The following is a 55,990-nucleotide window of genomic DNA, read 5'->3' on the forward strand; positions in this document are numbered from 1 at the left end:
TTTTTCTCCATGTGTTTTATACTGACGTTTTTAATGATGAAAGGAAATCCCCCCCTTATTTTAAACTTTTTTCTGTAGATAGTTATTCTCAAAGAGCCATTCCTAATTTCACCAGTATCCTCTTGGAAATTTCCACTGTTCGCATCCTCTGCTGAAAATTCATTGTGGCTTTTTGAGACAGCTCGGCTGTTTTTTCCCTCTCTCTACAATTTTGTTCATGTGAAAGGATCACCATCTTCTGGTGAAGAAGAGTTCAAGACTGGCTTTATGAACAAGAAAGACAACTGGTCCCACAGCCTGGCCTCACTCAGTGCTGGTGAGTGCCCCTCACACTCAGTCGGATGCTGCGAGACAGAGGACAGCGTGGTTTTCCTAAGCATGCAGTCAGAATCAAGCAGGCTGGCGTCACAGTTTAGTGCAAGTCAACGCATTAGGGTCTGTTAAGAGTAAATACGCAATATTGTTATCAATGTGAAAGACAGGTCCACAGCTATTAGTTTGTTTTACAACTGGGCTCAGTTACACGACGGACTTCGTGTCCTCAGCTCTCGCTGGTAGCATGGGATTTGTGAGTGCTCAGCCCCTGGCAGGCTCTGGCTCCATGCTGGCACACATTTGACTTTGTTCTCCCTAGAGAAGGCTCATTTGGCAAGTTCAGTTTTACTAATGGGTTTCAAAAGCACTCTCACACCAGCAAGTTTCTGAGCAAGAGAATTACATAATAGCCGAGGTGTTCGGTAACCTCGTTGTTATTGTCTTTGGCTCACCAAGGCGAGATTAGCAGCACTAATCATGGTTTTATAAAAGTATATTTGAATTGCAATTGGAGCCTCATTCAGTCTGCCTTGACTCCTTCTGTCACGCCTTGGAAGACAGGACTGACTGGGTTTATCTGGTGGATCTCCGCTGTAAAGAAATGCCTCAGCAAGTGGATCTTTATCATGATATGATCAAGCTGTAAGATTTGTTACTGCTTTACTCATGCATAGCTATATCCTCACCAAGCGCAAATCACTGTGATTCTTTTAAGCCCCTGCGAATTTCTACCAAGTGTGATTCTAGTCAACAATTCCAATGGCAGGGAAGAACGTCTGTTGTTTTTATGTGAACTATGCCACCTTCTGCTGTTTTCAAGAATGTGTGGTACTGAAAAAACAATGAAGGTGAAGCTCCTCCCAGAACTCTGAAAGGATCACTTATAAGGATTGTTTGATGCTGCTTTTCACTTGCTGAAAATACTCACCGAGATGCTCTTGCATGCTATATAGTATTACACTTTGGTAGACGCAGTAATTGTATGTTGTGCAGGCTTCCCGCCCACAAAATGCTGTCCGTACAAGAGTTAAAGATGAGCGTTTGGACTGAAGATTTGGACTTGGTATCTCAAGAAAAAAAAATGCCCCTTTCAGTTTCCTCGAATATGTGGCATCAACTAGGGATTTAGAGCTCCATTTTCAACTACTTTATTGATGCTATGCCTCCAACACCCATTACATTTCAATACAAGATTAAACAATGCAAAAGAAATTAATTACTACTATTAATACTAGAAAAAGACAAAAAGCCAAATCTGCCATGGCTAAATAATTTCATTTTTTTTAAAATGTAAATTAGATGGATAAACATACAAAGGGGATAAATTAGAAATCAGTGGTTTCTGTCAAAAATTACAATGCACCACTGACAGTAAGATGTACCTGGTCAAGAATTTCCGAACTGGAAATTCAACTATCTGGATAAGAAGGTACAAGGAACGACAGGACAGACAGGAAAACTTTCTGGGAATGTCACGAAGATCAGCCCTTTCACAATTTCATTGTAGTTTGTGTAAATTCCTTAGGCTCTTTTGAAAGTTTGTGTAATAACTGCTTCTACATATCTTGGTGATGACAGTTCACTACTATTTCACCCTCAGTAAACCACTGCGTACTGGCGTTTTGACACACCATGGTGAAGCTCGTGCAGCTCATGAATATACAAAAAGTTCTGTATTCCTAATTTGTCTTGCAGACTTTCTTTGACGTTACAGGTATGAGAGAGAATTCTAGGATCATAATTACAGCTGCACACACACTGTGGTGGTGATAGGTATTTTATAAACATCTGGAATGGATTGGATTGGATTGGATTGGATTGGATTAGATTAGATTAGATTAGATTAGATTAGATTAGATTAGATTAGATTAGATTAGATTAGAAACAGCTGCAGATGAACACTTTGAAATCAATGCAAAATTCAGGAGGGCCTCACCTCTGAGTGCAGGTATATCAATTCTGTATCTATACATTGGTATTCTTGACACTCCACCTAGCAAAGCGTCATTTGCTCTAGGACGTAATGCAAAATTGTGTGGTTCCCTTCTCCTGCATTTTCATGTTTGCTACTGGCAGCTCTTGTGACTCTCTTTTTACCTGTGTATTTGGAAATGAGATTTAGCGACATATATTTTATTTGCATTTTTTGACAGAACAATGAAAGTTTTCAGCTACTCTTCAGCCTCAGCTGAATATGTCCACATCAAGGTAATAAGCAATTGGGCTGCAATTTGACATTTTATGTAATGTTGCTGTTGTTGTTTAGCAAACTGTATTGAAATCTCAGATTCACTACATCCATCTGTCTCACTGCTAAATAAGTAAATTAATTTCTAGCGCTAGAGGACTGAAACCCCACCGCGGATGAAGTCAGTGCTACAGAATGAACAGGAGGGTGGAGAATGCTCATGACCATCCTATGCCATAATCACAAAATCATGCACATCTGAAGCCCTTTTTGTTTAGCAGTATATGTGAAGATTGCTTGATGAACATCCAGATTGTATTCCCAGTATGACAGTTGGAGGGCTGATCCAAACCACAAAAAGTAATTTAGAGATTTTTATAAAATCCTGGGAATAATATTTAGCATCTTAAGATACATTTTCCAAAGGGCTCCACTGAATTTAGATGAACGCAAAAAACAAAGGAATTAATTAGTTTAAGAATTTCCTTTCATACTTTTTCAGAAGTGAGAATTTGACCATGGGTAATAATTTTTTCTTGGAAGCAAAGGAAAAAAAAAAAGACAGGGAGGTAAATGAAAGTTGTGTCATGTGTCTAACATCTCTCAAAGCTGAGCGTCTGTTTCAATTAAGAAAACTCCACATGGTGTATAAACATGTTAGCATTGGCACGAATCTTTTATCCTGTTTTTTTTCCCCTCACAAGAACGGAGAAATACTAGCAGGATACCTACATACTGCCCAGTCACTGTGAGGCACAGCACAAGGAGATGGACTTCTACTGTCAGTGTCACAGTTTATTAGCTGCTTAACTTCCATTATCTTTAATGAGAATTACATGGCTAAATCTCTGTACTCTTAAAAACTTAGGGCATCTTTGAATCTCTAATGCCCGCCATTGGGAGCCGTTCTTCCCTCTCCAGACACCAGGATGCAGAGCATATTCAAGCTGTGAGTTCTGCTTGGCAGCATGCAGGGTAACAACTACGTATTTGATGCTTCTCTGGAGCTCTCTGTGTCACACGTGTGCAGCAGCCCTGAACTTCACAAATTGCAGTAACAGCCCACTGCTGAGCAAGAGCACAGGGCAAGGTGTTTGCTAAGTCATATCAGTGCTGTGGTCTAAGGGGAATAAGACAGACTCCCTAACGTGGGGCTGTATTAGCTGCGAGACAAGGCAAAGCATACCGGACTATGGCAAGACACAAAGAGTACCAGCTTTTAATTGTACTTACTCCTCAGTGATACTCAGGCAGAGGTGGGAGAAGAGGAACAGCTTGGGCATGGGTGCAGCATTACCAGGATCCAAGGGCGCTGGCAAACCCTGCAAGCTCAGCAGGGGTCACCCACCAAGAGGCTACCTGTGAACATTTCATTCATGCGCAATGTCCAGCATGTGTCACATTATCCTTTGACCTGACAACCGTAACACTTGCTGTGCCACTACGCCATGTGAAGATGTATGCCAAGAAACAGAGGCAGCCTTTGTACATGACCAAGAAAGAAGCAGACCCTGACAATTTTAAACTGCATCATTGCTCAAAAGCCCTCAGAGACATCCCAGCAACTGATGAACAGCACAGCCTGAGCAGCAGGATCAGGACTAGGAGTGAGACTAGGGCATCCTGCCCTTGGAAGTCTGCGTTTCCATCATGTTGCCCATTCAGTGAGTCCCAAGCCCTCACCTGAGAGAAAGGCTCTTTCAGCCAATTCTCTACAAACTAAATCTGCCAAAGAGTGGGAAAAGGGCTCCATTTTGTATATTTCTATGTTCAGCAAAGGCCTTACACCTGAATTAGTATCTCCAGAGACCGTCAGACACCATCATCTTCAGAAACGGTCTTACAGAATGTAGTGGAAAGTGCTGGCATCTGTAGCAACTTTCCCAAGGCACTCTTCAGGCCAAATAAGGAATTTCTTTTCAAAGAATCTCTCTGCAAAAGAATTCAGGTCACAGGGTCTATAGAAAACATTTCATTTCTCATTACTACTGACTATGCGTAAAGAGTACTGCAACGATCACTGTTGCCTTTATCTACACACCCTGGACTGTGTATCAGCACAGAGAAGGAAATACGTGGGATGAATGCTGCCTAGAGGAGGTCTGACAGAGTTGAGTAGCTGTGTTGGGTGAGTTGTTCTGGAGGGTGTCTACACAGTAAAACTGAGCTCTGCCCAGGCCCAAAGCTACACCTACCAAAGTAATGTAGATGCTATAAAATCAATCTATCGAGCCTGCCTACAAGGACCCGTGGATTCCTACTCACAAAGATTTGCAATCTCTTTTCTTTTCTAGACAGAATTACAAATTCTGTATTTGGTTTTGAGTAACACTAAAGGAAACAGTTACTCACATTCCCCAGGATGCTTAAAGTCTTCTGAAAATGACAGCATACATATGTTCACTTTGACCACTGTTATCCATAAAGAGAATACAGCTTCTAATCAATGACATCAATAACAGAACAAAAACCTCACAGATCAGAGACCCAGCACGGAGAACCCAGAACTTCATCCAACTGTATTAACACAGGAATTCAGAAACTCAAAACATTCAGCTGGAATTTGCACAGCCCATGCAATGCCCCTTTTCTATAAAGAAATGTCACTTTAACGATGTTACTAAGGGCATTTTAATATCTCATTAACTCCTCTGAAATGTGATGCCGTATCAATTTAGTGCTAACACTGTAGGGAATGGATTGATTTTTGATTTCGAAGAAAAACTACCACGTGCGGAGTCACCAGCACAGCTTCAACCTCCTGTAAGGACAGCAGGACAAAAGTGCAGAGCTTCACTTGTAATTGCTGCACTAAATCCAAGAAACATCCCTGATGATGCAATCTAGTTTAAATTTAGAGCTATCAAGGGATGTACACAATCTACCGCATCTTGCTGGACTGTTCCAGTCACAAAGTCTTTTCCTTCCACAGTATGATCTTTATTTCATTCGACTTCATTTACCTTCGGTGTTACACCCTTCACTTCTATGTGTCCCTGTGGTGTCTGAACTCAGTTTCTGAGACGAGGTCAGCGGCACTGGTGAAGTGGTACTGGGGTACGATTTACTATTCCTCCCACATCCAGTGGGCTCCCAGACAGCCAAAGACAGCTCCTAGGAAAGTCCCTCCAGCCTATGTTGATGCCAGTGGGAAGACTCTAACTGGCTTTGGGTCTAGCTCCTTGCAGAATGCAACAGGGGCAGTTCAGTCGTAGATCTGAGTGCATATGTTATTCATATGCAATTTATCTCACAGGCTGAGCCCGCACAGTCTAACCCAGCACAACATCTAAAGGAACAACATTACTACAGCCCCACAATTTAGAGGCATGTGTGTATACGCTTAACTCTTCTCTCCATGAGCATGGCTATACCTCTGCAGGACCAGAGCTTGCACAGCTCAGATTCACTGCCTTCAGGTGTGAATTACTATCGTATTTCTGATTTAGAGTTACCATTTAATCTTCCATTTGCCCATCCCTATTTCACACAGGGGCTCCTCCAAAACTATCACCCTGTGGCAGTAGCCACCACATTCAGGACTAAGAGCTTTAAGTGACGATTTTTCCTTAGGAACATGGATTACGGCCTGTGCATAGCAAGGCAAAGAGTGGAAGAGTGACACAGAAGTAGGCACGGAGCAGTGTTTTCAAAACGCTTAGCTCCAGAATTCAGTTTCTTTCTCTTTTCCTTTTTTAATATTAAGAGTTATAAAGTCGCATTTTACTAACACACAGCCCCAGTTACTCATGAAGTCACACTACAAAATCCGTAGTAAGTCAACTACTCTTTCCTCATGCTAATATAAGGTTTCACCATGCACTGTATTTTCAGCTGAGTGACAATGGAAAAAAGGAAAGTTCTGCTCAATTTTCAGCCTTCTGAAAATACCTACCAAGCCTGGGAGGTGTATGACCTCCCAGCGGTGCTCCCCGAACACCCTGCTCCCAAACTAGGGGAAATAGGTTGTAATTTGTTTCTCCACATGATGTCTTTTCATACCTCACCCTTTTTCTCAGATCATTTGTCAAGGGTTCACTGATCTCTTCTTATTAGTTACAGGGGCTACAAGAAGACAGAAAAAGAATGTTTGACCAAGCATATAATGTCATGAGTCATGGGTTTAATTTAGTTCCACCAGAATCTCAATGTGACCTTGAAACCTTCTAACACAATAAATCAGACCAGAGGGTATCAGCCGAGGGTGTCTGACAAATCCCAGCGGACGCTAACTCCATCGGGTCTGCTCCGGAGGGCACCCCGCGTGTGAAAAGCCCATTAAAGAGCCATCTCGGTGCGGAGTCCTCTCTCTAAGAAAACCGCCTGCGGGGCGCGCTTACCGAGGCGGGAGCCGTGGCCGGAGCGGGTTGCCTTCCCCCAGCCCGCAGCTCTGTTTGAGGGCACCGCCGCCGGGTCCCGCCGGCCCGCAGGTGGTTCCCGCAGGGCGGGAGGGGAGGCGGGGGGGCGGGCGCCGAGACCCCCTCCTCCTCGCCCCGGGGAGCCCCTCCGCCTCCCCCCGGCCCCCCATAGCGGAGCAAACTCCACCCCGGGCCGTGTCAGTCACGCTGGGGCGGCGGGCGGCGGGAGCGGGGCGCGGGAGAGGAGGGGGCCGGGGCGGAGGCGGACCGCCGGGGCGCGGGCTGCTCCACTCCTCCTCCCGCCGCCGCTCCAGTGCCGGCGGGGCTGTGGGGCAGGACCCGCCGCCGAGCATCCTCCGGCCGCGCTGCGCTCCCCGCTGGGGCAGGCGGCGGTGGCAGGTGTCCCAGGCCGGCCAGCCCGGGGCCCTCCGGAGCGCCCGCCCTGCAGCCTCCCCGCAGCTCGGGCTTAGCGGATTCCTCCCTCGCCGCTCCCGTCCCATCGGTCGGGGGCCGGGGGCTGCCGGTGGCGGCGGCCGCAGGACCCCCTCGGTCCCCTGCTCGCCCCCTGACCACCGCCACTGCGGGAGCGAAGGGGAAGACCGAAAAGCCCGGGCGAGGCGCGGGAGGCGATGATGGCAACGTGACTGGGAAGCGGGGCCGCCTGGCCGGAGCCCTCCCGTACCCCGGCGGAGCGGAGAGAGCGGAGCCGCCCGGCTCCCCCAGCCGCAGCCGCTCTTCGCAGGCAGCCTCCCGGGCCCGCGGCGGAGCGGAGCGGCCTCCAGCCCTGCCCCAGGTTTGTGAGCTTTTCTTTCCTAGGCAAGACCCCGGGGAAGGCGCGGTCCCGCTGTCGGGGACGGTCCCCCTGCCGCCGGGGGCTGGGGTCGCGGCAGAGGCAGCCCTGCGGGGGCACCCGACGCCTCCGGTGCTTTCAGCCCGGCTTATTTTGCCCTGCCGATGGCGGGGGCCGCCCGGCCTCCTGCCGCCCCCTCGGTGGCACCGCCGGCACCTGGCCGGGCCCGGCGTGCGCGCTGCGGCTCCGCTCCCGGGGCCCCAGGCCAGCGCCGCGGCTCGGAGCGGGGCTCCGCCGACGGCAACCCTCGACCTAAAGCTGCCCCCCGGCCCCGGGCGGGGCTGCGGGGCGCTCCCCGGGCTCGGCGCCCAGGGGACGGCTGCTCTGTGGAGGCAGCGGGCGCCAGGAGCCTCTGGCCCGGGCTCACTTGGAGCCTCGCCTACTTAAAACCACCCCCCGACGGTAAAAGTGCAGGCTCGCAGCAAGGAGCAAAAGCCTTGGGGAGAGCGGAGGGAGATGCGGGAGAGATGGAGGGGAAAAGCCCGCCCGCCCGCCCGCCCGGCCGGGCTGAGCGGCCCCGGCCTCCGCGGGGAGGCAGCGGGCGGTGCGGGGCGCCCTCCGCTCCCGGCCCGTGGCCCCCGCCGGCCGCAGGGCTGTCCGCAGGGCCGACCGCAGGGCTGTCCATGGGGCCGACCGCAGGGCTGTCCATAGGGCCGACCGCAGGGCCGACCGCAAGGCTGGCCGCAGGGCTGACCGCAGGGCCGGCCGTAGGACTGGCCGCAGGGCCGGCCGTAGAGCTGTCCGTAGGGCTGACCGCAGGGCTGACCGCCGCCGGGAGCACCGCTCGCTGCTCAGCCTCTTCCAGCTAGTCTCAGCCCCGTTTTTTTTTGGTTTTTTGGTTTTTTTTTGGCATTAATCGTAAAACGTGGCGAGGCCGGACTCTGCCACTCGAGGTTACTAAACCGGGCTCTTTGGGGGGCGAGGCGTTAAAAGAGACCCACATGCCTTATTTCAGTGAGTAATTCAGGTAAGAAGTGGATCAGTTTCATTGTTTCTCCTAAGCAGAAAACACACCAATAATTAACAGGTTAATCCAAAGGAGATTGTTTAAATCCAGGAATATTTTTAGGACCTTGCCCTTTGGGGAAATAAAGGGAGTGTGCTAATAGTGAAAAGTATGTGTTTATATTTGGAGTAACAACAATACAGAAATTAAAGAGAATTAAGAAAGACATCAAAAGTCCCCATCCCATTTCTGTTATTAACTCCTCCGTTTCACATTACCGTGCAGCATTTCTGAGCATAAGCAGTCCAAGTTTTAAAATGTTCTTCCTTTTGAAGACCTGACACTTAAAATGGATGGATTTCTGAGCCTTTCTATTCGAACTAACCCATCTAGCTAACAGGTAAAGTGCTGCACAAAGGATAATTGTGCTCCATTTATAAATACTGTTTGCCTAAGCAAGCCCCAAGAAGGCCAGAATATTTAAACATTCACATTTCTGCTAGTCCCAGTGATGTGCTACTGTTGTTCTCAATGCATGCGTGATGTCCTGGGACTAAATTATGAGGTTTTAATTTTAAACAAGTTTTTAAAAGGTTGTTTGGCTTAAATATGTCCTGTGTGATTTGAACACGTTGAAAGGAAAAAATGACTTACGCTTTTCTTCTGAAATTGGAATATTATTCTCAGCTTCCAAAATAAATGGAAAGTTTTATTTTGCTACTGCATAGGGAGGGTGCTTTTGAAATAGCGGGGTTTATTTAATGTTTTCAGATGCTATTTGCGTTATTTTGAATGATCTTACTGAGTATAGACAGAGTAGTTGCATAGATTTGATGAGTTAAGGAAGATGTCCATTTTGGTTGTGGTTTGGGACTGTAGAGTAGAGAACCCTTAAACAGTAAAGGCAATAAAAACACTCTGATAAAATCAGATCACCCACCCTTTGTTCCAGTATCCTGGATATCAACAGTCTTAATAGGAAGATTTTCTTTTTAAGTGGTTGTTAACTTACTGTTTAGTTAACTTCTGTAAGTTATCCACCACTTAATTTTGAATATACATATATCAATTATTATTTCTACTCTGGTTATCTGTGAGCTGAAACATATTCATGTACGGTTCTATTATTTACATGAAATCTGAAGAGGTCGAATTAGTTTACAAAGCAGATTGTTTAATTTTCCAATAGTGAATCTTTTTTTTTTTTTTGAACTTTTGTAAAACTGATTGTGAATCCACATCAAAACTCTTAAAATCAAACCCAAATCTTTCCAACATTGTAAATTATGGACAAGTGTACTCTGGGAAGATAATACTTCTGCAGTGAATTCTGATAAACAGTAAAGCATCAACATATTTCTCACTTTAGAATCTTAGGTTGGCTATCAAAGAAATTCTACTTTAGTTCATTATTTCCTCCCTTGTCTTTTTCATTATAAAATAATTCACCTTTTAAAAGCCAGAAAAAGATAAACAGAATGGCGCACACAGTAAGCACGATAGCATCTCTGCACCACGCAGAGAAGAATACACTCAGCTTTGCTCCATATGCAAGATTTTGCCATTAAAGATCTACAGGAATGAAGACAACGTCATTCCCCCATTCTCCTTTCGGATACCAGGGCAACGGAAGGGTTAACGCTAGAAAAATTAATTATACACAATCCCAGAACAATAGTAGCTGGGAGAGGGGAGGAGGGGTGAATTGAATAGTGGTGGAAGCCTGCTAGATGCAGTGAGGAAAGCTCCCGTTGACGCCAGCGTGGCCAGCATCGCACCCGAAGCGTGGATTTCCATAGTGCAGGGCCAACACAGCAGGTATACCCAAGAGTAACTTTACGATGAAGCAAACGTGTTACAACTGACACCTGTATTTCCTAAGTTACATCCAAAAGAGCTGTTCTACAAGAAAATCTCCCAAACTAGTTTCTTGTGAAAGAGAACTTTAAGAATTTAGATTGCTTACTTGCCAGATTTCTCTGCTTTGGAATAAAATAAGGACTTTATTAGAAGTAATATGCACTTTCCAGCTTTCATGAATGGGAATGTGGCCCCTTTTCCAAAAATGAAATGATCTGAAGCCAAAGATGTTTCCATGAAATGAAGATCCATGATACAGCCCGATCTTTTGGTTCTGGCAGTTTAGGATTTCTGTGCGCTGGATGAAATCATGTCAGAGAATTTAAGTATCTTACAGGATTTTAGTTTAATTAATTTAATCTTTTCTTCCCAACAGCTCAACATTCTCTACTTTGGATGCTCTTTCTTTTCCTTTTGTCGATAAAGATGAGAAAAAAGTGGATATTGGAGGATTTTCATTTTATCTTTTTTGGTGTGCTCTGTCTCCTTTTCATAGCTGGAGGTAAACTAGAACAAGTAAAACGTAAGTAGACTTCAAACAAAGCTGTCACCTTCACTCGAATTTGACACTTTCCTTCTATTTGACAGATGTGGTTCAGAAAAGATCTTCAAACATGAATGTCCTAAACTGTGGAACTGCATTCAAAACCTCTTCTAACTTTCTTCCTCCTTCTAATCCTACATTTAGTACAATCAGGTTACGCCCATGTTTGGGGCACGTTTTCCTGAAGCTGCACAGGTTTCATTGCATCATAAAGAACATAACACATCAATTTTAGAATCTGTTTTATTTCAAATATCCTGAATCAAGGAGTGCTTAATTCCATTTTAGTGACCTCTGTAAACATCTGACGGATTATCTGGATTTTGTCCCATGTGTAAGACTATTGCGCTGAAGTTTTCAGCTAGTGTAAAGTTCATCCAAGACTGTTCTGTTGTGTTCCAAAAACAACCTCATATGAACTGGATTAGATGCATCCTTTGAGAAAATTAAGAGTCTAAGCACTGTCAGAAACTTGATGAGAAGAACTGAAAAGAATACAAACAAAACAAAGGGAATATTTCTACAAAGCCTGTCATCCGTGGGAGATGTTAATACATTTCAGAAAGCATGGCAAGGAGGAATAACTACCCAAATAAGTCTAGGAGTTACTGACTGCTACAGCCTTGTTACTAGCTCTCTGGAATGCTCTCCTCACCTGCACAGGCTGGGTTTTGGCCACCTTTTTACAAAAGACATTGTTTGCCCTTGAGAAGCAGTTAAAATTTTCAGCCTCACTATCAGCAGCTTCTGCTTCTAAGGAGGCAGATGCAAAAAAAAAAAAAAAAGAGTGAGTTCCAAAAACGCCACCTTCTGCGCTGAACTTACTCACAAGAAAACAGTGTGCAGGTATCCCTGTTGAAAGAGCACAGTGTGAGAAATTATCAAACTCCACTTCAGCCGTCTGCTTTTTCAGATCCTGCATTTCATTTGTCATGCTTTTGTGTGAAGTGAAAGCAGATCGCTTCACAGTTGCTACTAATAATCCCTACCTCTTGCTACCTTCCTTTAGCCCAATAAATGTGAAGAATGTCCCTTGCTTGGATTATCACTTGGAAGACAGGTATTTTGTTCGATACCCTGAAGTATCATCTATACTGAGGGTGATGAATTAAGCTGAATTTGGACATCATTAAGATAACAGGAAGGACTTCTCTCATGGAAACACATGAGAATCACCCTTTTATTGAAGAGATTTGAGTTTTCAATGTGAAACCATAATGTGACAGGGAGAGACAGGGCAGTTATGTCTGATAGGTAGATGGATATCTGCAAAACTGCATCTGCAAGATTAGAAGTGCTTAATGGACAGAAAGATCTTAAAATATTTTGAATGCTGATGCATGTGTAAGTCAGCACAAATGGTTCTGAAGTACTGGAACAAACTTCTTTTTTATTAGGTTGTTAAAATATGGAGATACTGAACATGCAGTGTAAATACAGAGCGTTTATCTTCCTTTTGCTGTCCCCTGGTTCAAAATCTCTCTGCTGTACAACCTGGGATTTTCCTGAGTTGAGCCAATTGCTTTGGTTTTGCAGTGAAAAGGTTTTGTTTCCTATAAACCTATCTGAGCAACCAAGCACTTTGATTTTGTTGCCTAAACGGGATCTTAGCCTGTGTTTTTGCAGGTGAAAGGATAAAGTCACCCTGTTTGAAAGCCATTTTGTCAGCTATTTCAGAAGCTGCAATTTTGGAAAGATGGGAGGCCATGTTGTTTATTTTGGTTTGGGAGGTTAGAAGCAACAGCACGTGAAATTAAGGGCATTTCCGTTGTGTGATTCTCCAGAGGAAAAAAAAATAGGTTACAGAAAACACTGCACACCTAAAAACACTTTGTAAGCACAGAATGGGAACATTCATTCATAGCTCTTTCAATTCTTTACTGTTTTACAGATTCAGATACATACTGCGTGTTTCAAGATAAGAAGTATCGTGTAGGAGAAAGATGGCATCCTTATCTAGAACCCTACGGCCTTGTTTACTGCGTTAATTGTCTTTGCTCAGAGGTAGGACTGCTGAGTTATTGATCCTACAACTTTTTCGGCTTGCTTAATTGACTGGAAACCTTTACGTTGTATCTACAATTTGACACAGCCCAAACCTGTTTTCACTTGTGGGTCCTGATCATGCTGCAGGAAATAGAGGCAGGTGATCCTAGCGAAGGGTTAACAGAGAAGGGCAATACTGGCAAAAAATGCATGGGGTAGACAAAACAGCTCCTTAACTAGCCAGAAGCTTTGTCAGTGCTGAGCATTACATCTTGAATAATTGGACCCCACTACTTAAATATAATCCTTGCAGTTCCATCAATATGGATGATTATGCTGAACCTGAATTTGGTAGTGTTTGGATCTATGTGCAACGCCCACATCTTCAGAGGCATTTCCACAGTCAAAGCATCTGCTGCCCTGAAGTGCTGAAGGAACAGGCTTGGATATCACCGTTTGTAAGAATCTATGAAAGAAGAATGAGATGATGAAAAATGAGAACAGGGCATGGGGAGCAGAGAGAATTGGGTAGGATGTGAAAGGACAGGTCCTTGGCTACCATCCATTGATGCCTGATACAATGACACAGCAGTCAGATCCCCTAAGTGTGTCATATACAGCTGGGGGGACAGGAAAATGAGGGCAGAATATGTCCCTTGGAGTACTTTAAAATGACTAAACAATAAGGGATCTTAATCACTAACACATGAGACACTCCAGATGCTGAGCTTTATCTGCTGTATTTAATGCAGAATAAAGTTTTCTTGGCTATTTTCCCCCCTGCAAGTGTAAAATATTGGGCCCCCGTGCAGCATTTGCTCTGAGGGATCTGCTACTACAGTTTAGCGCAGAGATGCACGAACAGTAGTCCTACAAGCTTGGCTGCATCTCAGATCTGTGCAGCAGAATGCATCTGTAAGAGAAAAAGCAATGTAGTACAAAAAAAAGGAAAAGTCCCTGGTTAGAGCAAAAAGGAGCCTCCACTCACTTTTGCTGATCTATATGCAAAGTTGAAAACTCCCACAGAGTCCGTGTGTGGTAAAACACTCATTAAATTGCTTGAACGCTGTGACTTGGGTGGGGATGAAATTAACTGGAAACGCTAGAGATCTGGATACAAATCATTGCTCAACGATTTTTAGGAATATGTTAGACAGTTTGGAGGGACGGGAATGCGCATGGAATGCTCCTCTAGAGAACAGCACTGCTGTGAGCCAGGCATACCCACGCGCTGTGAGGCTCCAACAAACGGGGTGTATTTTATTTCTTTCCTTCGCACATGGGCATGGAAGACCAGAGTGACAGTTCAGGGCAACAAGGTTAGTAAAGAAGGAACCTGCTTGTGGTAGCTATCAGTACATGCAGCTCAGATGTGGTTCTGCACTCTACTTCTTTGTTTGCTCTGTTTTAGCTTTGTTGTACCATGAGGGTGCAAAATGTAACTTGGGGTTATTTCAGCAGTGAGGATGCTGAGGGATCTCTGGGATGTGACTCTTGGTGCCTGGAAGGAAGACTCCAAATAACAACTGCAGCATCCAGCCATTCATTTGAGCTTTTTCCTGGCCAAAAGAAATGCGCTCAGAACACTGACCTACAGTAAAAGTTCCAGCTCATCAGGAGACTCAATAATTTATAATTTTAACAAAATTAAGGCTAGATAAAGCATTAGAAAATATGCCATGACATAGCACAAGCACAGACCTTAAACCAAATATTACAGCACAAAAAATGAAACTTAAGTGTGCCACAGACAGCGAATAGGAGAGACCTAAGTGTAGCCCACCTATGATTCCCTGGCAGTAAATCAGTTAGGCAAAGGATAGGTACAGAGTCTGAAGCAGCAACCTACTCCCTCACACTGCAGAGAAAAGCAAAAAAATCCCCTGGGGTCTTCATCACCAGTGTGACCAAAATTTCTTTGCTGGCCTCAAACATCATGATGCATATGATCTCTGCACAAAACAAGTCATATCAGCCAGGCAACAGACTGAGATCTCTGTTCCATCTCTAAACAACAGTCTGTCTGTCCTTCCCCCCCAACACACACTTCTGATGTTTAAGAAAAAGGTGAGACAAATTAACTAACTAGAGGCCAAATTATTCAGCCTGGGATTTAAAAAAAAAAAAAAAAAAAAGCATTCCTGTTTTTGTGTGTATGTAGCATTGTATTTTTACAAGTTATAATTTACATACTTAAACCAGAATAAAACTAAACATAATTCAGTGTTTTCACCCTGTTCCCCCTTTCTTTTACAACCCCTCCTCCCCACCCAATACACAGTGGAAACTGTTGACTGTTACTGTCAGGTAAATTGGAGCACTTACAATTTGTCAGGTCATTATTTTCCTCTCTAAAATACAGCAGCTTTTTCCTTGTGTTAGTAGTCAGATCTGCAGACTTAAGGGGCTAAAATGAATGCTCTCCATACTTAGCACTGATAACACAGCTCGGGAAGAGAGATGCATTGTTCCTCTTTGAGTATCTGATGCAGAAATGCTAACCGTGACCCTGACTCACAGAGGTCTACAGGAGCTTAAGTCCTGCTCTAGTCAGTAGGGCTTGGTCTCCCAAATCTCACTGGGAATCTAAGTGTAAGGCACAAGATCAGTTAAAATAGTTCTGTCCTGCTGCAAACAGTGGAGCACTGCAGGCAGCACTGAGGAGCAAAGTAGGCCTGCAGATTTTTTATCACAGCTGATCATCCACAGACAGTAAACATTCACCTCAGGAGATTTCACAGGACTAATAATTTAAAAGGGTGTGAGGCCATGGAACAGGTGAAGTAAGCGATGTGGAGCCAGGCCCGCAGGCAGTGCCAGCCTTTCTTCTACGGCAGTGCTTTACAGGCTCTCAGATGATGGTCTGCTGGGCAAGGAGCTGTGCAGATCAGTGACAGTCCCTATCCTGCAAAGAGTCTACAGCCTAAAATTTGCTCCTCCTTTATAAAATCAGTATATTGAATTTCAATCGTCATTGGAAGCAGATGGTGATATCATTTTTAGTGTCTGTTTCCAAAGCAGATGCACAAATGTAGTTTGTGGGTAGCAGTGATCTAACAGTATGATTCCAGCCTGTGGTCTGCAGATACTCAGGAGTCAATGGATTATTCTGAAAGAGATGGCTAAAAAAGCCTATACATATGCTATCTAAGGAAGTCTGCACCTCTACTGGAAACATTTCAGTGCTCCAGAAGGCATATGAAAATGAAGTGGGTTTATTCCTGACACCACCTAAAACTCCAGTCATAGCATAGTATCAGTGTTCATACTGAAAGATCTTTCTTTCTATAAACATGAGCAACTCAGAGCTAAATTAGGAGGATGAATTATAGATGGGAAATGGGAATTTGAAATGGATAGTCTTTTCTGGTTACAGACACTGGAGAATGAAAATTCCCTGTGTCTTAATTATAAATCAAACTTAAATGTGGTCAAATCGAATATTATGTTAATGACATGAATAATGAACGCTATTCCCAAGGCTTGCTCATATTTCTTCAAAAAATGGCTACTTACCAACTGGTGTTTTTTGTCTACTGGGGAACCCATAAAATGAAAACAAAAGACTCTCCACAGTTTTCAGGAACAATTACAGACGCTATTGTCTCTTGCGGTCTTGAACTAATCCTCAGTAGGGGATATCTCGGAGACCTACCATTCATTATCTGTGTCTTAGTTTTGGAAATGCAATTCCTAAGCATAATCTGCTCAAAAGAAAAACACAAATGAAGATTGTTGCAATCCATTTTAGGCACTTCCTCTGATTTTAAGGTTTGTATGGATTTCTGCTACATTCTGACTGCCAGCATAAATTCAGAGGCAGTGAAAGCAGTCTGGGCTTACCCTGGTGTGAGTGAAATCAGAATGTTGTAAAAACGCATTTCTTTTTAAAATATCTAGATGCAGAATAGAGAACATGGAAATTGGTAAGACAGCCCATTTCATTGAAGTATTGTATTATGTTCCACTTGCAGAATGGAAATGTACTGTGCAGCAGAATAAGATGCCCAAGTCTACACTGTCCTTCCCCTGTGCATGTAGCACAGCTGTGCTGCCCACGATGCCCAGGTAATTCCTATTAATGGCATACAGTCCTTTCTGAAGTAGTTATTTAATGTGCTGAGTAACAGTCTGTGCTGGAAAACTTCTGTGAAGTAAACATCCTTCTGTATCTATTTAGGTCATGAGAGGCTTGTCCTACAGTAAGTTACAGTATTTCCTATGGTGGTTTCTTTTCAGGAAATCAGACATATAGATTTGGGAAGGGATCAGGTAAGCTACCAAGTCCAGTCTCCTACAATCCAGGCAGAAGGTAGCAGAAGCTTCATTGATGGGGTCCATGGACTCTCCGCCCCTTCCCTTATCTCTACACTCCATCACAATAAAACCCCATCCTACAAATTTCCTAGGTTTCTGCTTTTGGTGCTTTTCATAAGAGCAGGCTAAAATACATGGTTCTCTGTTAACAAGCAATTCAAAATTGCTGTGGCAAACGTGCATTTGTATAGCATCACTGTACAACCAGTCCGGTAACATTTGCCTTTTACATCTCAAATCCAGGCTTAGCTTCATAATTAGTAGAGACTGTTGTAAATCATAGAAGCAGTGGTGTACAAGTTTATGACTATATAAATCCAATTGGATACTGTATAGTAAATTCCTCCAGACTGTACATTTATTATATGCTCATTATTAAGAGCCACTGTATGAAAGAGACTAAGCAGGATCTTTCACGAGGCTGTTACAACATTCCCGACATGGCCTAATGGCTGGTAGATTTGACTGGAGCTTTTCCCTAAATGTCTGTCTTAGTGGCACCCCTCATTTCCACTTATAAAAGAGTATTCATGCAGCATCACAGAAGGGGGTTTTAGTTGACTCTCTCCAGAGAGTTTCATTGTCTGAGGAAACCAGCTGTTCCCAGACCAAAGCCTGTGAGCAGGGGGCAGTACGCAATGGCAGGGGGACAGGAGTGCACAAGTCAGGTTGCACTTCAGCTGGGATTGGAGTGCGTTCATGGCACTTACTGGAGAATAAATGGCACCCACCCGTCAATTTTTGGTAGGATTCATCTGTCCTGACAATTATATACATCTGTCTCTGTACACCAATATCTGATCTAGGTATCTGGAATCGTTTTCTAATCAGTGATGAGGAAGAAGCATTTCAAGCACATAACTCATCTGATGCCACGATGCCACTTTTCTTGTGTCCTGGGATGAGATTCATCCCATTCAACTTTAGATCTAACACTTTGGCATCTAGCTGATTGTAGAGTTTTATCTATGATGATCTAGTACATAGGAAAGAAAGTTTGTAAGGTAGTATGCTTTATTTGACCAAATAGTACAAATAGTACTGTTAGACGAAGCAGTAAGATGCTGGGAACATCAACCCATTTTCTGTTTTCAGATCAAAAGAAGGACTGGTGTGCCGGTGTGCCCCAAATCTGGTCTGTTTTTCCAGCTAATCTAAACTTCAGTTGGCAAGGGAATCCTCTAGATACCCTTTATAGCTGTTGGAAACATGCTGTCCCCAGATGGTGATTTATCCTGTTACCCAGAACGAGAAGAACTTTTCCCTGGAGATGCCTGTCTCTCTCCACTGATTATTGAGGGAGCACAGGCAAATAGCTTATGCTAGATGCATACTTTTTTGACAGCTAAAGTTAAATCACAGAAGTCCCACTCTCAGTAGGTAATTGGCATTTGGGGTGAGGAGCTTTTTCTTTTTTTTAAATATCTCTGTACAGTATTTAGTGTAGAAACATAAATGCTTCTAGATTGACTTTTTGCTTAGAGTGTCTTTAGCAGTGAACTTTTTGCCTTTTTTCTGTTCATGAGGCTGTAAATGCCATGATACCTATCCAGATTTTAAAACATTCTGCAATGACCTAGTAAGGAAGAGTAAGGGCCCCTGTAAATTCTCAAGTCCTTATCAAATTAAGTTCTTGCTATGCACAGTCTTCAGGTAGAATTTTGTACCGTGTGTTTAAACTGATAAATCCAGAAGATTATCAGAATGAGCCTTTCCTGAATTGTGATCCATCATCTTCTCTTAACTGCTCCTAGAGTCTATCTGTAGTCTATCATCTGCTACATGTGGTGGGCCATTAAATTGCTAGCTGGGCAGCATCTCATTAAAAACGAGAGTCCCACTAAGGTTTATTTTTTTGCTAATTGAGCCTGTAATTCAGATAGATGTGCACCAATGTTAGGCAAAAGAGGACCAGGAATCTCCTGTGATTTCAGGGGTTATTTGCATTCTGCTTTCTGCAGTGATTATGCATATCGTACTTGGTGCTCTGTCTTCAGTGGTAATGTTCATGCCTGATCTGAATAGGAATCTGAAGCACTCTTGCACATCTTGTGCCAGCTTTCCATTCCTATGTGTCTGGCATACAATGTCTTTTGTGCAGCATCCCGTGATATGCAGGAAATTCATTTCTCTGGTTTCCCTGGTTATTTTTCAATGGAACGTGCCAGAGCCCTGGCCATTAGCCATCCATTCGAATTACTCTCATAAATGCTCATTATATTCTGTCACGTATGTTTCCCCTCCGTTTCTCAAGCTGCATTTCAGAAATGAGTAGTGCTAGTCACAGTGACTTTGGGCTCTTCCTCCTGCCTTTCTGCAGGCCTTGTAGAGTGTAACTGCCCAAATAACTGCCTCCTTATTTAATGAAGCAGAGGTAATGCCAGGAGGCAGCAACTTTCATTGGAAACTGAGCTTCATAACTACCTAAGTGGAGGAGCTGGTGAAGGGATTCCTTTGAGAAAAGTTGGCACTGCTCTCCCCTTGGAATTAATGTCTCCTGCATCCATAGTGACACTGGACTTGCTGACACAAAGAGATGCAGTGTTTGTATCCTGTCTCCCTGGCACCAGCCACCGTGAATCTTAAGTAGTTGTCAGACATATGTTAGGAAGCATCTTCTGCTTTTCACCAGTGGTTCAATCCTACCAGCTTCTACCACAGATTCACTGCTAACTTTTTTTTTTTTCCCCCGAAACATATTCTTTCTAGCATTGGCAAAATCCAGACCTTGTCTTTTAAACAGAACTAGATATTCCTCCCTTTTGCAGCTCTGTAAAGTATTTTGCTATCTGTCTGAATTAAATTGTTATCATCACACCAAAAATACTAGGTTCGCATTCACTGGGACTCTTTTTACAGATTAGTGAGACCCAAAAGGACATCACACGCTTCTGAGCTTGAACTCCTTTCTTCTACCTCAGGATGCTCCAGGCATTGTCAGAGGAGAGGTGATTTATAGAGTCAGGGAGAGAATTCACCATCATTCTTAGAGCTGGATCAGCTCTTGAGCTAGAGTGGATTTCAGACCTCCTGCCTCCTGTCATGAAAATAAACTTCATGTACAAGTTCTTCAAGCATTTATCTGCAGCTGTCTTTTATGGCACTACTATGGACAGTGCCTTTATAAATGGGACATTTATTGTAGATTGTATCATTTCTACACCGAACGACTGCAAATCAAAGCATTTAAAGTCTAGTTAAGGATCTAAAATTTTTGAGTACGCTCTGGAATATGTAAATCTAAAATGGGGGAAGCTTACATCAGAAGCAAAAATGCACAATTGCAGGATTTAGAAAGGGTTTCCATATTCCACTTGCTGGTTTGATTTCTCAGCAGATAAGGCTGCATGCTGATGTATGAATCAGCCCATCTGGCTCTAGTAGTTTTTAAGCTTGCTGCCCCAACTAAACACACTGGCTTCCAAGAATGTTCGTGATTAGTAACACATTTAAGTTTAAGCTCCTTTGGTACTATGATTTTTCTGTATCATCAAATTCAAACCACTTTTCTGATGTACTTTCCGTTGTTCTTAGATATTGAAATAACAACAAAATGCCAGGTGGTACCTGTATACATAGCTGGACTAAATACAAAGATGGACCAGATCAGGTATCTCACAACAGTGGTCTGAGAACATCACCTACAAATAAGTGAGGCTATGTCTGCACTGTAGATTGAAGCATAACTTAGTAATACCTGTATCTTTGAACTAGCTATTTTAGATCCTGGAGGCAGCCTAGTTAGGACAGTGCACAACTCACTGCACTGCAAAAATTGCTTAAGAAGCAGGAAAAATGTGGCTGCAATGAGCTCGGTGCTACCTTTTCTCAATTCCTTCCAGTAAGGGAGCTAGTCCAGGTAACACACTGCACTCTGTAGTGTAGATATTCTTAAAGATTCAGCCTTGCGAGATGCTGAGTATGTACACCACCAGTTGACCTGATACACGTCGTATATGTAAACACAGAAGCACGTGTGTAATACAATGCATCTTGCACTGAATTACAACCAAAATCTTCAACCTGGGCAGTTGGAATGCTCTGGTGGAATGATTTTCCACTGCAGAATGCACACACAATAAACCATTTTGGTGAAGAGGTGTTGGGTTCTGCCCAGCTCGCACACCAGAGCTCCCAGGCTCTCAGTTCTAGTCTTCTCACCCTTCCATTCAGAAAAACCCAATCTATTTCACAAATATTTGTGGGATGGAGGAAGGCATATTGTGCCCAGCTCTCCCATTCTCTACACAATTCTTGTTGCTACCACCTATGCTTCTCATATCACTAAGTAAGAAACTCATGGCCCAGATCTCCCTGAAGTTACAAGGAGTTTTAATTGCCTTAAATAGATGGGTGTGAGGCCTGAGTAGGAAAGAGAAAAAAACATACAAATATGGTAACATTAAGAGATGTTCAGGTGGTCTTTTACTGAGCAGATATTGTTTTCCATGCTGTTAGTAAAAGAACGGTTGTTACCTCCCATATAAAACATATCTCTGTTGACTGATGCTACACCTCTGAAATTAAACTCAGAAACACTTCATATCCTGAATTCCAGACTGAAAACAGACTGTTATAGCAATACGCAAGATCAAGAATTTTTATGAGTAACCTGGTAAAGGGCATATCATCCTTCTGAAAGTTGTGCCTGAACCAATACACGTGGTTCAAACACCTAAGGATTTCGAGAGAATTTGGAGATGGATCCAGCATTCACATATGACTTGCGAAACTTTAGAACTCTCCACTGTCCAAAGGATCAGATCTTTGCCCCACCACGAAAGATCTTCAAGGTTCTCAACCCTGACAAGTTGCAAACACAGTAACCCTTTTCCTTTCTGTATGTTAATCTGTCCCTCTGTTGCCTAAGTCCCCAGGCAGCAGCATTTCTTCATGAACTGTGCTGCCAAACACCCACTTTCCATCTTGGCCCACAAAAAGATTTGAGACCATTGGTCATGCAGCAGTATAAACAATCTCTGAGCTTGTGATTTCCTTTCTCTTATATAATGGTGAAAGGATTAAGGAAGAAGGCCACAGGGAGATTCTCATGAGAAGAATGGTATGCAGATAGCATTTCTTTCTCTCGTGATTCTTACTGAAATTTGAATTTGACAATAGCAAATATTATAGCTACTGAAAGTTGATACATGCTGTATTTTGAGACAATAATTAAAGAAGGCATCTTTCAGAGGTGCCTCCTCAAGGCCTAGATGTAGTCTGTGAGATGAAAACAACAGAGCAATAACAGCTATCATTTTATGAAAGACTTGATAAATTATGGAGAAATCTTATAAAATCCATCACTTGTGGGAAACAACAACAGCCTGTAAGTGATTTTGATACTGAATTCGTAGTCCGCTACACACAGCTGATGAGAGCACTGTGCTTGACACGTGAAGGGCACTCCGGCTAGCAGGGGTTAAGGAGCGGTAGAGGACAATCTCTGTGTAAGTCATTGATTGAGAATGGTTAAATCTTGGCCAAAATGTTCAGATGAAAAAAAAATCTAAGGCAGCACAAGCATCAGTAAAGTTAGATATTGAAAGTACAACGTTATAATAACTGGGGCTCGCTTCACACACCTCTTTTGTAGCCATCAACGGTTAGCATTGGAGGAGTTCAAACATCTGATCTACATGTCACCTACAAAGTCTAATCTATCAGTGACAGCATAGTGTACCACATGCACAACAGAAAGTCCCTGGAAGTGTCTCCATACAAAACACAGGGCTAAAAAAATGAGGAAAAAGAAAACTCGGTACGCAGAAAGAGATTTCTGTACAATTACTTTTGGAATACAAGAGTGGGGAAACTTCAGGAATAATCAACATTAACGAATGAACTGCAAAGCCTGAAAGTCCTACTGGTTTTATTCTTCACTCATGCAACATTATCCACACTTCTGGAAGCAGCTGAATTGTCTGAGAGATAATATAAAAAGCTAGACTCTTGTAAATCCTGACAATTTGAAACCATTATCCATGCTTTTCTGAACTGTTCATCCAAAGAATAAAATCTATATATCCTGTAGCTGACACATGGTATATAGCAAGTTCATAACCACCTTAGTAATGAGTCCTACAAGGATTGTCTTCCTGACACCAAGGAATAGACAGCTGGCACTTAAATAACAGTCCATTGACAGAAATACGAGTTTGGAGCTATAGGCACATCTCAGGTTTTAGAAAAACTGGCCACATTCTCAGCTCCTGCCGGCTTTGTCACATGTCTGACGTGAGCCTCAGTTCATGGAAGAAATTCTGCATACTCAGCTCCCCCTCAGTGTTCACCTTCCCCTTCCCTTGTTACTTTACCTCAGCATTTGAATCTCTTGAGACCTTTAATCCATGCTGTTGCACTGCCTGCAGGCCCAGTAGCTATGCCCTCACTGCCCACCTCTGCACTTTTCAGATAATGAAAAAGAAATTAAAAATAACCTGTGACCCAGGCTCTCGGCAGTCATGGTACAGGAGACTGTGGAACAGGAATGCTAACATACACAGCAGCTCATAGTAATAACTGGAGAACCACTTACTATTATCTATTGATAAGAGCCAATTTCACAGTTTTCCAGTCCGCATTTGGTTCCTGTGGAGGTACCATAGAATTACAGAGCTGTGCTTGTTTATGGTTACTCCACATATACAAGCAAGGTGGATATTCATATCTGGAATATGAAAGACTCATAGAATGTTACACAGCACCAGAGATTAGTGAGATGCTCTGGGTTTTGTATAGTCCCAACAATGGGTAGCTGTCAGATAGTTCAAATAAATTGTTTATTTGGAAGTAAATTTCATTTGGAAATATAATGATATAGGCATTCTTGGGAGATGTCTAATTTTTTCCTATTGATGTGCGCTCAGATAATTCAGTTTGTTTTGTGATTTGCCTTTGTTACTAGCTTCATAAGGAATGTCTGCTATCACAGCCAGATTGAGGTTATCATTTGTTTCCATTATGGTTTTTTGACCATAAAAATTCAAACGATCTATCTGTAAATCAGCATCCAAAATGCACGGAAAAAATATGTATATTCCCACATGGATGACAGAATCAGAACTTCCATTCTTTGGACTGACATGATAGGATAGGCCGCTCAGAATTTTTCCAAGATAACTTCCAAGAGCTTCAAAGATGCTTCGGAGAGGATTCAAAATGCACCAAAGCTTCACTCAATTTATTTCCTTGGCTGGGAGAGTGATTGGTAGATTCATAGAATAGTTCAACCTCAGAGCAGGAATTAAAATGGAGCAACCTAGAAAGTGTTTTATGACTCCTTCAGAGTTTTGCTGGGCAATTTTTTATGCCACTATAAAAGAAAACACAGGAAATTAAGCTGCAGAAAATATATTAAAATAATGTGAAGAGCTTGACTTTAGCCCTAGAAAGCTAAAAAACAACCAACAGCCTTTTGAATGTTTAAACTGAAACTTTGCCTTGAATCTGTATGAAAGTTCATACTGTCTAGATAAGGTGCTACTAGTTCCTTCAAGCAATGAGTTTCATACACTTTCTACCATCTGACCATATTAAAGACTAGCTGTTGCGATTAACTCTGAATTACCTTGGAGTTTTTAGAGCTTAACCTGGTCCTTGAAGTAATTTTAATGTAAAGCATTTTGTGGCTTAATATCTTTGACACCTGCACCTCTGAGAGGCACATATGGATTTTGTTTAGAGCTTGTGTTTGCAGTTTTTGGATAGTGCACAACTTTTCAATCCAAATTTATTGTCAGCCTCAGTCACTGCTTTAAGAACAACATCGTTGCACTGTTTTTGTTGTTTTTTAAAGGGACCTTCACACATCATCTATGTTTCCTTATATCATAGTTTCATAAGTTGGATTGTGATGCATGACTGAGGGAAAAGGCTAAATGCAGATGGACTGAGGGTTGATCCACAGTCTACTGTAGTCAATCAACAGATTTCTGTTTTGATAGTTTTTGGACTCAGCCGTCTATGAAAACAGACGCAGTTACTGACTGTGATACAGTCCCCTCTCTAGAAATGCTACGGAGTATGGTAGAAATACAAGACAGAAGATGAAAGAGGAAACTGCCTTTACGCTGTACCACACAGAGTAGGTGTTTGGGCCAAGTTCCAAATCTATTTAGTTCAATGGACTTCAGATCAGACCTTGAGGTGACACATTCATGTAGAGTGGAAACAAAAGTAGAGGGAAGAAATTAAGCAAAGGAATTTTTAATAGGAAAGAAATCCATTTGCTCTCTTATGCTGTGCTATAATCCCCCAAGGACCTCCAGCCACAAAGGTTATTTAAGATAATACTAGGTGATCCCTAGAAGATAACCTTGCACTGAAACGTGTAATAAGTTTTCTCTGTCTGAGGTTCCTGTATTTTCATGAGATGATGAATCAGGATTTAGCTCAGGTGATGAAGTAGCTCTAGAATATTAGTGGTTTACCCTTCTTGATGGTAAAAACATTTACCCTTTCGGCAGCTGGTGGTTTTGACCTTGGAACAGCCAGTTTGCAATAGCAGTTTGTCCCACCGCTTGCTGTTGGCACTCAGGGCTCAGTTTAGTTGTCCAGCCCTGAAGCTGCACTAGGAGGAGGTCAGGAATATGTAGTAACTAAGTCAATGGTGCTGACAGGTCTCCTGCCTTTCTGAGGCAAATGTATGCAAGAGGCCTCCACAGATACTGAGGGAAGTTTGGTAAATTTCTGGAAAAAACAGAGCATGCGTTATCCCAGGTCACCATGACACTTGTGTTCCACAATGTCTCTTGCTGTCTATAATACAGAGATCTGTCTTCTCAGTTTTGTTTATGCCCTCTGCATTTGGCCCCTCTCACCAAGTAGCCACAGCATAGCACGCTCATGGTAAGGTGGCCAAAATATGATCACAGAACATCTCCTGCACTGAAGGCCTTTTTGGGGAAGTGAACCACAGTGGCAGAATGAGGAAATGCAGATTCCCAGCTATATGCTTCTTTGCACTGGCCCTTCTGGTACAAATGGATCAGAAGATAAGCATTAATTGGATCTCTGGGTACAAAGCAAACCTACTGCTGTCACCGTACCTTAGTTTCACTGGAACTGCAGGAAAATAGGCAAGTGCTCTGTGTTATATAAAAGCACTACTATTTGTGCATGAAACGCACTACATAAACACAGAAGAATATTATTTATGTGATCTTTTTCCCGTATAAACAGGAGGATCTTTTTTTAAAGAATATTTTTAAAAATACAGTTTGGTTTGTACACATAGCATCAGGGTTAGTTCAATCAACAGAGTTGTTCCAGATTTATTCAACATCACTATGATCAAAATCTTGCTGGCTGTCACTCTCCTAGCAAGCTGCCTAATCTCCTTCTTCAGGATGCTTCCCTCACCTCTTTAAGTCTTAGGCTGCTCTGTTTTGAATTTGTAAGGATCAGATTATCAACACGTATTTATTCCTCCATTCCAAATACGTGTCTCATACTGAATAGCTGTTTCTTATATATAATAACCATATTCTATTGGCTTATGTGTAGTAAAGGGAAGAGCCTAACATAGAGGATTTTTGCCTGGAGGCAGACATCTTTATCTTTTACTTGGAATGTTACTAGCACTTAAATTTTTCCAGGACTGCGAAGAGCTTTGGCTGAAACCCTTGAAACACAGACACCAAGGCAGCAGGGGTCAAAGGACTCAGAACCACTTTTTCAGAGCCCTGATTCCTTAGGTGAAAGGAGGCTAGTTCAGATACTGTTCATCAGAGCAGCTCCACGACTGCTCACATCTATACATGCTTATCTGGCTGTCAAAATGGCTGCTCCCGCAACGGGAAGAGGCACATACCATTTTAAAGCTGGAGAAAGGAGTTTAGCCCAGGTCCCCTCGCAAAGCGAATTTCAAAGTGATTAGGTGTACTCGCTGTATGTTTCTCTCCTGTACATCAGGCTGACAGAGGATTCAAACATGTTCCAACTGGCTGTGCAGTCAAAAGTCACTATAAGAGTAAATTGCAGTCACTCACTCTGGGCCTGCTTCAGTAAGGTGCCAGATTGAAGTCTCTATCTTGCAGTCAGCAAAGGAGCTTCAGATTCTCAAGTATTGTACACATGTCTTTGGTGACACAGAAAGATAGGTAATGTCAGTTAGTAGGCAGCAAACGTGCACAACTACAAAGGAGAGTCCAAACCTGCTGCCATCCAATGTGATACTAATATATCGCTTGCTGTCACTTTCCCCATATACCAGTGACCCAGGGCGTTACTAGCGTACACCATCGAGAATGAAGCACACCACTTCATTTGTCAGGACCTTCCTTTTAGTTTAGTTTCTCCTGCATGAGGTGCAAAAGCATTACCTGCCGAAGAGAAATGTTTTGAACCAAAGCACAGCTCATGTGCCTTGAATTAATTTTCAATATTGCTGCCCGGAAATTGAAATTAAAACGTTACACCTTGTTTACTTAAGAGTCCTAGTCTCCAGAGTTACTCACTGAGGAGTACTTCCTTCCAGAAGTCATTCCCTGGCTTCACTGGGACCCATTTGAAAGAAATGGACTAATCTATACTGTAGTGTAAAAGATGCTGTTCACCACATGCAAGGTGGGACCTTAGGGTATATTGTTACCCTTAAAGTTTTAAAGATTCTGCACCAGGAATTAAAAAAAAAAAAGATCCATGAGTCAGCCCATTGTCATGGGTGTTTGGCAAAGAAAGACAAGAACTGGTTTTGCTGCTGCCAGTCTCAGCTCTGCTTTCAGATAAAAGCTGAAAGTTGGAGTAGGAGGCACAGTTCCTACTCTGCATGTGTCTGGCTCAGGATAGAGCTATTGCTATGAATGACAGTACTCAGGCTAGCTAATTTGGGGAAGTCTTGTCCCATACACAAACACAAAGTGAAGTCCATTCTAAGACAGATGCACAACTCCTGTGGGTGACAGCCTGTTTCATGTTTAAACCACATTTCAGTGGTGGAGGAAGACACAGCATTTTTTACGTTGTGGTTGGCCTTTGGGAACTGCAACCTGCATTCTGGGAGCAGTGGAAGAAAGCTAGAGAGGCAACAAGGTGCATAACGTAGATAAAGCTTCCAACATCTTATCTGCAACTCTCTTGTCTCTGCATTTCACGCTTCCAGCTCCTTGCATGAATTGCAGTCAGTGCAAGTTAGCATTTTATTCTACATTGTTGTCTGGATTTTTTTCAGCCCACTTTGTAAATTGCAACTTCACCTGCAGGTCTTTATCCAGTAATGTAATTTTCTGCACATGAATAAGTTATCCCATTACTGTTATTGCAGACTACTTCATTTAGTGTTTTGGGGCCTCCTAGAATTAATCCTTCACAGTGGAACCTGAAGCCCATTGTGTTAGCCTTTAACATTGCTATGAAAAACACCAGTAAAAAGACTCAATAAGCAAGAATCATCCCTGTATCTCTCTACTGACTTACGTGTACATCACCTTAGAGAATGATTTTGCTTGTAGGGAAAAGACCTGGACTCCATGAAGGAGGAGAATTAACATTATTTTTTTAACAAGGAGACTTAGGGGTATGTGCAACTCCTACCCAAGCAAACAGTTTTCCAAAAACAGATGTCAGGTCACCAAAGTGCTGCCCACTTGTGTTGGACAGTGTGTGTACCTAAGCTGATTCAGGTTTCATAAAATTTTCAATAAGCAAAACAGGGAGAAGTACTCTTATACTCTAGTCATGTTCCCCTTTGGCATTAGAAATGCTCGTGGTCTGCACATTTCCAAGAGTTGTGTTTTACTTTGATCTGCATAATTGCTCTTTATGTGTTGCTTCTGAATAGTTAACCTGCAATTCTTCTGCCTATTTTAAATGTCAAGGCAAGTAATATGGCCTCACATGATGTAATGTTACAATTTGGGGTGACCTGATTTCTGTACAGATTTCTGTGACAGGTTTCTGTACATGCTGTGTGTGATGACCACTTAGCTGGTGCCCAAAGACAGTTTCCAGCACCAGGATACAACCTAGAGAGCTTTGAAGTACCTGTTGCAACTAAACTGACTCTCCCAACTGTGTTCAGAAAGTAGCAAAACTCACCGGGAATACAAGTGAATATGCAGGAGAGATGTCAATGCAAACAGTTGTCCCAGAGTTCTAGCAGAATTCCGTTGCCTGTCTAGTGAATAGGGTTCTAAAAGAAATCCTCAGTCTCTTGGTCTGTACATGCTTATGCTCCGTGTTGATTCAGAAAACATGTTTCCTACAGTCCTCTCTGGATTCAAATTCATAATCTATGATCTGTCTACTTACAAAAGACCAGGGAGACTATCTGCAGAACAGTTCCCAGTATGGTAAGTTTCTTAAGGCATTAGACCTCATGATTAATTTCATATTGTTTAGCACTTGATTGTTTTTATAAGGGTGGTTAATAAAACAGACAAACTGCAAAAACCAAGCCAGGCTGAGCGCCTGGTGTTTCTGCTTGATGTTAAAAGCCCATGTTTTTCAGTAAATGACACTAGGTGATTCTGAATGTTGCAGTTTAAAAATAGTTTCTAAGTCAGCAAGCCAAGAGTCTGTAGGATTTTTTAAAAATGATCTTTGCCAGATGTTCTGATACTAAAATAAGCAATAGTGAGAGTGTTAAGTACTAACAATGGCCAGAATGGCCAGAATGTTGTACAAGAAAGTATCTCATCGAGATGCAATAAAAACCCACAGACCCTTACTGAGGTGCTGTGCAGGGTCCTGACAGACCCTGCTGAGAGGTATGCAGCAGCATGAACTTTGCCTAAACACCTTCTTTGTCTAATCTGTACAATCTCCATTTTGGGAGTACACTCGGATACCACTTCAACCTGTTACTGGCTGCGGATCAGTAAAACTCAGCACAATGACTGTCAGAAAGCCAAGGTGCTTGGTCTCATTGTCCACAATGGCAAAGACCACCCAAACGCAACTGATTTTCTTGTCTTGAAGGTCAGATGTCACATCATAAATACTTTACTGATTATTATGCCATGACCGTACTGATTCTGAGGTGGTTTTGCCAGTTTGTTCGTTAGTGTCCTAAAATTGTTTGTTAGCAATTGTACCTGTACCTTCTGACTTTATCCAGAAGGATCCAAGTTGAAAACTTAATTGACTGTAGTTAAGGCCTGGATCCTAAAGCCCTTCCTCAAGTAAGTCACCCTGCAGTAACGCTTCCCAAAGGGCTAGTTTGCTCATAGCCAGTTACTGCTTTTCACTGTCTGCACATAAATACTTTTACAGAAGTTACCACTTTTTCAGACACCAGGAACTGCCTGTGGAATTTGTCTAAGCTATTCAAGGGCTTAGTTGCAGATAACTGATGCTCTTCTGCTTCATATCCAAGTAAGGGTAAAGCATCTCAGGACCAAGCTTTTATAACAATCCAGGAAGGAATAGTTGTAAACAGAAAAAGCTAAAAGATGGTGTTTCCAAAACTGACTGTGATCCATGTGACACAGCATCTGTTTCTCCCAGGAGAATGGAAAGCTCCAGAAGGCAGGGAGCCATGGTTTGTGTACATAGCATGGTTGCCCTCAAACCTTGGCCCTTGGAAACCTCAAGTCATGGGCAGACCATCAGGAACGCAGGCGGGTTTCCATGAAAAATCTGTGATTGGAGTAGATTCCACTAAACCAGAAAATTTCCATAAAATGTCTGTGGTTTATCAAATTCATATCTAACTCTGTTTTGTCAGACTATCAGGAAAGCATTAGTGCTGCACTTCACACTAAGTTAGCATCCCTTCATGGCAAACTTTTTTCCGTACTCTTTCTTCACATGCCCTGTCAAATGGGCTATACTTCATGGAATACGTGAACTATACCTACATGCAGTTCTAGCTCATAGTGAACTTCTATATCAGGCTGTACTACAGATCTGAATTGATACAAAGCTTGTTTGTCTAGATCAACAGTTCCTCCTAGTACAAGCATCCATCTCAAACATAATCTTAAAAAGCAGCGTTCAAGCAAGCACCTAGGCTGAGCCCTGAAGGAAACCTTTCTCTTGGCTTCATTGAGGCTAGGATTTACCTTGTGGGTATGGTACGCCAGTGAAAAACAGCCTAGGGAGACAACAGAAGCTGGACCGAAGCCCGTGTTTGGACGAGAGGAATTCCTGAATATAAGAATTCAAGCATACCCACCATAGTCTCCAATTGCTTTTAAAAAAATAATTGTTCTGAAGCTGATCCATTTTTGATACAGTTGTATTCTGTTGCCTGTTTGTAAAACCTGAAAGAGTTCTTCACGAGGGTCAACCTTTAAAGCTACTTACAGGATAACTTCAAAACCATATCAAGTCACGTGAAGCCTAGGTTGCACATCTTAGCCCCCTGCCATTACCTAATGCTAATGTTGGTGATTGATAAATCAGTGCTACCCATATTGCTAACTCATGGTCTTGTCCTGATTGCCCTAAAATTGCAGGCAAATGTAAGCATGGCCTGTCAACTTCTACACCGAAGTCTGAGCCCTTAGAGAATAAATGCCAACCACAGAAACAAAGATACTTCCTTTTCGAGTGACGCTATAACATCTTTACCCTATACGTTTTATATTGCTTCCACAGACATGCTATGAATGCCAGAAAGAAAAGCTCAGATTGAACCCAGTTAATTAAAAGGATTCACACAGATGGTTTGCCTGGTACTTTACAGAGGCAGCTAATTAAAGCAATGCTAGTCAGCACCATTAAAATGCCAGATAAAGCTTTGGGAACAATCCTGATTAGGAAGCAAGGTTTACAAATAGAGCTTTGAGCAATGCAGTATATTTGCAGTTAATTAATCTAATTCTAACATATCTTAACTAAGGCACAGAGTAATACACGCTGATATCAATATTAATGCCAAGATTTTTCAAAGTTCAAACCTGGCACTTATTAAAACAATCCACAATGACTCTAATTTCACATTCTCCAGGAGAATATGATATCGTGAGGGAGTCTGAACTCCTCTAATTAGCCATGATTTAAGCAGCACTAGAAAAGAAACCAAGGCAAATCGTAGTTGTAGAGAGTCAATCACACATTAGCAAAGACAGAGAGAGAGAAACTGCACCAGACAGAAGTTATATTTAGACATGCAATATAAACAAAACTTCTTTGCCGTTTTAGACAGATGCTGTGTTTGGAGAGGATTGGTCGCGCTCTCCAATATGCTGTCTCCGATACATGACTGTATATATTTTTTTGCAATAGCAGTACTGTGGTCTTGATCTGAAAACTTCTAAACCTTATTTTATGCAACCAAATAGGCCCATTGACTTAATGTGCTAAAAGATAATCATATGCCCAGGTATGTGCAGCATAGGACCTAAACCTCGGTCTTATTCCCTGTAACCGAAACTGACTTTTCTTAAAATTATTTCATCAAATAAGACTTCAAAATAGCAATAGAATTTCATCCCATATTCCAAAGACAGGCAGATGTACACGTGTTTTGGGCTGCATGTTATGATTTAGCTGTTATAGGCCTAACTTCTATGATCAGCTTAGAAGAAATGTAGATGAAAACAACTACCTACTGCAACTCTCCACTGTCATTTTCCAAGCAATAAAAGTTTCACCATCCTCCTTCCCTTATTTAGAAGCCACAGTTTAAAGGCATTTGGTGATTTCATAGCAATCTGACCAATGTGGCACATACCAAGGTAAATCTGCAGTAAAATTTACTCTCTTCATCCAATACCCTGAAGAGTTACGATGAATCATTCAAGTATTGGTCTTTGCAAATGTCAGACCACAAGCCAAACACTGCTTTTGGACAGGCATCCCACATGGGCACAGCAACGTCCTCCAGAGTCTGCATGAACAGGGCCTCATATCCAGACAAGAACCATCTGTAGTCTCCTCTCATTTCTCCTTTTATTTTCATTTCTTTCCAGTTCTACTGCTCTTCCAGTTGCCCAAGGGGCAAGGGGATAACTAAAGGTTTGGCAGTGTCTCTTTCTGCTTTCCATGACTCTTGGAAAGCCCAAGAAACTTTGGTGACATAAGTTGCGGGAGGTAGCACAGTCCTGAGAAGTGCCTCTTCATTCATGTTTTTCAATATTTGTGCCTAATGGGACAGTAGGTGAATTTGTCACTTGAATTTTTTGCTGATGACTTTCAAAGGATGTGTCTTAATTAGAGCATACATCTTGCCATTCCAGAATGTCTATTACTAGCAAACCATACAGAAAGTGCCGAAAGCACTGCACTTCTATGCCAAGCACAGGTGTTGTCAAAGTTCTGCACTATGTATAAGATTTTGGAAAGGTATCATTAGACACCTTTGATTGCACTGAAATAATGTATTTGGTGCTTCAAAGGAGGAAGTGCAAATACCGTGTCTGTCTCTTCAAGAGAAATGAAATGGCAGGCAAGGAACCCTAAATGGCTAACTTCTGCCATTCTCCTGCAGAATGTTCTTTGCTGACCCACTAGACTCTCAAATACTGTAGTACATATATGTTCCACAGCCAGATTTGACATTTACCATTCAAAATATTATTAATATTTGATGGACCAACGTAATTAAATATATGCTTTTATGGAAAACTCTAAATGTCAGTGTTTAATGCCAGTGCATGCCAGCAGAAAACTGCTCTTTCACTTGAGCTCCAAGCTGAAAAATTTGCATTCTGTGGGGACACAGTTTCACAAAAAAATCTCCCCAGGTTTATCTGATAGATAATGAAAGGGGCTACAGCAAAACCTGAATTTTCAGGTCAGGTTTCTTTTACATGAAAGCCCAAACCCACTGAATGAAATTTCAGCTGCATTCCTAGAAATTTGCAGTGGTTCGGGCTCCAGAGAACAAACACTCCACTGTTACTTCCACAGAGCTCTTGTTCGAAATGCCTCTTCCCATGCTGAGATGCTAAATTCATGTGAATGTAAATGTATAGTGCCAGATTCACTGCCCAATAGATATCAAGTGACTTACATTTCACAGGTAAAGTATAATCCCTTTGCACAGTTTGTCAACTGCTAATAGTTAAACAATCTAGGGGATGTTTTAACAGAAGGTATGGATAGCTTTATGTCTTATGAGAAAATTTAACCCATGTGGCGCAGAACTCGATATGCTCTTGAGTTGAAACAGGAGGTTTCAGGGTTGAATTGACACTGCCATCTTGTGCACTTTGTCATATGCACTGAGGTGTGCAAACAAAACGCAGTCATTTGCACATCTGACATTAAAATGCATGTAAGAGAAGATTCAGCTTTTGGGTGGCTTTTGAAGTCTGCATTTGACAAGTTTTGCCCATTTTGAAAACAGCAGCAGCAATGAATTGTGAGGGCCACTAGGAACAAACACTTACACAGGACATCATAGTTTTCTCTTGACACGGTTCCATCATCAGTATCACTGCTTCTCTACCGGAAGGTTTGTGCCTGTGGGTGGCACGGAAGCGGCATCGTGCGTGCCCTACGGCACAACCTGCTAACCTGCAACTAAGTCTTCTATGGGCTACAACACTACAAATCATTAATAAAATGATACCAGTACTAAGAAGGGGGAAACCATGCTAGAACAGTGCTATTGATAGTGGGATGCTGTGTGTATACAGGACCTAATGCCTTCTACATTAAAGCATGAAAAAGCCATGTAAATATAACAAGTGGCCACATAACTGGACCTATATCCTAATACCAAATGCTACAGCAGGCAGAGCAAGAGAAAATACAGCAGCATGAGACATGGCCATCAGTGCTGGCATTGCAGTTGATCATCAACATCCTAAGATTAACTGGGACAGTCAACTCAAAGTGTGACTTATTAAAGTTCAGCAAAATAGCAGCATGAGAATATCATTTATACATTGTAGCATAACAAAACTTGTCTTTTTATAATAAAGAGAAATGAGGGAGAAAGGAAGTTTTTCCTCCCTTGTATTTGTGATATTGCGAGTTGTCAAGAACGTTTGCATGAAGTGTTCCTTTCCCGTTACTTCCAGAAGACTCCCTTTTCTCAGTAAGCAGCAAAATCACCGGGAAATCCTGTGAATACAATGGCACCACCTACCATCATGGTGAAATGTTTGTGGCAGAGGGGCTTTTCCAAAACAGGCAAGCAAACCAGTGTGCCCAGTGCAGCTGCTCAGTAAGTAACATGATTTGACAGAGCCCTGCTCTGTCTATGCTTCATTTCTCCTTTCTAGAAGACATAACGCTGAAACATAAGCAATACATGGAAAAGGCTGGGAATTGAGAATTAATGCTGAAACTCATGAGAGTGCTCAGAGCCAGTCTGCAGCAGCTGGTAAATGCCAGGCCACCTCTTACTCAAACACAGTGGACAAAGCTTACCCTGTCAAGCATCTGCTGTAAGTGAGCTTAGAGTGCAGAGGCAGCAGGTAAAATATTGCTACTTGGCGTATGTAGAATATTTCACTTCAACCTGACTGGAAAGTATAGCACTAAGCCACTGACTGAAACTGAATTCATTTGGACTGAGTCGATAAGTAAAGAGCCCCACAGGCTGGGCGTGGACAGCTCTGTAAACTGGCACTGGGCCACAGAGATGTCACCAATTCAAATCCAGTATGTTCGAGCAGTAACCCAGTGACTCTTCAGAGCCAATATCTGAACCAAAACATCCCTCTCAATCCAACCAGCTCTTCAGTATCAAGAATTGGCAACTCTGGACCTCCTCTGATCAAATCATCATCATATTCTACATTAACTACAAATTTAACAGGCCAAGTACTGAACAGACTTTCTGACTTTCAGTTACTGCTAAGCTATTCCTCCAGTTCAATGGTAAGACACAACAGAGGGAGAGGAGGGGGGGGCAGAAATTTACACTGTGTGATTTTAGTACCAGCAATGTCAGGTACGTTTTCAGCCTACAATAATTGCAGTTCTTCTCCCCACATGCTTCTACCTCTTCCCTTTTCCCCTGTTTTTTTAAAGAAAGGGACCTTCCTCTGTGCAACAACAAATTTAAAAAAAGCTATTCAGACTCTTCTTTGGTCTATATTCTGCTTTTGCATACTAAAGTGGCATTTATCTGAACACACATACTAGATTTAAGCATGTCCATAAAAAATGCATATACAGTACCAGATAAATCGATGACTCCTTCTAAATTCTCCTTGTGTTTTACTTGCAGGAAGGAAATGTGTACTGCGGGTTGAAGACTTGTCCCAAATTAACTTGCTCTTTCCCAGTTTCTGTTCCGGAGTCCTGCTGTCCAGTTTGCAGAGGTAAGTTCGAGTACAACCACAGGAGGACAGGCTCTGAATTCACTCCTTCCCCTGTCAGAGCCCTGTCTGTGCCCCAGCACTGTCACTCACGACACTATTTGCAAGTTTCCCATGTACTTACAATCTAATGCATGCTGGGAAATTAAACTCGAATTCCAGCAGGGTAACACTGCTACCTTGGTTTTCCTAAATTGAAACAAAGAGAGAATGCACTGATGATAAAGTTGCATCCCCATAACGAGGTAAATCAAGGCTTCAAATGATGTATTGAAGTAGCTGCCATTGCTCTGGGTAGAAAAGCTTTGCAATGAAAGATAAGCTTTTATCTGACAGGTTACCAGACCTGCTCAGGTTATGCAAGACACAAGAATTTCAATTCAGAGGGGTAAGGCCAATTACTCCAGTTTAAATTAGGTGTCAATGTATACTCAGGTGACTTCAGTATTTTACTACCAATTGCATTTTAGATCTTGTACACATGGAGAACTTGATTCTAGTTGCCTTCCCAGCCTTTCTGAATGTCTAAACCTAAATGTCTGAGAATTTGTGAATGTATTTGTTGTGATAAAGGCTGTGTAGTTATGTCAGTGCAGCAAGCTGTCCAAGCTACTTAACCTGCAGAGACGCAGTGGTAATTAACTTAAGTGTGGCACCATGTAGGACTTGAACTAATCTCTCGGCAGGGCAATGCTAAGTGCTGCATAAATACATCATCTCAGTCAGAGCAAAGATGAGGATCTCTATGCATGAAGATTGTTCCTCATTCTCTGCTGCTTTGCCATGTTACTCCACAGTATCTTTACAAATCGTGAAACATTTTGCCAGGCAAAGTGCTTATAAAGCTTTCTGATCTCAAGCAGGCAAGGTGATAGTCCTAGCTTCCCAGGGTGAAATTTAGCGATACGCTGTTTTAAATGTAATACATTGCCAGTTAATTAAAGTAAATCCTTACTAAGCATCTGATTCCTGGTGTCTGTTCCCTGATAGTTATTTGATCTGTATTTGAAACCAGCCTCTCCCAGTTACAAAAATCAAACTGACTTTCAAAGTATGAAGTATCAGGCATAGGTATGCTGTAAACTAGCCTTACACTGGAGAAATCAGTCACTTCAGCCAGAGAGAGTCTGAGAAATAAATTCATTAGAATTTCCATATGAGAGGTGAGATTAAATTGGATTATCAGTGTCTCCACTGATGTAGGGGTTTTTTAATGTATTCCAGTGTCTATTACTACTCTTATTTAAAAATGTTAAAATGATAATTTATCTCGTAATCAACTTTGTCCTTTTCAATATGGCATCAGCTGTTTTATCTCCCTTCTGTGATTCTTATGAAGTGCAAACCCAAATAAAATGTTTGCATCAAGATCTAGCACAGCTCATGGGGAGGAAACTGTGAGTCAGTTTCTGCTCCCTGCATGGCCAAATATATTAACGTAATATATTAAAATTTGCTGATTTTCCTGTTCATTCCTCTACTACTGACTAGAGAAGGCTCCAAGCACTATGGTTCAGATGGTGATTTATGTCAGGATCCAACTTCCCCTAAAGTTAAGGGGAAAGTTCTCATAAACTGCGTAGAAGATAAAATGCTAATACATAGTGTGCACTAAGGTAGTGGATCCATGATGGATCTGATTGAGTTAAATCTGGATGAGTTAACTCCAGAACCGGAGGCATCAGCACCGTGGCTCTCCCAAGCCAGTATCACATGCTACTGCTGCAGCAGCTATCCTGCTTTGAGGACCCAAGCCCGTGATCTGTGCTGTTAATGTAAGGCTCCTGATGTGGTGGTGCTGCTCTCCATTGCAGCGCAGTGCTTGGCACATCTAGAGCTAGGCTTTGAGCCACTAGCAAAGCAGTTTTATCTGTACCTGTATCTGAATTCCAAGGCAGGAATACATTCCAAGCTCCCCTCCACACTAAATGATTTCTCCTGTTCTTGTACAAGATTTCCAAGAATCAGATAGCAGTTCAAGTTCCGTGGCTCGTCTTATCAAGGAACACCTCTAAACACATCTCTAAAAACTTCTTAACGCCACATTCTCTCTCTAGCCTGAACTGGTTTTTCCCTGCTATAATTTCCACTGTAGCTTATGCTTAGTTATGTTTGTATTTATTAAGTTGTCTTTACAAAGAAAACAGCTGGACACTACTCCCAAATAGAAACTGAGGGTTCTTTCCAACTTTCCTTTCCATGAATCACATGTTTGGCTGTGAGGAACCAGAGCCTGGCTCCGCAAGTCCCTCACATTGATTCTCAAAAGCATTCATTACTTCTGCATCACGTGCACAAATCACAAGTGCTCTAGCAAAACCTTTTCTCCTTTAAAAGACACGTCAGAATGTCCGTACTTTGTTATGAGTGTCCTTAGTGCTATGAGCCTTATTCTGTAGTACTTTTATTGGCCTCGTTCAAAAAAGCAGTGCTGATCATTGCCGTACTCTCTACGTGCCAGTATAGGATTCTGTGAGCTTAGATGGGATCCGGTCTTAGTGGGCCGACTTCTCATACATCCTGCCGTAACTCATTGCACGTGCCTGCCTTCCTGGAAGAGCTGCTGTTTTCTGTCTCATGAGTCGCGCGCTCAGCATGGCCATCACTTCTATTTATGAAACAGCCTCTCTTTGACAAACAGATGAAAGCACCTCCCTGGTTCATAGTCATACCTGGGGGTGAATCGTGGCTTAGCAATTTTTATTAAATGAAACATAAATAAGAGGGAAAAACCAACCATATAGATATGGGGACAGGAAACGTGCAGGACAAAATATGGCTTACTTTTTCTTGCTATATATAATACGATATTATTTATTAATGGCTGCACTTCAGAGCTGACTACAAAAATGTAATTCAGGATTCAATTCTCAGTGAAGTTACATGCTAGTTGAGCAACAGGAACTGTGCTTGTGGGTTCCCTCAGCCCACAGTAGATGGACGGTCACACAATTTAGCCTTTCTCTGTGAGCTAAGCTAGGTCATGTCTCCTCACCTTTGCCTGAGACGATTCCAGCAAATGGTTGCTGGAACTTATCTTACCTGTAGCATATTGTTAAGCCACATAAATCTGATAGTAAATCTTAATCCTGAGTTTGCATAATATTTGGGAAGGGATCTTCGTTTTGATCTCTACAGAATCTAGTACAATAAAGTCAGACTACAGACTGACACTTCTACACACTGATGCAACCTCAACCCAAAATCTGGCTGTAAAGCTGGATGAGAGTTTTCCCCTAAGTATCTCCCAAGGTGTTGCACAATTACTCCCCTAACTGATACTGCTCTGCGTCACATACAGGAGATGGAGAATTATCATGGGAACATTCCGATGGAGATATCTTCCGGCAGCCAGCCAACAGGGAAGCCGTAAGTGTGACCTACAGTTTAAAGATGTATTTTCCTGCTGTGCTGTGCCTGCCAGTACATTGGGGAAAAAAGAGGAAAGGATGATAACAGGTCTGAATATCTACTGCTTCATCCTGGGTTCTGTGAATCTAGCCCAAAATAGGTTTCTTTCCACTTCTGCCCTTAATAACCTCAACCTGAATTCGTGAATAACGCTGAATTATAAACTCCCGTGAGCTCCTGCAGGCTCTGGATTTGGTCTTTGTTGTATATGCTCTATAAGAATAAAATTCTACAGCGTTTTGTTTGCTATGCAAGCGTCACTTTTAAACCATAATTGCAAACGCTTACTTCCCAATTGATGTATACACATATATATATTTACTTTAGGGGCTTCACTACGTCTGGGGCTAAGAGTATCCATTAACAACTTACTCCTCGAGAGATTATTTTTATCACAGCATTTGGAGAGAATATGAAGAGCTTTTAAGCATTAGGTGCACTACCTAAATACCTGAACCAATAGGGTTTTGGATTAGTGAGAAGAATCATGCCTTATAAAATAACTGCTGTAATATACACTATCCCTTCCTGCCCACGGGTATTTTGGAAAATAATTCTCTGAAAACAACCAAACACGCTGCACACTACTACTACTACTACTACTACTACTTCCCTTTGCAAATAAAATGAGACTTCCCAGTCTGTAAGACAGATTCTAGTAAGGTTCTGCTCAGTCTGTGCAAGGCTAACCCTGGCCCCTTGCATGAGAGTTTAAAGCTGCAAGCAAACAAGAAGCTGGACAGTTGTTCTGGATGTGCTCTGCCACTGGAGCCCCAGTAGAAAGCAATTTTTATGAGGAAAACTAGACAGGTGTACAATTCTTCTCATCTAATCTTAAAGTACAGTAGACATCAGTAAAGTAGATATCTAGCTCTGAACACCATTTTTAATACATGGAGCGAAATAGGCACTTCTGGGTTGTGATTCATCTCCTCATGATACAGAGATCCACAACAGGTCAGGTTCTAAAATTGCCCCTCAAGTCCATTGACTTGATTAAGGACTTCAGATGACCAACTTACTTAGATAAAGACACCTACGCTGACATATACAGTCTGGTGAGATGAGTTACAACTGCATATGTGTAGATGACTTCATTACTACGTTAACTCTCTGCAAAGCCTGAATGGCCTTCATTTAGTGTGGTGCCATTTATTACATTTAATGATGTTAGATGGCAGTGGCAACACTCTCGTTGCCTGTGTTAAGCTTCTAGTACAGCCTCTTTCCCCATGCTCATTGGAATGAGACATTTACTTCCCTGCTCTCTTTCTGTCTCCAAACAGAGACACTCATACCATCGCTCCCACTACGACCTGTCACCCAGCTCTGCGAGGCAGGTAGTCAACATTCCACGATTTCCCAATGCCAGGAGTAACCGTGGAGTCCTACCGGATCCCCAGCAAGCTTCAGGAACAATAGTACAAATCGTCATCAACAACAAGCATAAGCACGGTCGAGGTAAAGACAAGTACTTCTTACAGTATTACTCTGGGTCAGGAATCAATCAGCTTCTCAAAATATACAGCAAAATCTTGGAAAAAGATTCTTGGTATCAGGAGACCCAATGCAAATCAGGGAGGCAAAAAGCAATAAGCTTTTAAGGATAAAAATTAGCTCTTGACTGAGATCAATTGTGCCTGCATATACAACAGTGCACTTCACTCTGCAAAGGCACCACACTATCACGTTGCTCTCTGAATTACTTTGTGGTATTGTGCTCTGTATTCTGAGAACACATGCAGCAGTTACCAGGGCAGTGAGTGCTTTGTGCCATAAAGGACACCACGATGCCTTTAGATTCGCTAACTTGTTCAGACAGTGACTTGTCCAGTAGGAAATTTTTGTGGTTATTTTCTTTACACTGTCTCCTATTTTGTAACTTTAGTAGCTGTAAACAGCGTATGTTTAAATTGCCCCACAAATCTCAGACCATAAAGCTGTGCCATAGTATCAAGACATTTTCTGCCTCCAAGGCTTAGCAAATGTTTCTCAAGAAAGACAATACCATGACTTCCCCCACCTTAAGCCAGTTGTCTGAGACAGCGGGATGCAGGGGGTGCTTTTCCTCCTCCATGACTAATACTAGGGGCAGAGTAGGCAACGAGCCTGTACTGGTGCCTGAGCTGTAAAGGGGCAAAGTTAACCAAGGTAATGAATCTCACTCTAAGAATCCTTCAGTGCCCTCTGATAATATAATACAGGACATATTACATTATGGGGACAGCAGAACTTTGAGCCAAACCAAGGCAAACCTTATCCAAAGATGACTAATCCATATTCCTGCTGCATTATAGGAAGGACAAAAATAGAGGGAAAATATCAATTCTCCAGTTAGTGGGACAGCAGGTTTTGTACAATAAAAAGGGTGGAATGCTCAGTTCCCACAGTGGGTGTACCTCAGTGAACAGAGGTCTGCAGGAACAGGCCTAAGAAGCCATAAAAGAAATAGCTGTAAAAATGCATGTTCAGAACAGCATCTATCCACAAATACCAGTCAGTATGCACTTAGAAACTACCCACAAAGAGTTAAAAGCCCTTGTGTTAGGGCCAACTAATCTTTTAAGGTATTAACTAACAGAAGGAATGTTGGCCATAGGATCTTTATTATCCACCTGAACAAGCATGAAAAAACATTCAGATCATGCCAGTGTTTTATGCTGAATCTAGGAGCAGGAATCTCCATGCAGTGCAGTATCTTTGACGTGCAATTCACACATGAAGACATCATCAAAGCAATTTCTAACTGATTTGTTTCAGCAAATAAAGAACGTACAGATGAACAGAATATTTCTGGATGCAGTATATAGTAACAGCCGCAACTTCAGACACTCACTGCCTGGAGAGTGTCTGAGAGATCCCTGTGATAGAAACAGGAATGCTGACCGTGTGTTTTCTTTTGTTCTTGTGCAATTAACAAGTGTTTTATTAATTAATGCACATGCCCCTTGAGACGCATTTCAACAAGTTAAAAAATAAACACACAACAATTCTCCTGACATGCAAATACTGTGCAGTTGCAGGGATACAGATTTATCATTCTAAACATGAAGAGCACCAAAAACAGGGCATCAGGGAACTAGAAGTTATTTGCCGTGTTTTGGCTTCTACTGGAGGCTTCATCTGCTACCTCAGATTAATTATTTAACTGTTCTGTGCTAAACAAACCCTTAAAACAGAGAGAATATGTATCTACACAATGTCATGTATTGTCCCTTCCCTGTCAGGGAGAAATCATGAAATATTTATGTCCATAAAGGATCTGGAGAGCTCTACCTGGGAAAAAAAATCCGTATCAGCATAAATATAACTAATAATATAGTATTTGAGCATGTAAGATGCCTGCTGAGCAGCTGAGTGCTTACCAGTTTTCTCATTTATACTTTTTTCTCCCATGTTCTTAGTATACAGATAACACTTTATTTGCTTTTATTTGAGAAACAAAACTGTTTCCTACCTCTAAAATAAAAACATGCCTTAAGAAAGAGTTAAAAAGTAGCAAATTATAAACCAAATGATAGCATAACCCCATGAAAGACAATACATTGCAAAGAACACTCCCCATAAATCTCAGTAACTCAGTAAAGTATAAGCCAGTTGGTCACATCTGTTACCAGTTAGATGTAAATTTCAGATTACAGATAAAAATTAAATTGCTTTTGAAAGTTACAGGCAAAATAGGAACATATTTTACAAATAAAAGCATTAATAAAAATGATGGCATATTAGAAGAATTGGAAATATTTACAACATATCCCAGCTTCACTTCAGTTGCTTTTAGAAATCAGGCAGTGCCCTTTCTTTCACCTTGTTAGGATTAGTTTGCATGTTTCTTTGTGTTTGTAAAATATTTAAAAAGAAAGGAGTAAGGTTTATAGGACAAATGCAAACATGGTGTAAAGTCATGTAATTCCCATTAACTGCCAGGTGACCCAAAGTAGCTTCCACTAGGCATGCATTTTTCCACTGTCCTTGTGTCAGCTGTATTTCTCTGTCTCCCAGGGGCACTGATGAATAAATATTCTGAGGTGCTTAGATGCTATTGGAATGAAATTTCAGTCCCAAATGCATCCTTTCATGTTAATGTTTTCTTGTGATTCCAAAAGCCAAATGTCTCTATACACCTATAGACATATATATTTCCACGAAGGACATTAAACTTCATTTTGCAACATTCCCTTGCTTTGTTCTGTGTGTTGGGTAGCAGGAACTCTCATGGAAGAGCAATAAAAGGCCCAGGTGGCACTAATCCATCCTGCTGATAGCATGGCTCTCACTGCAAAAGCCGTGTTCAGCTAATGGTAAGAAAAGTTGTGCAGATGGCTCAGTAGCAAATGTCATGATCCTGTCATCTGCAAATTCAATTCTAGAAGCCAGAGCCAACGTAGCAGGCTGTGACCTGTGTGTGGACTGAGATTAGGAGGGGAAGGAGGAGTGAGTTTTATAAGGTGGTTAATGATGCACAACTGAAATGCGTGCACTGGAGAGGAGCTAGTCAAATACTTGACTCAGCCACCTTCGCTGTTCTCCTCAAAATAGGGATGGACACTCTCTGCTGAGAGTTGGAATCAAGGCAAAACTGCTCAGAAAAGGGTGATCATAGGCTCAGACTCATTTTAGTAGTAAAATTCCAAGTTGAAGTTAACAAGCAGAGAAATGGGCTAGAGACGCTAACAAATGATGTATAGAGACACTGCTTTAAACAAATGCGCGTGAATCAAATGAATATTCATAGAGAGGTAGCCAGTGAACATACCTTTTCCAGTTGTACTTTTTCTTCCTTTTCTCTTCTTTTGTAGTTTGTGTTTCAAATGGCAAAACATACTCACATGGTGAATCTTGGCATCCTAATCTCCGGGCCTTTGGAATCGTAGAGTGTGTGTTGTGCACCTGCAACATCACCAAACAAGAATGTAAGAAAATTCATTGTCCAGAACAATATCCCTGCAAATACCCTCAGAAAGTAGAAGGAAAATGCTGTAAAGTCTGTCCAGGTAAAACAAAGTTGATCACAGACCACCTTTTTGCTCTGCATGTTAAGAGGCTTGGCTCAAGCCTTCTGGTCACAATAAGATCTGATGAAAGTAGCAATAGCTGTGGCGTTGTTCTGATGTGCATGCAGAGGTCTCAATGTGAGACAGGCAGAGCTGCCTGGCCAGCCCTGCTGTTCACTGCTGTTCCTCAAGGCGGGGGGGCTTGCTGCCTGGGGCACTTATGTTCTGATCAGTCACTGCCTTAGCATGACTTCCTGACACTCATTTCCAAAGAGAACATTACAGAAACATACAGAGAGTGCATTACTGTCAGAAGACTCTCCTGTCCTTCCCCCACTGCAGTGCCCGCAGAACTTCAAATCATTTTCTAGCTTGTGAAATGTGCATGGAGATAATACCATTTCTGCTTTTGAAAATGTACCAGAAGGATTCAAAACCCCTGATTATAAATTGATTGGTGTCAGTTATGTAACTTAATCCTTAAAACGAATACTAACAGCACAAATTTAGCATTGTTTCTATGCTGCGCTAATGATTAAACTTATGTAGACATTACTTACTAAAATCCATGCTACAACTAGTGAAAAATCTGATAATATGAATCTGCTGACGGTCTGCCAAATGACCAGCCATGTTGTATACGATATAAAGGACAAAGGAGCATCCAGCGCTCTTCTGTGTCTTTAAACTTCTTTTCTAACCTGTATGGCCCATTTCTATGTTTGTTTGGTGATGCATTGGGCAGAAATGCTCTGAGGAAATGAGTTGTTCAGTTGTATATGGAAATCCTTCATAGAATGCACACTTCCCATTTTCTCTTGCTAGCCTTGCTTACTGGGAAAAAGCACGATGCAGTGGCTGTAGGCAGGCAGGAGGTGTGTATCTAGATCCTTTTGGATACTTGTGAATCAGAGATCCCCAACTTTTATTGGGCTCATTTGAGAAGAGAACAGTCAGCAAAACCTGGCTAACAGGCTTCAATAGAAAATTTAATAGCAAAAAGAAAGTTACTGCCTTTTCTTTGAGATTCTATGTGCCAGTTTTTAAGAAAGCTGAACCTCTTCCTGCAGTCTGTCTTTTATGTGTGGAGACATATTAATTATTAGGTTTTTCCACAAACAGCAGTCCAAGTTTCTGAGTTGCATCATCTCTCTTACATTCTTGTCCAACTTCCAATTACCAACAGAATAATTACAATTTCTACTTACATGCTCTACGACTTTACCAGGTGGGCAAGAGATAAAGTGCACTATGGCTAGCCCAGGCTTGCACTGGCCAGCTGGCTGCTGCTGAGCAAAATGCAAACCTTGTAGGTTCTACCTGCCCTTTTCCTCAGCAAAGCATTAATTTGGGACTCATCACTCTGTCCAACCACCAACTTTCATTTAATTATTTTATTCCCTCTGAGACTTCTACCATTATTTCAAATATGCTTGAAAAGTGGACAACAGGTTCAAAAATTGTGAGGAGTCTCACAGACCACCTGGTTTTACATAGCTCATTTCCTTATGAAACTGGATTCTAACACGAATACTGTCTTGCCACCATAGACAGGCCATCACAACCTAGCAGAATAGAACACTATTAAATGTCTGGGGCTTAGGGGGAGATGGATTTGAGTGGCCATACAAGTGAAAATTCTACTTTTAAACTAAACCTGCTTGGCTCTTGCTGCCAAGTAAGTTCTGGAGGACTTGATTACAGCTGTAGTATGTGTTCTGGGCTTTTTTTAAACAGAAGAAGTGCCAAGTCAAACCTTTGACAACAAAGATTACTTCTGTGGGAAAGAGACATTTCCCGTCTATGAATCCGTTTTCACAGAGGAAGGAGAAACCATCAGAAAAATTGCAGTAGAGACTGAAAAGCCACCTCAAATAGAAATACATGTGTGGACAATTAGAAAAGGTGAGTTGAGCAAGTTCTTTCTTTAAACAGTGTGCCATCTTCTCTTAAAATCCCAGGACAATTTCTAAATCCAGGCTATTCTGGCTATTTAGGACATCGCTATTACAGCCACTTCCAACACACTCAGGTTTTGCTGTACAAAAACCATTAATAACACATGAAGCTCCAGTGCTGCAAACTCCTACCCTTCATTGTGAGCAAAAGCACAATGACAAACAGGTTGTCACCACAATGACAAACAGGTTGGATGCTACACCCATGATGGTCTAGAATATGGGAAAAAAATGTGTTAAGGATGGAAATAATATATTTTACTAGACGAACTGGTAGAATTAGAAAAAAATAGGAAAGCATTCAGAAGCCCAAGCATTTCTGCAAATCCTGAACTTTTAGTATAATAAAAATTATCTCCAGCCTCCTAAAAATCCTATCTACGTAATCTACTTTAAGCAAGAACGCATGTGATCCTCATCGGAAACCCTCATATAGTGCAGCCCTTTACATGGAAATGATACATCTCTAGAACGCACTTTAAAACACAAAGCCAGGCCCAAAGTGTGAGCAGAAAAGGAGTCACAGAGGATCGGATGGTTAATAACTACTGTGTGTGTTCAAGAAGCCACAATGCCTTGTGATGATTTGACAGTGATGTTCCCGGCAAAATGGCACCTGACTGCAAAATGATAATGGTTTTCTCCAAGACACTGGGATTTTGGCTTCTATTGTAATCTGACATTTACTCATACTAAGGAAGGGTTCAGCTGTGTTGGAAAAGAATTGGCTAATTCTCACGCCCCCTCACAAACTCTCCGCAATCGTAAATCCACGGAAGGATTTACAGGGGAGTAGCAAAAAACCAGGGGGGTGGCAAACAGAGTAAAAAAGAATGGGCTGAAAATCCACGTAATTGGTAAGGATTATTTCACAAGGTGACTCAACATGGCAGTAATTCTACACAAAGGCAGGAGAGCAACCCAGGTTTAGAACAACAGACACATTTCCAGTAACATGCACTTCTTATTTTTTTGCTGAAGGGATTCTGCGTCACTTCTATGTTGAAAAAGTGTCCAAGAGGGAATTTGAAGAACTTCCTTACTTCAAGCAGATAACAAGGACAACCCCTAGTAAGTAAAATTCTGACCTCTTCAGGTTTCTGTTCTCCATATAATCATAGCCTTGAAAAACATGCTCTTGTACTCAACACAGAGGTACTAATTTTTCCTCCAGTACATGGCTCCAATATTTTATAAGTTTAGATTTAAATAATCAAAATACAGCAATTTAAAATGTAGATACCTACAAGAGCAGTTCATGTCCATCCTGTCTTAGTCTCCTATATTTTGATAAAATACAAGATCAGCTGTTTTTTGACCATACTCCCATAAGTCTGAAATACGGCTGATGTCAGCACAGCAGCACAATTTGGATTTATTTAAGTAACATGTCAAGTTACCCCAATTTCTTAGAAAGTCATTTAGAAGGGAAAAAATTCAGAGATGATTAAAGGAGTTCTCCTACATACATATATGTTGTATTTGAAAAAAGCCGTTCCTATGTTCTTAACAATATCTTCATTATTAAAATCTGTCTTTTGAAAGGACATGCAATTCCTTTATCACTCTTGAATCAATATCTTTTTTGCATTTCATCCAGCTTGGCATATGACACTTAATTTGATAGTTGAATTAACGTATAGACATTTTTAGTTCCCAGTTCTTTTGCATTACAAGTTGTCCTTTTTTCTGAGGTCTCTAATTAGACAAGGAAGTATTTTTCCCAGGAATAATATATTCTTGATAATACAGGCTTAGTGAGAAGCAGACACCTTTTCATATAAAAAGATTCCTAATTTTTTGCTGTCAGCCTTCTGTAAGCTTGTCATTGTTATCTGTAATACAGTATTCTAGTTACCAGGACAGTGGGCATTTCTATTAACATTACCAAAAATGTACAGAAATATTAATATTCAGCAAACACAGTTTGCATTACACACAGGTAGGCAGAGTTCACAGTGCATGAAACACTTAACACTTGTTACTTGCCAACTTTTAAATACTTTGGTTTACCATCAGAGTTAAATTTTCACATCACTGTTACAAAGCAGAGTATCCAACGTCATAAATGGTTGAATAAATAGGGTCAGCTTTCAGTACTACTTAATTAAAGAAAAGAACAATATTCTGGTCCTTGTTTATTATTTTTAACAAAGTTATTTTGCATGGAATATGTTACGTGATTGTAAGATACTTGGAATATTTTCCATGGGAGGATTGGATATTCTCGCTTTGACCATTGTGAATCAGTTGGTCTGGAGAGTGCTTGTAAATGTCTTTGAAGTTCCCTATGCCCTTTTCTAAGTCAGTATCTGTCTCCTTTGTATTTTTGTTTTCAGGCCAGTGGAAAATATTTAGCGAGGGAGAAGCTCAGATCAGCCAAATGTGTGAAAGCAGAGTGTGCAGGACTGAACTCGAGGATTTGTTAAAGGTTTTGTACCTTGAAAAGTCTGAAAAGGGTCACTGTTAAGGGAGACAGCACTGGAGGGAGAAACACAAGAAAACTTATGAAAACTTGGATCTGCAGCTGGACTGCAGGCTTATTTTGCTTAAGTCAACAGTTGCCCTAAAACCCAAAACTATAATGCAGTAATTATTCACATCATGCACAGCAAATTTGCTGCTTTATGTGTAGTGGTCTGTGTCAACCGTTCAAATATCTCCTCCAAAAGACTAGGAGGCTCTGTATTACTGGTGGGGGAAGGAGAAAGAGAGACTGTACTTTCCCAGAGTTGCATTTCTTTACAAGTTACAAAGAGAAAACAGAACATTTTTATTATTATTATTTGGCAAGTTATTCAAACTAATGAAAAGAAGGACACCTCATAAATGTGCAGGAGCTATGGAGAGCATTATTTCCTGTGCTGAATTTATACCGTTTCTGGTGTTGAAATGACTCACGGATTTTTTTAGTAGTGGAAGAAAAATACAAGTGATACAATACTTGTGTTGGAGAAATAAAAAACAGATTTGAACTAACAAACTCCTAAGCAGCCTGCCTTTGGGATGATGTCTTGTAGCTGAGCAAACTGAGTCCATAAACTGAACAGCAGGTGTTAGTGGCGATCACTATATTTTTGTAGCAATTTGAGCAAATGTTTGCTTTTAAGTGGTTTTCACTGTTTCCTCCACCCACTTCTCTAAAAATGTGAAGTGTTAGCTCCCTATCACAGCCCTAATAACTTCACTCTTCTGGGCCCTATTAACACGTGGTCTTGGCTGATAAACTGCCTTCTGACGTGACGTGACAGAGGGTGGTGAAGTACTTGCAGTACTTTCAAAACACCTAGAGGGTTAAACCTCCCAATTAATAACTCCTTAAAAGTTGCGACAGTCCTTAATCAGTTCTGATTTGTTACAAACCTAATCTTCTGCATTTTTCTGAGGGTGACCTCTCAATTCTGACACCTCACAGACAGCTCTCTCCCGTGACAAACACCAAACAGCTACAGCAGGCCTTTAGAACACAGCAGCTCTGTGAAAACTCTTATCTTTGTGAAAAACAAATCTGAGAGATTCTGTTAAATTTAGTATAGCATGTCTACAGTGTGTTTAAGAAGGGTGGCTCTCATCTGCAGAAAGAGTATAAGTATAATTTAAAAAATGTTTTCTCTGAAGAGTTTTCTCACTGCCTCGTGGCTGCGATGTTGGATTAAATCCCAAGAAGCGAGTGACTCTGCCTGCTTTTGCTCCCATTTTCTACTCCACAAGCAGACAGGAATACTGCTATTCAAACACATGCAAGGAAACAAAGCTTTATGGAAATGGTCTGAGCCAGGGGCTGGGTCTTCACAGGGAGTGAAATCAACAGTGACAGCAAGGATTTTGAGGTTTGTCATTCTGCCAGTGACAGCACTCCAGGGCGTACCCATTTCTAACGGGATGAAGGTGTGGGAGAGCTCAGTGCCGAATGCCAAAAGCCCGTTTCAGGCAGAGCTTCACCATCCTGAGGGGATCCTTGTCTTCAGCAGCAAACCCCGGCAGCCCCCCTCTGCAGCGCAGGCCTCAGGGCCAGGCTTCTTCATGCCACCCAGATCCTGCCTGCGCTGCCTGCAGCATCAGGAGGATGTAACACAGGGCTTCCCAACAAAGAGGAGCAAGCAAGAACACACATGAAGGTGAAGGAAAGGCTGAAGGAAATTAGGAGAATACATATAGGGTGATCTCAGGTCCTTAGTGATCTTGCCTGTATATAACCACCCCGTTGTGCCTAGGCCTGGAGAGAGAGCAGTAATATTTAGGAATACTTCCCTCCCTAGCAAGCACTCAGCATGGTCCACTGCATAACAGGAAAACATGCTAAAAAGGGAGCTACTCCAGCAACCGCATGGATTTGCAAGAACTTAATAGTCTCACCTGGTACCAGTAAGAACCACGGGGGTCTCTTTCCAAGCCTCCACGGGCCGCAGGGAAATCCTTCATGGTCCCTCCATGGCCGCAGGGGAGTCTCTGCTCAGGCCTGGGGCGCCTCCTCCCTCCTCCTGCCCGGCCCTCGCTGTGTGGGGCTGTTTCTCACACTTTTCCCCCCTCACCCCTCACTGCCCGCCAGCATTTTGCCCTTTCTCAAATACGCTTTCCCCGAGGCACCGCCAGCCTCGCTGAGGGGCTCAGCTGTGCCCTGTGGTGGGGCCGCTGGAACCGGCCAGAACCGGCCAGAACCGGCCGTGTCCGGCACGGGGCAGCCCCTCAGCTCTCCTCAGAGGGGGCCCCGCAGCCCCGCTGCCAGCGCCTGGCCACTGGCACCTTGTAGCACTGGTACCACGCTATAGTGCGCTGTCTTAACTAGCACTTGGCATTAGAAGTCCTGTTCTTTAAAAGGAGAGCTAAGTGGACTGTCCCACCACCTTTCCATGGGACTGTAGCCTCTGCCTCCATAAATCCTGTCCTGGTGTTGAAGCGGGGTGTAGCATAGCCTAATGGAGGTCCTAAGACCTCACTGCACCACAGGTTACTGCAGTGTAACTGTAGAAGAAGCAGTTTGGCATCCGCAACGCCCACTGCACGTGGCATCTACTGGGTTGAAATGTCCTGCAGAAGTGCAAAATTTTATTATAAATCTTCTAATAAGTCATGAATTAACCTTATCTTCCTTTGGTAAAGACATTGTAAGGAAGAGGTTCTGAGGAGCTGTAGCGATCTGGTGGGAAGACCAGCAGTTGATTTCTCACCTCACAGGCGTCGTCTGTTTGTAGCAGTAGCTGGTGAAAAAAGACTAAGTGGAAAGTGTACAGTGTTTGTAATTTTTTTTTTTTTAAGAAGAAGGCAATCTGCTTTTTGTATTTGTGACAGGACAGGTGGAATCCAGATTGTGTATTTATTTTATAATAAACACTTTTTAAGAAAGAAAAAAAAATCATAAGCATAATTTAGTAAAATGCAGTGTTGCATTTTTCCAGTTTCTGGTCACTTAAGACAACAAAATACACAGTGTCATGTTTTTCATTCTCTTCATGGGATGTATGTCTGTTACGGTACTTATTTATGTACTTGTTGTATCACTTTGACCTGGTTTGATAAATTAATAAACTCTGAAGTTGATAATAAAAGCAGGCGTTTTGTGTATGATGGATGCTCTTTGGTCAAGATGTTTGGTGTCGGTTCCCTGCGTGCAGTCCTGCTGCTGCCACCTTGGAGAAAGCCTGAACCCTCGCGCCCGGCTGGGTGCAGCGCATGGCTGCCGGCTGTGGAATAGGGTACTGAGCTATGGAAGAGTCAGCTTCAAGACTCAGACAGGGTGCAAAGTAAGGCTTCAGCACTCACCCGCATCCTTAGTGCTTCAGGTGTGAGCTTGGACCCCATGGACTTCAGCAGTGCACCTAAGACACCAGTTTATCAAAAACCTAAGAGATGTTCGTAGGTTATGAGCAGTTCTGACTTACCATCACTTAGAACCAGGCCTGAGAAGCTCTGTGGCGTGCACTCATGGGAGTCCCAGTGAACTCAGCAGGGTTGTGTGGCCCTCCACAGACAAGTTCGCTTCAATTAATTAACTCTTGCAATATGCTGCAGTGTTTAATCCATAGGGGTGGTAATGTTGCTCCCATTTAAGCCAGTTTCAGACCAAGGCAGTAAAAGCTTGCTGTAAGTCAGCATCCACAGGGCTGACACTGAGCCCTGACTGCTCACTGCGTCTGAAAATCAGACACGTAAAGCTTGTGGCAGGACAGCTGTGTCCCCAGCGCTGCAGTAGTTCGTTCTTTCAGGTCTTCTCGCAGGAATGTCTCCTGCAGAATTTTGCAAACCAACTCACACTACCACTCACCCAAGCTAAACTGAAAAGCTATAGAAATTATCACAACCTGGGTAACGGAACAGACAAATTAGAAGGATCAGCAGGATGCTCAAACTATCAGCTTATTTAAATTGTTTAATCTCAAGAGCCACGACTGTTTGCTTTCAGGACTTGTTAGCAGGGCAACAATAGTATGCCAGGCAGACAGCATAGGACCTGCAGTATATAGATTTTCTACTCAGAGATATGTTTGATCCAATTTAATTCAGCTTTCACCTACCCAGCATGATTGATTTTGAAAATCAAAGCATTGACATCCATATATGCAAACCAACTAAAGAAGAAATCAAGCATTGACAACTGAGAGAACAGTACAGGACATATTACTTTCTGGGCAACACATGTTCTGAAACTCAAAATAATTGGGGAAATGTTGACGGACTCAACCTGTGCTAATGACTAAAAAGAGATGGTCTTAAGAAACATTTATATAGAACCTTTTTATTTTAGCAAGGCGTCTGTTACAAGAATCCTTTCCATGAGGACACACCCTAGGCATGCATCCCTGCTCCGCTCTGCTCTCCTGTACCAGCCCCCTTCTCCAAGCCTAACTACCCGAGGGGCACCAGCCCTCCTAGTAGTTGCAGACTGGAAGTCACTAACGCTCAGGGTTGCATAGCTGCATCCACAGTGAATGTATGCTCTTGATTTCACAACATCCAAACACTTCTTAGCAGCACACTAGATCTTATTTCTCACTTCACTCCTATTCCCTTCTCATGTAACACAGATAATCTCTGGCTCCACATGACTCCACAGGCCAGGAGGGGCTGGTACCGAGAGGAGAGCCCTATTCACTGCTACGTTCTCCTGAAATTACTTTTAAATATACCGACACAAGTATAAGAGAAAGAATGTGTCAGCCTAACACTCATCTTCATACACTCTCCATTAAAAAAAAAGGTCAAACCGTTTCACAATTCAGATGATTAATACTTCCAAAATAATTGATAGCACATGAAGTATTTGCGTAATATTGGTGTGCTCTGGTGCCTATTGTGTTATCCATCTAAGATAAAAGCCAAGATTTTGGAGATTTATTGTGGGAGGGGTGAAAATTGACAAAGTTAATCCTTATTTCCATTTATTGCTTTTGTTTGGGGTTTGAAAAATGTCTTCGTCTTCTGATCTGAGGTTTTGGACTGTTTCACTTCTTGGGTAAAGTATGTCTGCAACTACATGAGTATATGAGTATGAACCCACAACTCTGCCCTTCTCACATAACACCAACCCAACTGTGAGCAAGAATGTAAAGCATCCAAAGCAAAAACAAATAATTGATTTTAACCCGGCAAAACAGTTTTTAATGTAGACACACTGGATGACAGTTCAGCATGTTCAGAAAAGGCAGTGAGCCTGATTTCACTACCACTCAAAGTAAAAACTCCCAATCTGTCCTCAAATGACCTCAGCTCCAGAGACAGAGATAGCACATCACACTTGGCTTCAAGTGTAGCTAACGGCCTCTCAAACAGCACCCACAGTTAGCCGATCTCTCCACCAAGATCAGTTCTGTCTCCTATAGGTTTACTCCTCTTGTTTCTCTCTTCGTTATTTGTTTGTTTCAGGATCACAACACTACAAAATCAGATAAATTAAAACTGCATTCTATTCCCACTGAAGTAAATAATAGCAAAATTCCCAATCCCTTTAAGAAGGGGTCCCTGAAGAACTCATAGTGATACACACTGTACTGGCATTAAACACATTTTAGTGTGCTCTAGTATTTAATTTAGTGTGTAGCAAAGGTACATTTTATACTTTTCACAGACAGATTCCCTGTCACTTAATGTTCCTTAGCCAGCACTGTTACTCTAGCCTGTTCTTCCCCAGCTCAGTCCTCTCCTCTGCCAACAGCTAGGATGGGATAATGAATCTGAGTCCTAATTTTAGAGGCGTAAATAGGAGCCAAGTGATGCTTAGGGTTTATGTACTGGGGTATTTTTGTTCCACATCTTTAAATGGGAAGATTCAGACTTTCCCGTTAAAACATCTAGCTTGGAATTAATACAGTATTTATTTTCATTTCCTGTACTAAAGTGTTGTGCAGCACGGCCAGGTTGTATGCTGTGAAATCTGCAGTTTGAGGTAGCTGCAGTTTAATAGAGGCTGAAATAGTTCCTAAACTTTTCGTAGTGTACTCAGGGTAGAACGGGAAATGCTGTAGAAGCACCAAACAAGAAAACTGAGCTCTTGGGCCAGTTTCTTCATTAGTAAAATGAAAAGACATTATGTAGAAGTATTTATACTGCTGCCTAACTATCTCATAAACTACTAGACAACAGTCACCAACTAATCAATCTTCACAAAGTTCTTCCTAGAAAAAGGAAGATTTGATTGTAAATACAGTTATTTAGTTAACAAAAAATTATTCTTAGAGACACATGTACAGCTCCAACTGATGATATGTTCCAGAAAGCTGTGTTTTGGTATCTGAGATCATGTTTTCAATTTTGTGCTCTTAGTAAATATTTCTTTGCTTTGAGTGCCATATTATATATTCACATAAGCTAAGTCTCACAAAATCTTGGGGTTTAGATCTAGCCAGACAGTGGCATCCTTTCAAAAATGGTCCAATGACAGCATTAAAAAACATTAGAGGATGTTTACAATCAGAACTGATTTTCCACTAAGTTTAAATTTGCCATTTATATTAATGCAAACCAGTTGTAAAATCATGCAACCAAATCCTACCAGTAGCCCTTCTCACTCTCTTCACACTATGTAAATTACTATAATCAAGTCTAAATTAAAAAAAAAAAAGTTATTTTGAGCTTCAGCAAATGTGCTAAATTTCTGGAAATA

At 42.0% G+C, this 55,990-nt stretch overlaps 1 protein-coding gene across 3 annotated transcripts; it reads left to right on the top strand.

Annotated features, from left to right (window-relative positions):
• Positions 1-7,090: 7,090 nt before the first annotated feature.
• On the top strand, positions 7,091-52,427 carry CHRDL1 (chordin like 1). Of its 3 annotated transcripts, none has more exons than XM_087748125.1 (12): positions 7,091-7,654; positions 10,894-11,040; positions 12,953-13,065; positions 17,022-17,115; positions 35,283-35,428; positions 36,440-36,533; positions 39,832-39,899; positions 41,228-41,402; positions 44,741-44,935; positions 46,676-46,840; positions 47,875-47,964; positions 49,233-52,427. In XM_087748125.1, the coding sequence occupies exons 2-12, from the start codon at positions 10,914-10,916 to the stop codon at positions 49,361-49,363; spliced, it is 1,398 nt and encodes a 465-aa protein (XP_087604251.1). In that variant the 5' UTR covers positions 7,091-7,654; positions 10,894-10,913; the 3' UTR covers positions 49,364-52,427. The 3 variants fall into 3 exon arrangements, with proteins under 3 accessions (XP_087604251.1, XP_087604250.1, XP_087604249.1); XM_087748124.1 differs by having other exon boundaries at positions 35,286-35,428; positions 46,673-46,840; XM_087748123.1 differs by having other exon boundaries at positions 46,673-46,840; positions 49,233-52,426.
• The last annotated feature ends 3,563 nt before the right edge of the window (positions 52,428-55,990 follow it).

The sequence above is a fragment of the Nipponia nippon genome, unplaced genomic scaffold (assembly GCF_047370975.1).
Source record: "Nipponia nippon isolate SJK-2023a ecotype South Korea unplaced genomic scaffold, ASM4737097v1 scaffold_12, whole genome shotgun sequence".
Lineage (NCBI taxonomy): Eukaryota > Metazoa > Chordata > Aves > Pelecaniformes > Threskiornithidae > Nipponia > Nipponia nippon.

What these genes read in the sequence shown, in the direction of transcription:
- CHRDL1 (XM_087748123.1), top strand. Translation starts at nt 10,914, where the DNA reads ATGCTCTTTCTTTTCCTTTTGTCGATAAAGATGAGAAAAAAGTGGATA. An exon ending in AGCCAGCCAACAGGGAAGCC is followed by an intron (nt 39,900 to 41,227) that starts GTAAGTGTGACC and finishes GTCTCCAAACAG; the next exon opens with AGACACTCATACCATCGCTC. An exon ending in GATAACAAGGACAACCCCTA is followed by an intron (nt 47,965 to 49,232) that starts GTAAGTAAAATT and finishes TTTTGTTTTCAG; the next exon opens with GCCAGTGGAAAATATTTAGC.